General features: G+C 32.6%; 5 protein-coding genes across 6 annotated transcripts; 2 read left to right on the top strand and 3 right to left on the bottom strand.

The window, feature by feature from the left end:
• The first annotated feature begins 9,802 nt into the window (after window positions 1–9,802).
• LOC142612515 (uncharacterized) lies at window positions 9,803–10,399 on the top strand. The gene has a single exon (XM_075784600.1). It carries the CDS (start codon window positions 9,803–9,805, stop codon window positions 10,397–10,399), a length of 597 nt encoding a protein of 198 aa, XP_075640715.1.
• Window positions 10,400–19,787: 9,388 nt separating this feature from the next.
• LOC142612514 (uncharacterized) lies at window positions 19,788–39,087 on the top strand. The gene is made up of 10 exons (XM_075784599.1): window positions 19,788–19,956; window positions 20,843–21,612; window positions 27,412–27,561; window positions 28,794–28,991; window positions 32,521–32,583; window positions 33,275–33,379; window positions 34,072–34,188; window positions 36,797–37,063; window positions 37,244–37,590; window positions 38,361–39,087. The coding sequence occupies exons 2-10, from the start codon at window positions 20,871–20,873 to the stop codon at window positions 38,970–38,972; spliced, it is 2,601 nt and encodes an 866-aa protein (XP_075640714.1). The 5' UTR covers window positions 19,788–19,956; window positions 20,843–20,870; the 3' UTR covers window positions 38,973–39,087.
• Window positions 39,088–45,503: 6,416 nt separating this feature from the next.
• Window positions 45,504–47,205, bottom strand: LOC142612513 (putative protein phosphatase 2C 51). Its single transcript, XM_075784598.1, has 4 exons — window positions 46,873–47,205; window positions 46,666–46,792; window positions 46,175–46,352; window positions 45,504–45,898 (listed from the first exon to the last, which is right to left on the bottom strand). Exons 1-4 carry the CDS (start codon window positions 47,203–47,205, stop codon window positions 45,661–45,663), a joined length of 876 nt encoding a protein of 291 aa, XP_075640713.1. The 3' UTR covers window positions 45,504–45,660.
• A 1,733-nt stretch (window positions 47,206–48,938) lies between these two features.
• On the bottom strand, window positions 48,939–53,339 carry LOC142612854 (putative protein phosphatase 2C 51). Of its 2 annotated transcripts, none has more exons than XM_075785022.1 (6): window positions 53,005–53,339; window positions 51,109–51,406; window positions 50,269–50,522; window positions 50,063–50,189; window positions 49,562–49,739; window positions 48,939–49,290 (listed from the first exon to the last, which is right to left on the bottom strand). In XM_075785022.1, the coding sequence occupies exons 2-6, from the start codon at window positions 51,380–51,382 to the stop codon at window positions 49,053–49,055; spliced, it is 1,071 nt and encodes a 356-aa protein (XP_075641137.1). In that variant the 5' UTR covers window positions 51,383–51,406; window positions 53,005–53,339; the 3' UTR covers window positions 48,939–49,052. The 2 variants fall into 2 exon arrangements, with proteins under 2 accessions (XP_075641137.1, XP_075641138.1); XM_075785023.1 differs by having other exon boundaries at window positions 51,109–51,345; window positions 53,005–53,321.
• A 1,266-nt stretch (window positions 53,340–54,605) lies between these two features.
• LOC142613102 (ETO1-like protein 1) lies at window positions 54,606–60,429 on the bottom strand. The gene is made up of 5 exons (XM_075785299.1): window positions 59,291–60,429; window positions 57,460–59,172; window positions 56,884–57,175; window positions 55,569–55,878; window positions 54,606–54,868 (listed from the first exon to the last, which is right to left on the bottom strand). The coding sequence occupies exons 1-5, from the start codon at window positions 59,428–59,430 to the stop codon at window positions 54,648–54,650; spliced, it is 2,676 nt and encodes an 891-aa protein (XP_075641414.1). The 5' UTR covers window positions 59,431–60,429; the 3' UTR covers window positions 54,606–54,647.
• Window positions 60,430–60,881: the final 452 nt, after the last annotated feature.

The following is a 60,881-nucleotide window of genomic DNA, read 5'->3' as shown; positions in this document are numbered from 1 at the left end:
CCTCCAAAATAAGCAACAAATTAATTTTAATAAATTTAAACAATCACAAAAGGATAAATAGAAAAAATAAATCCAAATCTTTTCTATTCAGGACTCTTAAATCAAGACTCCTCCTAATAAAAATGGGAAAAAAATAATACTCATCTTTATACATACATAAATCAAACAAACAACCCCATCCTTCACCCATCGCCGCTTGCTGCAAAGAGCTCCATCAAGTTGAAGATTTGACTAGCCAACCAGGGGCGATCGGCACAAATCTAGCCTCCAGGCCCTCTACGGCTCCGCTGCTGTATTTATCTCTCTTTGAATCCCTCTCTCTGTTTGTATATGCAAACGTTATTCAAACAAGTTTTCTGTCTACATTGCAATTTCAATGTAAACTTACATGATAGAAATACAAAAATAATAAAAATGATACATATTTGTAAAGAAATGGTAAATATTGTATTTTTTTTGACAAATGTATACAATATTTGTCACTTATTTTGTGTATACAATATGAATTTACATTATATCATACAATTTAAAAGAAGAATTTCCCTATATTTTAATTTAATAATAGTGTTTCTATAATAATAGTATTTGCTTGAGCAATTAAATTAAGCCATTCACTCATTCTTATAGACTTGTTTATCAATTTTGTAAAATAAAGTATTTTTTGGTTATGATTTTTTTAAGTTAAAGATTTTTATTATCTTTGGCTTGGCCTCCTATAAAATATTTTTGGCTTTGCCATTGACTATATGGATGCTTATTTGAAGTTTATTTATTTATTTTACTTATACTTCGCTCCTAACTTGAAATCCTGAGTCCGTCCCTAGGCTATAGTGATAATAAGGTACTGTAATTCCAAGTTTTTTTTTCCCCCCTTAAACTCTAACCAAAACCGTGAGAACCATTTACAGTTTTCAAACCTGGGGCAGCATTGTGGTAATGCCAGATCCGGGTCAATAATGCCAGCTTTATACTATAAGCAATTGATGTAGTCACCTAAGCTAAGACGAAGTAGAAAAAAATCCCTCAAATTTAACTAAGGTTATTTCTTCTATTATCAAGGGGTGTTTGGTATATGTTTTAAACAACAATTTTCAATATTTGAACAATATTACATTATTTTCATACACTATTTTCACACACTTTTTCACTTATACATATTTACCAACAAAATTTTTAAACTTGATAACTGTTGTTCGGACCCTAATTAACTCAAATATTAGTTATTAAATAAAATAATATTTTTTTATCAAGTGAAAAATAAGATAAAAAATTATTTGATATAAACACTTTTATGACAAATTATAAATAGTAAAATGATGTTGTTTTATTAATGGCAAAAAAAAAAAAAATTGTTATTGATGGCAAACAATTTGTTGTAAAAAATACAACAAATTATTAAGAACAAAGTACTTCTAAGAAAAGCAATGTACAAAAAAATTCACATAACGTTTTACAATAGTTAAGTCAGCAGACTTTTATTAGATCTCACTTAGTTCCAACGCTTTCGTTACTCTACTTACCGGTTACCACTGTCAAATGATCAGGTGTGAAAATAACGTTGACAGAAAGAAAATGGATGATAAAGACAAGAAAGATGATTTGCTGGCCCTCGATTTGTACAGGAAGACCATGACAGGTCAATGGACAAGGTTGTTGAGATTTATGAGAAAAACCAGATCAGGGGACACGGCATTCCACGTAGCTGTCTCCATTGCGCCAGAGGAAAAGGTTGGACAACTTGTACGCGTAATTAAAAAATGGTATGATGAAGAAGTTAAAAAAATTAGAGACTGCTATGATGAAGATGTTAAAAAAATGAGAGACTCGAGTGATGAAGAAGTTAAAAAAATTAAAGATAAACTTTCCAAGTTGTATGATGAAAAAATGAAGAAAGAAATTACCGACATTTTGGAGTCCTCTGTATGGATAAAAAACAATGAAGGGAATACCCTTTTGCATGTGGCAGCATAAGTGCGAAGATTCTCGATATGCATCCTCCTAATTGGTTCATTTAACTTCTTTCAATTACTGGGTGTGCATAGCAATCACGGTGAGAGCCCTCCCTTCTTAGCCGCTTTTCATGGACACAAAAATCTCTTCCTCTGCCTCCACGTAATATTTGTCTTGGGCGGGCAATTCCAACACCGACCTCGAATCAATCAATCCCGCCTACTTGAGAAAGACTGATGGTGAGACTATCCTTCACTGTGCCATTAGGTGGGAGTATTTTGGTGAGCATTTTTTCTGAACTGTTTTTTCCTCACCTATTAAATAAATTATGAATTACTGTTCAATTTTAGGAGAAATTTATGTTAAATAGGTATAACTTTTTTTTTTTTTGAGAAGAAAATAAACAGTTATAAGCTATTGAACTTCTATTTATTCAAAGTCGAAAAGAAATTGCTACAAGTACCAGAAGTTATTAACAAATTATAATGCTTGTTTGGTTACAAAGTATTTGTTTATGATTACAAAAAAATATATATATATATTTATATGTATATGTATATCTATATTCCATAAGAGGTGCTGTTGTTTTGCTTTGGGTTATTATGTGAGTTAAGAAATAACTTTACAATCATTATCATTTTGGTTATAAATAATTATTCTTCATTTTAAAACTATAGTTATTCTTAAAGGATTGCTCTTCCTTGTAATAAAAACTCAACTAAACAACTTAATAGTTATTTCTAATGAATAACTATTATATTATAGGTAGGAGTGGTAATTCGTATTCGCAAGTCGGGTTCGTGTCGTGTCGAGCCATAAGTATTCGGCTATATGAGTTGACCCGAACCCAACCTGTTTAGTAAACATGCCAGGAATTATCAACCCAAACACGACCTGTATATTAAAAAAGTCAATCTAACTCGATACATTTAACTCGTTTAATTAGCAGGTCATGTAAAGGTCAATATAAATGGCCCGTTTGATAATCTATTTGATTAATAGGTCATACCTAACCTATATAATTTTTATCAATTCTCATATATCTAAAATTAAAATATAATTGCAACCATAAATATAGTCATAAACATATAAAAACAACCATAAATTAAGCAACAATATCAAAATAACTAATAACTTTATAAGCTAAACATATCAAACAGGTCTGACGGGTTTGCATGTTGAACACGAATACGACCCATTTATTAAACGAGTTAACCGTGTCATCCTGAATATGACCCAAACCTATTTAGCCTCAACCCACGACCTATTTATAAATAAGTTAGTTGTGTTGGGTTTGCAGATCGTATCAGATTTTATCACCCCCTAATTATAGAGTACCAAACATGCCCTTAGATACATGGGAGGTGCCAATTCAACTACAAGGCCTTTGGCCATTTATTAAATTTTTGGGTTGAAGGCTTTATTAGCTTTCAAGTACTGCTAATGTTGAAACTTATACATCTGCCATTATCCTTTCTTATTGTTATTATTGAAGTAAGGTGAAAAGTAGTTTTACTAATCGGTCTAGTTAACGTGTGCTTTTAGGATATTTGTTAATACTTATTTTTTTAAAATTATAATATCATTTTTATGGGAATATAAAAAGCTATAAAAAAAATTTAATTAATTTTTTTCTCATAAAAAGTTTTTAAAAATATTTTCTAAACCAATAATCTTATAATGAATTACTTTTGGTTTGTACAAATTCACCGGCTCAAATGAATCTCAGAAGAGATTGTGTTTAGGACTTAAAAAAAAAATTATACAAGATAAAAATTCTACTCTAACCTAAATTTAAGTGTTATATGTGTGAAACTCCCTCTTGGAGACTTGAACCTCAGTTCTTGCTCTCCACACCTTACAAGCACTCATACTTATAGAGTGACCATCGCGCTAAGGGTACACGATACTTGTTTAGAACTTAACCTTCAAACCACACAAACATATTAAATATCAAGCGGTAAGGCCTTTGACCCCAACCTCCCCCTTTTACTTATTTTTTTTATTTTAAGGTTGACACATAAAAGCTTTTGAAAACCCACAGAATTCTATATCATTATCCTATAAAGATTTCCTATAAAAATCAAAACCTCATATATATATAATCTCCCATTAAAATCTTGCTACATCGTATTTTTTTCATTAAATTTGTAGGGTAGACAGTTCTACATACAAAAATGCATTAAAAAGCGTGATTAGAACTTCAACATACAATCCCTCAGACATTGCAATCACCGCATGCGGTGGTCCATAGAATCCACACATACACACATTGCCTAACCCAAAGACGTTAGCTCAATCTCAACAAACATAAGCCCAATTAACCCCTGAACCTTCAATTGACCACTACTCGTTAACCTTAAAAACGTACACTTATTTGACATTTAATGGTCAAATAATTAATGGATATAAACGGAATGAAACAAATTTGAATGATATATTTATTGAAGAGAATATACAAGACAGTATTTACATAGTTCGGTAATTTGCCTATGTTCACGGAGCTGCAGGAATTTCACCATTCACTAAAAAAATATAAGATGCGGCAAAAAACACTAATCTCTAAAACAACAGTTTTTCTATCTTGCGCACTTGATTTACAATGGGCTACAAACGGGCCAAAAATTTATTTCGAGTTAGGTAATAATTTAATCAAACACAATTAAGCTCCACAAAGTCCAATATTGATATCCAATGTTAACGGGAGCAAATTGGAAATTGAAATTTTAGGGAGTAAAATCAAAATTAAACTTTGATGGTGTAATTCCCCCCCCCCCCCCCCCCAGCCCTCTCTAAAACAAAAATATTATGCTATTGATCATTATTATCATGATCAACTTATAAGTTTTTTTATAATTAAATTAATAGTAATTATACGTATTTTAATTAATATGTTTCTCTTGTTGTAATAAATATATATATATATATATATATTATTAGTTAAGGTTAATGTTTGTTGTACACAAACACAGCTTGTTGACATTTTTAAAATACAATTTCAGTTACTTTTGAATTTAGAAATTGTGAAGTCGTTTTTTGAACACAAGGTTTCAATTGACGTGGCACACACATTCTATACACTCATGTAATAATTAGTTCTCTATATTTAATGGTGATAATAATCAGAGGATCTAAAGAAGATAAAAGAGAAGCACGTTCATTCTGTCGAAATCATGAAACTGCTTATCGAACATGCAAATGATCCTAAGTTGGACTTCTCAAGTGGGGTGGGCCCTAAAAGAATGTTTGCTTCCAAAAAAAAGAAAAAAAAAACCTAACTCAGGTAAAAAGTAAAAACTATAGTGCTCATTCTTATTCGGAAATTTCTATAGTTTTTATTTAAAAAATTCTTTAAAACATTTCAAAATTTTTGTTATCATCATCCATTCATATAACGTATATCATCTTTCTTTTGTTTAAATCTCAAATTTTTTTATTTATTACAATTCTTATTTCAATAAATAAATTTAAATGTCTCCTTGGGTTTTAACTTCTTGTGGTTCTCTATCTCATTTTTACACATTATTCGTTGTTACCTTATCTTTTTTTTTTATTTTTTATTTAAATATACTGAGTTATTTATATATCACTTCTAAACATTATAACATTTAACCAAAAAGAATAAATAAAAAATAGCATTATTATATAGGCAAAGAGCTTGTGATGAGTCTAGTGTGTGAGTATATATATATATAAAAAGTTAATGTTTGTTGTACACAGACATGGTTGTTGACATTTGTACTACTTTGAAAAATGGTGCATTCAAAATACAATATCAGATTATCATTTACTTTTTAATTTTGAAATTGTGAAATCGTGTTTTGAATAGAAGGTTTCAGTTGATGTGGCACATACATTCTATACACCCCCCGTAATAATTAGTTCTTTATATTTACTGGTGATAATAATCAGAGGATCTAAAGAAGATAAAAGAGAAGCACGTTCATTCTGTCCAAATCATGAAACTGCTTATCAAACGCGAAACCCGGAAGGGACCACCATCGTCATCTCTTCATCCTACAACAGACAGTGACACTACCACCGGTTCCCAAACTGATTTTGAAGAGAAAAAGGATGAAAGATGTGATTCGGGTTTATGTATGGGCTTGGATTGTGAAGGTACATCAAATATGTACTAAATTAATTTAAGTTATATAAGTGATCGTGTGAAATCTCAAATTGTAATGAATCCTTCTTCTTTTTTTATCTTTTTTTTTTTGGTAGCGTGCTAACATTTGTTGATGCAATTGATCTGTTAATGGCAGGAAAGGGGGAAACATCTAAACTGGTAAACACGGAGACACCAATATTGCTAGCAGCAAGAAATGGTATCACGTGTTAGAAATATTGAATGATTGTATTGTATTTTTCACTGAAACAATATACATGAGTGCCTTTTATATAGGAGGCATATGAGTGCAGTACAAGTAAGAGTGTAGTACAAGAATGTATGCAATACAAGTAATCTAGTTGGGCCTAAAGCCCACAATACTATACACATTAACAGCCCCCCTCAACCTTAAGGTGGATGTGAGACCAACTTGAGGTTGTCAACTAAATCACGAAAGCATCCCTTAGGATGTGACTAAGTGAAGATGTCTGCAAGTTGATCTTTGGAGGAGACGGAGAAGAGCTTGAGAGCACCATGAACAAGATGATAATGGATAAAATGACAATCAATCTCGATATGTTTAGTCCGTTCATGAAAGACATTATTGTGAGCAATATGAATGACACTCTGATTATCATAATAAAGAGGGGTAGCAGAGGACGTAAACACACCTAAGTCCTTAAGAAGCTATCGTAGCCAAATGAGCTCAGATGTGATATCAGTAAGGGCACAATATTCTGCTTCAGTACTAGAGCGGGCCACAAAAGTTTGTTTTTTACTTCGCCAGGAAACCAAGGAAGAGCCAAGGAGAAAACAATAGTCAGTGGTGAACCTACGATCAGTGGGATCTCCTGCCCAATCAGCATCGAAGAATGCACGGAGTACAAGAGGAGACTGAGCTGAGTAGAAAAGGCCATGAAAGAGAGTGCCCTTCAAGTATCGAAGAATGCGCAGAACAGCAGCATAGCGAGTCGATTGTGGAGCAAACAAATACTGGCTGACCTGATGAATAGCATAGGAAATGTCTGGACAAGTAACTGTAAGATAAACTAGGCTGCCAACCAAACGTGTGTAAAGAGAAGGATTAGACAATGGTTTCCCCCCGAGGGAGTTTGATGCGCATTAAACTCAACTGGAGTGTCAACAGTCTTGTTGTCAGTGAGTCTAGCTTGAGACAAAAGGTCAGAAACATACTTGGCTTGAGTAATATAAAGATCATCTGTGAAATGAGTGATTTCAAGACCCAAGAAATAGCTAAGGTGTCCAAGATCTTTCATCTCAATCTGCTGACTGAGAAAATCCTTGAGTTCTTGTATGCCACTAAGGTCATCACTAGTTATGATCATATCATCTACATAGAGGAAAAGTATAATGGTGTCTTTGTCAGTGCGACGAAGAAATAAGGCAGCATCATAAAGACTGGCAGTGTAACCAAAGCGAAAGATGGTAGAGCTGAACTTTGCAAACCAAGCTCGTGGAGCTTATTTAAGACCATACAATGCACGTCAAAGGCGACAAACCTTGTTTGATTCAACAGAGAAACCTGGAGGAGGTTGCATATAAACTTCTTCACTCAAATCCTCATTAAGGAAGACATTTTTAACATCCATCTGAAAAAGATCCCATTTTCTAGCAACGGCAATAGCCAAGAGGGCACGAACAGAGGAGATGCGAGCAACTGGAACAAAGGTATCTTCATAATCAATCTCATACTCCTATGTAAAACATTTTGCAACAAGATGAGCCATATAGCGCTCAATGAACCCATCAGAGTGAGTCTTAATCTTGTAGATCCACTTACAACCAACCACTGACTGTCCAGAAGGGAGAGTAACCAAATCCCAAGTATGGTTTTTGGTTAATACATCAAATTCCTCATTCATTGCAATCTGCCATAAAAGGCAGTGAAGGCCTCACGATAGGTCTGAGGCTCGTGGAGTGTAGCAAGGGCAATGTAACAATGATAATCAAGTAAATGTGTAGGAATGGATCTTACCTGGGATGAGTGGCGAGATGGAATGTCTTGTGGAGAATCTTCAGGCGGAGCAGTAGCAGGGGACCCAAGCTCAAGTTGGGGTAGCTCGTCATCAACCTGTTCATCTTCAACCTGTCTAGAAGGAATATCAAAAATATCTGGAGGTTGGATAGAAGAATCCAAAGGAGGATCAAGAGTATTTGGGGAAGGAACATGAGACTCGTCTAGAAAAACTTCTAAAACAGAAAAGATAGTTAGGGAAGAATGAAAGTGAGAGAATTCAACAAATAAGCAATGTTCCCAAAAGACAACATTACGAGAAATACAAAGACGATGAGACACAGGATCATAACATCAATAGCCCTTTTGTGTTTCGCCATAACCAAGGAAACAACAAAGTCTAGACTGAGGCTCAAGTTTGTTGTGCTCATGAGGCTGAAGCTGAACAAAACAAGCAGATCCGAAGGAGCGAAGGTGATGATAGTTAGGGGTGACCCAAAGAGGCGCTTATATGGAGTTTGATTATGGATGACAGTGCTTGGAATGCGGTTAATGGCATGAACAGTATGAAGAGTAACTTCACCCCAAAATGGAGGAGGAACTTTGGCAGAAAGAAGAAGAGCACAAGCAGTGTCAAGAATGTGACGAAGTTTTCATTCAGCTTGACCATTTTGCTGAGAGGTACCTGGACAAGTTAGATGATGTACTTTGGTTGAGCAAATACTCGAAGCATTTCCACTAGCCATTAATGATCAGATTGAAGGTAAAGATATTGTGCTTTGGGTTGTGAAGAACAGGTAACCATGTGCATTACAGCTAGTGCTTAAGCGTGATTTTGTGAAGTGTAAACTAATTTATGAAGTGGATACGGAGAAAAACAACGCATTGCATTTGGCAACAAAGAGAGGAGAGAAGAAGCCTTGGCTAATTCCTGATGCCGCATTACAAATGCAGTGGGAAATTAAGTGGTACGAGGTATGAACACAAAACTTGCTGCTTTAACCTCGAATTGCAAAACTTGACCACCATTTCACAAAATCTCACAATTCAATTATAGCACATCGTAAAGTCGTAATCCTTAAGTTTGCTTTCGAAGTCATTTTAGTCTCTTAAAGTTTGATATGAACATTATTAGTATCTAAAGTTTAAAAAGTAAGTGACATTGGTCTTTTTGTTGACTTCTAGTTTTATTGTTTGTGTCTAGTGAACAATCATATTTTAAAGAGTAATGCTATAACCACCAACTATTTTACAATATTTTTACAAACTGTTGATGTAGCTAGTTTTTATTGGTTTTCATCTAGGCCCATCATTAACATTCTTTTTTCATCTACTAATAAGCACTCATCACATCAACAGTTTGTAAAAATTTTGTAAAAAAGTTTGTATCTCTAGCATTATTCTATTTTAAATTATGTGACAAAATTTGTCATATATATATATATATATCACTTCCTATATTTATACATTATTAGAATCTTGTCACATTTTCTTTTCTTTAAATGGAAGAATATATAGTTTTACACACAAACCCAATCATAATAAATGGTTATTAGTGATTAATAATAATTATCAAATTCTATTTAAGAAAAAAGAGTCTTTTTTTGAGGAAAAAAAAAAAAGAAAGTCCTTTCAAGGATATAACAAAAGTTCACAACTATTTTACAACAAATCCTAATTAGTTCATATATATATATATATATATATATATATATATATATATATATATATATTAATATTAATGCATGCAGTTTGTAAAAGACACCATGCCAAAACACTTTTGTTATCAACTCAATGAGAAGGGCAAGACCCCAGAAGAAATCTTTAACAAAACACATGAGGAATTAGTCAAACAAGGAGGCGAGTGGCTAAACAAAACCTCTAAATCCTGCTTAGTTGTGGTTGCACTCATTGCCACTATTGCCTTTGCTGCGTCGACCACTATCCCAGGTGACATCAATGAAAAAAGTGGGAAACCAAACCTTGAAAACCAATCGAAACTCACCGTCTTTGCCATCTCCTCCCTCGTTGCCTTGTGCTTCTCCATCTATGCCTTGTTCTCGTTTCTCGCCATGCTCACTTCTCGGTATGAACATAAAGATTTCCGTAGAGACTTGCCAAAGAATTTTTTACTTGCCATAAGTTCACTCTTCGTATCTATTACTTCGATGTTGGTTTCCTTTTGTGCTGGGCATTTCTTTATCCTTAAAAATAAACTAAAAGACAATGCCTTTCCAATATATGCAGTGACATGCTTGCCAATAGTCTTTTTTGCCATACAACAGTTATCGCTTTACCTTGATATTGTATGGGCTATTTTCAAGAAGGTGCCTCAATCAAGCTGTAAGGCTATTTCTCTCTAGGGGGCGGGGTTTCTTCTACATTACATAGAACTTTTTATTTGAATATTTGTACTTTTATAATAATCTAGATTGATGGTACACTTTAGGATTGAAATAAGTTGTTTGCTATTTTAAATAAATTTGGGATGCATTGTGTTTTTGGGTGTTTTGTGCATATTGTGCACCCGTTGTACTTGAGATTTTAATCTTTCGAAAATAATGGGCTTATGAGTTTAATAATTAAATAGTTGAGTTTTTATGTTGAATTCCTCCCTCCTTCCCTATACCAAATCAAGGTAGGTTTCACTATTGATGTTGGAATAGTCTTTCAATTGTCATATATTCGTATGGAATGAATATCTCAATTTCTATATTTACAAGCTTATTTCCAAACCAAACAAAGTTATTGTCTGATTTTGCTTTACATTGTTTTTATAGTGTATATGCTAAAGTATTAAGGATTCAGATCCTCTAAATTTCCTAGGGTACTCTATCAAATAGAATTCCTTAAATCTTAACCATTCTTTAATGATTTAATAGTTTAGATTCTGCCATGTCAGCATTCTACTAATAATAATCTTAATTGTTTTGTTTGCAACATTATTTTATTATTTTAAGAATATTGTTAGTGAAATGCTGACATGGTAGAATATAGACCATTAAATCATCAAAGAGTAGTTAGGATTTAAGGAATTCTATTAGTAGAGTACCCTAGAAAATCTAGAGGATCTGAATACAAGTTTTAATCATGACTTATATGTGCATGTGTATCTCGATGTAGCTGTCATCTTCGCTTATTATTTTAAGAGAAGATATTTTCTTATTCAAAATTTACATCAACGGTTTAAAAGGCGAAAAGATGAAGTCCATACTTAAAATATGAAGTGAAAAGGTGAATGTGAAACTCTTTAATTCGAAAGCCTAATGCTTTAGAAGTTGTATGTTTCTTTCTCACATAGTTAGAGGGAGGCTTTTGATTTTATTCAAGGTAAGTTTCAAATGTCAAAAAGGTTCACGTCGGATGATTAATGTTAGACGTTTATAAGGAGAAGCAACTACCTGAATATACTAAACCTAGAGTTGTAAAAGGTCCTACATTCCCCTGATGTATGTAGGTCTAAACAATCTTTAGTTTCCATGATTTCGTTTCGTGTTCTGTAATTCGGTTTTGCAATGCCTTTGTAATAGGTTATTCTTAATGTAAGGATTCATTTCACTTACCAGCTTCAACCATATTGCACAGAAATTGAATGAAGTTGATGCATGTTGTATCGATTTCCTTGGGCACATCAGCCGTTGTACCTTCCAAAACAATAACAGAGAATAATAACATGTAATGTTGTACGATTGAAGATATCCTTTGAAGAAAAGAAATGTGTATATGCATATATTTACAAATGGAAAAAGTACGTTAATGCAAATAAATTATTAAGTGTGTTAGTTGTGCCTAATAATCTTTTGAGTAGAGCCAATAGCTTTGTAATCTAATCAGTATTTTTAACGTAGATTTTTGGAATTCAAATCGCCCCTTTCATTATTGTAAGTTTGTAATTATTGTGTTAGGTTCTAAGACCTTAGGGACTAATGTATTAGAACTTCAATATGTAATGTGTTAGCAAACCATGATCAAAATATTTAGTCTAGGTTTAGACTTACTCAAAGTTTGGTTTAAATTAAGTTTGGAATTGAGTAATTGCAAGAAATAACTATTCAATTTTTGCAAGGCTCAATCGATCGAAAATTAGATTCGATCGATCAAAAGTCGCAGATTAACAAAAATTAGCAAATGTAAAAAGACCATAACTTATCTGTTTGAATCCCAAATCGCGAGCCGTTTTTTCCAGTATTTAAAGGACATTATAAGCTAACCCTAGGTAGGCTTTTCATAGTTTCTTAGAGAGATTAGAGTGCATCTTGTGCCTCTTTTGTAAATCTAGAGTTTTGTACCCAAAAACTCTCTAAGGTTGTTGTTTATGCTGTATGTGTGAATCTCTTGTGAGATCTAGAAGTATTTGTCTTCATACATACTTAGGGCTATCAAGATCAAGATTGATATCGAGAGCTTGGTGATTAATTCAGTTGTTGCATAAAGAACTTTCAAGAAATACAAGTGGTGTACTTGTGGATGTTGTGGATTTGAGAAAGAAGCAGTCCATGGACTCGGAGCTGTCACGCAGTCGTGGTAGTAAGTTTCCTACTCGAGGTAGCAATAAGATGTTAGTGGTCTAAGTCACTATTGTGTAAACTTTAATTCTTTTATAGTGGATCTTGTTTTACCTTGAGGATAGCTAGGTTAAATCTTCTCCAGGTTTTTTACCAGTTTGGTTTTCCTGGGTTATCATATCGTTGTGTTATTATTTTTCCGCACTATTTCAATGATATGATTTATATGTCTTAACTTAGATCTGCATAATTTACCTAAGTTAATCATTTGGCTAAATAACTAGATTAATCTGGTTGTGTTTAAGAGGTCTAAAAATGTACATATTGAATAGTCCAAATAAAAATAATAATAGCAATAATCCCTCTAATAATGTTATGTTTAGCTCGAATTTAGTATAACACTTCCAATAATAAATGATGTTGTTCCTCCACCCAAAATAGCAACCACTTTTGAAGGCGGAAGGCTTTTCTGCTAAGAGATGGAGAGGCCCTATTCCTTTCTCGTTCACACTATTAGCAAGTTCCTTGTGCAGTTGAAGTACCTCATATGCCAAATCTGCCAATGATAGTAATTAGCAATGTAGTGTAATGTCTAAAATTTTGTTACAAGTAAACATGATTATTCATGATGTTAAATATTACATGTAGCAACTATTGGTAAGATGATCTGACATCAAATTGATGGGGAGAGAAAATTAAACATTATAAAGTAACACAATCTATTCCTGTGCATTTGATATATAGGTGAACCTAAACTTTCACCCTTAAACTTTTCAACAAGTCTAAATTGGTCTATTGATAAATGCTCTAAGGGCACCCATTATCCAAACTCTAAAATAAATAAGAGGTTTCCTAAGCCATTAACTTTTCCCCATAACAAAAGTCCCTTTACGTACTTTTTAAAGCTTTCTGTTGCAAATCACCACCAACCTATTTACTTGGAAAATTTTCATTGTTCTCATATAAATAATTTTAAACTACACTATTAACTCCTAAGGTCTGTTCGGTTGGAGGAGTGGAAAAGTGGGAGGATGAAAAAGTGAGAGAATGAAAAAAATTTAGTTTTCTCTTTTGTGTGTTCAGTTGAAGGCGTAGAAAAGTGGGAGGGTGGAAACTCTTTTGTTCAGTTAGAGAGAAAAATGGAAGGGTGAAAAATGTAATTTATATAAATTGACTATTATACCCTTGTTACATAATATGTAAGAAATATATTTATTTGTACTCATTACATAATATAAAATTTATTACATCGTATATATAAATTTTTATTTTTATTATTATATTGTAAAAATTAGATTAGGTCACCTTGAAAAAAAATTAAAAAAAAAAACATTCAGGTCATGTTGGAGAGAAGAGAACGTTCAGGTAACTTTGAAAAAAAAAAAAGAACGTTGAAGATCAGGTCACGTTGAAAAAAACAAAAAAAAACGTTGAAGATTAGGTCACGTTGAAAAAAAAAAAAGAAGAGAACGTTCAAAAAAAATAGGTGGGAAGAGGGTATTTTTGTAAAGGTGCTACCATAACACTTTTCTCTCCAAATTTTCCTTCTGATCTGGAAGGAAAAAAAATGTGGGCCCAGAGAGAAAACTTTCTCTTCAGTTTTCTCTCCTTCCTATTTTCCTTCCTCAAACGAACAGTAGAAAACAGTATTTTCCACTCTATTTTCCTTCCTCTATTTTCCATCCTCCCTATTTTCCACCCAAACGAACGGACCACTAAAGTTTACCTACTTTCAGTTCTTGAAATTTCAACTGAGATCGAGCTATTGGTCCCTAAAGTTCCAAAACTGAATATAATTGGTTCCTTCATTGACTTCCATTAGTTTTTTGCTTATGTTTATCACGGAAGAATGAGTCTTCATATTTTTAATGAAGTGACAACATTATTTATATGAAAACCGAATGGACAGCCTAGGACCAAAGTGGACCGAATAAAAACAAATAGGACTGAATGGACCGAATAAGATCAAATTAGACCGAATAGGATCAAATTGGACTGAACATGACCGAAGTGGACCAAATAGAATCAAAGTTGACAAAATAGACTGAATAGGATTGAATGGACTAAATAGGACCAAATTAGACCGAAGAGGACAAAATGGACAAAAAGAATCAATTTAATGCCCAATTAGTCCAAAATGGACCAAAGGGGACTAAAATTGATTGAGTGGACCGAAGTGGACCAAAGTAGATCTAATTGGACCAAATAGAAATTGTTTACTTTTTAGGGAGAACAAATTATCTTCAACTGATTTTAGAGAACAAATTATATATTATATTACAATTACAAAATAATTGATTATTCTCATGTATCGTGTGGATCTGCGACTAGTGTAATATAAAAATTGAATCATAACGTGGAGCACACAAACTTAGGGTCCAGGTCTTATAAACGCCATCTTTGGAGGAAAAATTTCTGTTTCATTCTAACCTGAATGGTCATGACAATTTAATTATTTCCTTAAGAGGTTCTTTACAAAACAACAAAAGAACTTTACTGACTAAAAGAAAATAACTACTATGAGATAAGGTTAAGGGGAGAATAATAATATAGAACAGGCAACCCATACCTTTCTAAAACAGTAGGGGCGCAGGAAGTCACAACGTAAGATCAAAAGGGAGTGCCAAAAGAGGCCATTGGGGTGACAGTGTCGGGATTACATGAAATTTGGTAGGTTGAAGGGAAACGATGTTCTGATCTAGACTCATGATAATGAACGTCACCAAAATTTAGGCGTATTCCTTCATTAAGGTCTCGAAAATAGTATTTTTGCTATTTATAGTAATATTTGTTTTTGCTTAATAACTTTTAGTTTAATTTAAAAGTTAGAATAAGGTCTCGTCTATTTTGGAATGGCCCTTAAGATTAGTAGTTTATGATTTTGCATTTAACTTAATTTTTCCATTTTTGGTAAATTTCGGTATTTTGTCACCTAATCGCGTAATTAGTGTGAATTAGGGTTTTAGACGTCTTTCTCAGTAATTATATGTTTTGTAGCCGTTAGAGACAAAACAGATTATTATTAATAAACCCAGACTTTTGTCAAATTACTTCTTTGGTGGATTCAGGGAAATCCCTCATGGATTCAGGGAAACCCCTCATGAATTCAAGGTTTACTACTAGGAACTAACAGTTTAGTTTTTGTTCCATCAAAAGAGCATCGTATGTGCTTTCTTTTGGCTTCCACGACATCAGTTTCCTTTGATATTCTTTACTAATAGAGCAAGAAGAATAAAGAGCTGAAACATATATATGCTAAGTTTCCGACTTATTCCATACGAAGTGAATTTTTAGGAATAAAAAAATACAAAACTGACCAAAAGAAAATAATTTCTTTGAGTTTATAGGTTAAGGGGAGAATAAGATCTTTCACTTTGCTCACGTGGGTATGACCGACTTTCTTTTTCCTAAGTACTTCTACCTCACCTTCAGTTTGTCAAAAGAAAGGTTCAATACATTGGACAAGGATTCATTATCTTCATATAATATAATATGGAATGCATGTAATAATATCTAGTTGTTTTTTGCAAGAATTTGAGACGAAACCTTTATGAGAATTTCGAAACATAACGTGGAACACGCAGCAAGTTAAGATTCAAGTCTTATGAACACAATCTTGGCGCAGACAATATTATATTTCATTCTAACAAGTTGATTCATGACAGGCATAACTTATTACTTCCTTTGAGGTGCTTTACTTGAACTTGAAGAGTAGAAAGAATAAAGAGCTAAAACAGATGCTAAGTTATCATACTTTATAAAAGTGAAGTTATTATACTATATTGTAACGAAAGTACCAAAAAGAAAAGAAAAAAAAAAAAAAATCACTAACCAAAAGAAAATAACTATTATGTTGAGATTACGTTCCGGGTAGGGTAAGATCTTTCATTTTGCTGGCTAGGATAATTCATATGTAACATGGGATGCATGTAATTTCACATTGTATAGTGAGGAGCCTTGATCAAAATGTATTATCATACATAACGATAACATGGAAAGCACAGTTACATACCCAATTATCTACTACAAAATGTATCAGTAACTAATTAACAAGCTTTAGTATTCAAATGAAGAGGCTACTGATGTAAACATTATACATCTTCAAGACGTAAAATCAAAATTTTAAAACTCCAGGAAAAATAAAGATCACATCAATAAAATCTTTAAATTTTAAGTTTTTATTGAGTGTGAATTTTGACAAATACACATTTGCACTACATTTTTTTCTTATAACCTCTATGGTTGTAACATTTCAAGATAATATGAGGTCAATAAGTATCATGACAATAAAATCTTGATTCTTGCGACAATGACCAATTCCTTTTGAGTCCGCAATTTCTATTTGTATATGTGATGGCACGAGCTTGAGTCATTGCATTTTTTTTGGTCCTGTACCACTAGCCTTATCAGAGTAAGTATGTGAGAGGCAATGTGAATATTGACTACGAAGAATTGCCGTAAGCCAACCACTAAATTTAGCAGTAATGTGCCATATTCTAAAATCATGTTTTGAGGATGGCAATTTTTTTGATATTGCCTCTGTAATCCATGGATTTTGGTCTGTTAAAATTGTCTTAGGTGATTTCTTCATTAAATTTGCAAAAGTCTATTAATCAAATACAAAGTTTTTAGCACATGAAAAAAAATAGAAGGATATATACTATTAAACTACTAATTAATCAAATAAAATCAAAAAATAATTGCACAACCTTACAAGATAATTAAATAATTTACGTACCTTCATTAAACATTGAAATGCACTAGTTGTTTCATTTCGAAGAAGTGCACAACCAAAGAGAATTTTCTTTTCATGATTATTGATACCAACAAAAATACCAAAAGGCATGGCATATGCATTTACTTTGTAAGTAGTATAAAAAATAACCACATCTCCATATTTTTTGTACCAATCAAAACAAGGAGTAGGCGCCCAAAAAATATGCTCCAACCTACTCTCTTCATCAGTGGTATATGCATATTGAAACTTAGAATTCTTTTCCTTAGCAACTTTTCACAATTGTAAGAGATCCATGGCATCATTCATTGCATGCATCCTTCTCATTTTCACATAAAGGTTATGGATATCTCTTTTAAAAAATGGAAGATCTCCATGCTTCACATTTTTCTTAAGCTCCATAACACGTATTATTTTCCTAACCGAAAGTCCACCATTTTTCAATAAGAGAATGTGATCTTTATCTTCTTTAGTGATAACTCGATTGGCTGGAAGAAATCTCACTTCCGAAGGGGACAACAATTAATGATTGTGATCTATAACAAACTTAGTAACATGTCATTCTCGTGGAAAAATGTCAAATGACTTTTGCAATGTGATTCTTAAATGAGCTTTGCATCCACATCTTGTAGAAATCCTATTTTGTTGCTGCTTAGATGAATCCACTCTTTTTAATTGTTGTCTACCTTCTCGGTGATAAAAGAAAACACGTCTCACATTTTCTCCATTTTTTGTGACAAAACGGCATTTTTGAATTGTAAAACCATATCGATTTGCATAATTTTTATATAAAATGAAAGCCTCTTCTTCACTAAGAAAACATTGACCAACAAAAGGTTCAAACTCATTTTCTATTGAATTAATATCTTCATTTTCTTCAATAACTCCTATTTCTTCCATTGGATATTCATTCCAAACCACTATTTCCTCCCCACAAATGTCATTATTTTCTCCATCATTTGGAAGCTCATTTAGATCAACACAATTCCTTGAAACACTTTGATAAATCTCACTTGTAATTACAATATCATTCATTTGTTCTATGTTTTAACAAGGATAAAAATAAATAAAAAAATCAACATCATATTCAATTACAAATGAAATGTAAATTATAAATAAAATAGTATACCTTCTTGAGGTAATTCATTTAAGTCAAAACAACTCATTGGAACTAATTGATGAATCTCACTTGCAACAAAATTCTCATCCCTTAATTCTGCAATAATTTAACAAAAATAATAAATAAATATTAACATCATATTTCAATATATTTGAAAAATAAATTAAGAACAAAAGAAAGATATGTACCTTATTTATAATTTCTTGAACACTATATTCTTGTAGACATTATTTGATCATTCATTAAACTCATCTTTCTTTCTTGTCTTTTTGCTGAATATTGAACTCATCTTTTAGTTTTTTTCTATGATATTAGTAAAGTGGGAGAAAAGAAAAAGTAAATATTAGTAAAGTAAGAGAGGGTTTGGATAGCACGTCTGTGTCTGCGTCCAGCTCTCTGCGCTTTTTTTTTTTTTTTTTTTTTAAGACCAGCGCTTAGTGCACTGTTCATGGGACATGAACAGTGCACTAAGGCATATGAACAGTAAAAAAAAGAGTAAACAGTAATTTTTTACACATTTAAAAATTATTTTGCTACAATATTTTCAGTTTTCAATTTTCAACAATAAATTCTATCTAAACGAACCCTTAGTAAATTGCAAAAGATTATTCTCTTGTTAAGAGATGAAATAATAAAAAGGGAGGAATCGCAAAAAGTAAATTATTCTCTTGTTAAAAAATTGTGAGGACATCATAGTAATTTTAGTTTGTTAGGTCCGGCCGCATCCAAAGATTTTTGGCAAGATCAAAAAAGAATCCCCGCTAAGCCAATTTCAAGTTTCTATGCAAGGGGGCCACCGGTATCAAATGCCGTAAACAAATAATTTTGATAAAGTATCGATAGAAGAAGGAAGATGAAACAAGAAATGGAGGGAGATTGCAAAAAGTAAATTTTTGTCTTGTTAAAAAATTGTGAGGAGATAGAAATTTTAGTTGATTAGATCCGGCCAAATCAAAGGATGTTTTTGGTAAGATTAAAAAAAACCCCTGCTTAGCTAATTTCAAGTTTCTATGCAAGGGGGCCACCGGTACCAAATGTCGTAAACAAATAACAGACTAATGGTATCAAATTTAAATCTAACATAAAATATTACTAAAACATAAAATATATATATATATATATATATATATATATATATGTAAATTGACGAAGCCGAAAGCTGCTGTGGTACACAAATATCAACAGAAGGCAATGATGTAGGTGGTGAAAATTTTGACTTAAAGTACAATGATATGACATAAATATAACAAATATCAATAAAAAACTGATTTCTGTGGTACATGGTAGGGTAGTAACTTTAGTACACAGAGTGGCAGGCGTTGTTTAATAAGCTAGAAAGTTGATACTACCTTACCAAACAGATAGACAAATTTCAACAAACAAAAGAGAGATCTCAGCCAAAAAACCAAAACAGGGAGAGAAAGAGAGATCCCAGCGCCACTGCCCACTGGTTTGGAGAGATTCGATCACCGGTCTTCAACTGGAGGCTACAGAAGACAACGAGGATTAGCTGTGACTGGTGTCAGACGACTTGTGGAGGCAAACTTTTGAGTTATTGCAGTATGGACACTAGTTGTTATTGTTTGTTTGTTTGTCTGTTTTTTATTTTTTTTTTTTTTACGTTTATCACATTTATACAGTATTTTAACTTTAAATTTGAATATAATATTAAGATTATTTTTTTGCTCTAATAATAACAACAAATAATAATTTGTCACTTAAAATTTATTGTAAAAATATTATAAAAATATTGTATATATATCATTTTTCTTTTTGTTTTTCTATTTAAAGGGATCTTGCAGAGGATTTTTTTTTTTTTTTTTTGAGTCTTTTGTATTTATTGGTTCTTCTTTTGAGGTTTTCTTAACAATGGCCATAGCGATAATAAGGTACTGTACTTACCAAGTTTTTTTTTTCTTAAGCTGTGATTTGAACCGTGAGAATTGTCTACTGTTTTCAAATCTGGTGGCATTGTGGCAATGCTAAACCCAGGTCAATAATGCTAGCTTTACACTATAAGCAATTGATATAGTTACTTAAGGCCAAGTAGAAAAAAGTCCCTCAAATTTAACTTCCGTTGAAATAGTATTAATTAACTCAAATATTAGTTAATAAGTAAAATAATATTTTTTTAACAAATAAAAAACAAGAAAAAAAAAAGATCTGATTTAAACACTTTTATAACAAATTTTAAATAGTAAAATGTTGCTATTTTATTAATGACCAAAAAATAAAAAATTGTTATCAATGGCAAACAATTTGTTGTAAAAAATACAACAAATTATTAAGAACGAAGTACTTTTAAAAAAAGCAATATAAAAAAAATTCACATAATTTTTTTCAATAGTTGATTAAGCAAACTTTTATTAGATCTCACTTAGTTCCAACGTTATCATTACTTTACTTACCGGTTACCACTGTCACTGTCAATCTACCGCATGATCAGGTGTGAAATTAACGTTGACAGAAAGAAAATGGATGATATAAACAAAGAAGATGATTCACTCGCCGTCGAATTGTACAGGAATACCATGACAGGTCAATGGAAGAAGGTTGTTAAGATGTATGAGGAACACAAGATCAAAGCCATGTCCGCCAAGATCAACACGTCAGGGGACACGGCATTGCATGTAGCTGTCTCCATTGCGCCAGACAAAGAGGCTCAACAACTTGTACGTGTAATTAAAGACTGTTATGATGAAGAAGTTAAAAAAATTAATGACCGGTATGCTACAGAGTTTAAAAAAATTGAAGACTGGTATGATGAAGAAGTTGAAAAAATTAAAGATAAGGCTGAATATGAGGACTCTCTCAAATATCTCCAAAAAAAGAGGAATGATGATAATAACGTCTATGATAAAAAAGTGGAAGAAGAAATTAGCGACATTTTGGAGTCCACTGTATGGATAAAAAACAATGAAGGGAATACCCCTTTGCATGTGGCAGCAACAGCGCAGAGAATCTCGATATGCATCCTCCTAATTCGTTCATTTAATAGCTTTCAATCAGTACTGGGTATGCATAACATTCGCGGTGAGAGCCCTCTCTTCTTAGCCGCTTTTCATGGACACAAAAAGATCTTCCTCTACTTCCACTTAAACATTCTCCTGGGCAATTCCAAGTTTTCCAACACTGACCCCGAATCAATCGATCCCGCCTACTTGAGGACTGATGGTGAGACTATCCTTCACTGTGCCATTAGGTGGGAGTATTTTGGTGAGCATTTTTTCTTTAACTTTTTTCCGCCTCACCTACTAAATAAATTATGAATAACTGTTCGATATTAGGAGAAATTTATTTTAAATAGGTATAAGCTTTTTCTTTTTTCTTTTTTTGAGAAGAAAATAAAAAGTTATAAGCTATTGAACTTCTATTTATCCAAAGTTGAAAAGAATTTGCTACAAGTACTAGAAGTTATTAACAAATTATAATGCTTGTTTGGTTACAAAGTATTTGTTTATGATTACAAAAAAAAAAAAAAAAAAATATATATATATATATTTATATGTATATGTATATCTATATTCCATAAGAGGTGTTGTTGTTTTGCTTTGGATTATTATGTGAGTTAAGAAATAACTTTACAATCATTATCATTCTGGTTATAAATAATTATTCTTCATTTTAAAACTATAGTTATTCTTAAAGGATAACTCATCCTTGTAATAAAAACTCAACTAAACAACTTAATAGTTATTTATAATGAATAACTATTATATTATAGATAGGAGTGGTAATACGTATTCGCGAGTCGGGTTCGTGTCGAGTCGAGCTATAAGTATTCGGCTATATGGGTTGACCCGAACTCGACTTGTTTAGTAAATGTGTCAGGGATCCTAAACTCGAACACGACCTGTATATTAAAAAGGTCAACCCAACTCGATACGTTTAACTCGTTTAATTAGCAGGTTATGTAAAGGTCAATATAAATGACCCGTTTAATAATCTATTTGATTAATAGGTCATACCTAACCTATATAATTTTTATCAATTCTCATATATTTAAAATTAAAATATAATTACAATCATAAATATAGTAATAAACATATAACAACCATAAATTAAGCAATAATATCAAAATAACTAATAACTTTATGAGCTAAACATGTCAAACAGGTCTGACGGGTTTTCATGTTGAACATGAATACGACTCGTTTATTAAACGAGTTAGCCGTGTCAACACAAATATAACCCGAACCCGTTTAGCTTCAACTCACGACCTGTTTATAAACAGGTTAGTTGTGTTGGATTCGTGCATCATATCGGATTTTGTCACTCCTAATTATAGAGTACCAAACATGCCCTTAGATGATTGGGATATTACAAATTTTATCATATAGGTCTTATAAACTGATATGTCATCAATTATTCGCTTAATACGTATTGAAGTGATACCAATAACATATATTTTCATATTAATTTTTCTGCTTGAAAATTTGTAGTAATTGTTTTAGCATTTTTCTTATGCTTAATCATTCACACCAGTCTTAATAAACTAGCCTGAGATTAAAAATATAGCTAAAAGCCTACCCAAAAAAAAAAAAAAACACACACACACACACACACACAAGTCTCAACAAACTATCAAAAAATTTTAACATTTTGATTGAGTTCGCCACAACTTGCGAGACACTATTCTTGCTATTATTAAAATTATTTTTTTGTTCTCTGTTTTTTTCTCCGCTCTCCTTGTGACTCATTTTCTCCTCTCTTCCTGTTCTCTCCCTCGTCTTCTGACTCTCTATCTCATGAACTGATCAACATCAATCTCAAAGCCTTTGTAAATTTTTGAGAAAGGAGAATGTTTTCTATATTTTTAAGAAAGGGAGGGCTGAGAAGAGTTTCATAAAAATCAGATCTAGTGACTATTCTCTCACCAGTCACCACAACATTGCTGATTGTTGCTATTGTAGATTGCTAAAGCTTTAACTGTTGTTGCTTCTTATTCTTCTTGGTTCGCCTCCTCTCCTTCTTCCCATTCTTCTTCTCTTTGTTTCTTCTTATTTTTACCTTTGCATTTTTTGCTCCATTACTTTATTTGGCCCCATTTAAATGCTTGGTACCTTAATTCAAATTGAGATGACAAATGAAAAGACTTGTCTCTATCTTTACCTTTCCAACTTCAACAAATGGTCATGTGAATTGAAGTAAAGTATTATTTTACTATTAATATTTTTTTGTGAAAATATATTTTGGTCCTTATATTTTGCGCCTAATCTTATTTTAATTTTTAAATTGATTTTGCGCCTATCTCAGTCTCTGAAAACAAAAAATCATTTTCATCTCAAAATATTTGTTGGTTTCTTGCTTCCAACACTAGACTACTCTCAATAACAAGAGAGGATTTGTGGTCAATCTATTTCGATTAGAAAGAGAGTTACGTAAAAGACTTTGTATCCTCAAAGTCATTTCTCTTCAACTCATATATGGATTTTTGTTAAGAGAGTTTCCAGTAAATTATTGTTGGCTTTGAGGTGGTCCGGCCACTTGATTAGAAAACTGGAAAACAGTGAAGCGAAGAAAGGGAAAATAGGGGAGGAGAGAGTGAGGGGTGAAGCCAATCCTATCTTTTTTTTTTTTTTTTTGGCATAAGAATAAATAAAATTCAATTAAAGATTACATGGCAACTTTATAATTAAATAGCTGATATGGTATAGGACACTTAAGTTGCCACGTCAGTTTATAAGTGCCCACAGTAAGATTATAAATGCCATGTCACTTCTCCATTAGCCACATAAGCAATATTTTTAACAGAAGTTAGTTGAATGAGTAGTATCACTCATTTTTTAAACTTTAGAAACTAATAGTGCTCACTTGAAACTTGAGGGACTAAATGCGCTCATAGGATAAACTTAAGGGACCAATAGTGTAGTTTTGCCTAGTTTAATCTCAAATCGGGGCTTTTGTTTTGATTTCACTATTTTGATTTTCTTTTTTTTATTGATTTGTTGGGTTTCAAGAACATGAACAATCATATACTAGGGTAGAACATGTTTTTCCAAAAAAAAAATAATGAAAAGAAAAAGAAATTAAATTAATTATTTTATTTTATTTTTAAAAAAATCATAAGTTTATAATTTTTTGTTTTTGTTTTTTGACATGGTTTTTAAGAAAAATTAGAATGTTGACATGGAATACGAAATAAAATTTATTATTATTATTATTTTATTTGTCACGTCAGCATTTAGTGTGCCAACAGTGCACTCCATTTGTCACGTAGAACTTTTCTATTAGTGAGTTGACAGCAGAGACTAAAATGGAAATAATTTTTTGTTTTTAGGGACTGAGAAAGACGCAAAATCAATTTAGGGACCAAAATGATATTAGACTAAAAATGTAGGGACCAAAAATATATTTTCACCTTATTTTTTTTTATCTAGTACAATAGAATACAATGTTACAAACAACACTAAGAGTACTAGCATTAGGTGTGCCAAGTACCAAATATTTGGCATTTGGCATACCAAATACCAAAAAACCTTTCCCATCTGATGTTCTAAATGCTAAAAAATTTTTTATTTTTATTTTTATTTTATTTATTTTTATAGAAGAAATGCTAAAAGATTTGGCATAGGTGAACATTTCTTAGAGCATTCACATTCCAGAATTATATCTAATCCTATTTTACCATCCCAAAAAGCTACTTTATCAATTATAGCATACCATTTTACAATTCTTTCAACATCCCAACTTTTATTTTACAATACAACACTTTAAAATAATATTTTTACACAATAAAATAATATATCTCAAAACCCAAATAAAAACAAAAACTTGATGAGAGAGAGGAATTAATAAAGTAAGTGAATAAAATATTAGCATTATTGCAAATATTTTTGCAATAGTTGATTTTTACAAGTCCGAATGTGTGGGGAGTTTTGAGCTTTTATGCTAAATTTTTTTGTCATATGTCATATGCCATTCCTAATGTGAATGTTCTAACGGTTCCAAATTTGGAAAAATTTGGAATGGTACGGATACAAATACTAAACCAAAAAAATAATTTTTTATTTGACTTTTTCTCACTCCTCTCAATTATTTATTCAATTTTTTTCTCTCTCCTCTCACAAATCTGGCTCTCTCTCCCGTTTGCCTCTACATTTCTCTCAGCCCCTCTCTCTCTCCCTATCTCAGTCTCTCTCTCTCTTCCTCTCTCACAAGTTGCCGATCTCTGCCCACAGTCGATCTCATCGATTTCTGCTTCGCCTAAAGCCACTCATCACAATGGTGGTTCCATTCTCATCTTCTCATTATCGTTTCAAGTTCTTTTCTCTTATTTCTCTTTGCTTTTGGGTTATATAAATGGAGTTTATGGCGGCGATAGGTGGGTCAGCGTTGGTTTCTAGTTGCTGGCGGCAATAGGGGTTGCGGCGATGGGTTTTGTGGGTCGTTTGTGGGTTGTGGGTTGTTGGTGGGTCAACGTTTGTGGTGGGTCTGACACAATTTATTTATCCTAGGGGTCGTTAGATTTTCTGGTGGGTTTTGTGGGTCGTTATTTACACTGAGACACAATTCTTGGTTTTGTTTGATTTATCTCTTCATTTTTTTAAAAGAGTTTTGTGTTAATTTTGGGGAATTTTTTCCAAAAGTAGTATTGGGTGGTGGTGGTGGGTTTGTAATAGTGGCTGGTTGTGGTGAGGGTGACGGTGAGTTGTTGAAATGGGTTTTTTATTTTCTATTTTTTTAAATTATAGGTTTTTTTAATGTTATTTTAATTAATATTTGTATGTATTATTTTAATATATAGAATTGAAAAATAAAAGATGTGATGGTGCGTTAAAATAATATAGAATTTTTGATAAGTTAAAATGACATATTTTTAGAACATATGATATTGATGCTCTAACACCGTGTGGTTGTGATAGGTGGCAGTGGATTTTGGGGTTGAAAATGTGAATAAAAAAATAATTTAATTGAAATAGTGATATAATATTGAGGTTGATGCATGATTATAAAAAACATAGATAACTAAACTAGTAAAAATGAAGTTTTTTGAGTTAGTTTAGTTAAAAATTTTAGGAGACTAATGTGAATACTGTTAGTATAAGAAATATTCATTTATTAAAATTATTTTATATATATATATATATATATATATATATATATAGAGAAATAGTAGTAACCTTCAATTAATACATTTGATCGGTATCGAAATATATAATTCATCTAATTAAACCGGTATTACTTCTAGTATAAAATTGACTCCTTTTCTTGTTGATTTATTTAACATAGACATGTAAACTTTTGAAAGTCAAAAACTAAAAACTAAAAAACACACGCTTCTTACCACGAAACTACAAGTGCAATCTTGGAAATATTTCTATATATGAATATTTAGTACATAATGGTTGATTTTGATTCAATTCAGATTAATATTTTCTGAATCTAAATCCGAATTGAAAAAATGGTTTTAAAAAATCCAAACCAAAACTAAACCAAACCTAGAAACAGTTGGAAAAATTCGGTTTGGGTAGTTTTGGTAAGTCCATTTTGTTTGTCAGTAAGTAGAAACTTATAATAAATACCAATTAATGACTAAAGCAAAATATGGATTAAAGTACACCTTTCACCCTTAAAGTTTGTTTGTTTGTTTTTTTCTTTTACATTCTCAAAAAAAAAAAAAAAAAATTCAGTTTTTTCAATTATTTATTTTGACTTTTTACATTTAAAATTTTTCGTTTACATAAATGACTAAAATGAATGGTCAAAATTAAAATTTTAAAACATAAAGGACTAAAATGAAAATTTTGAAACATAAAGAGCTAATAAGAGAGCTAAATGGCTAATATGAATATTTTGAAACATAAATTACTAAAATGAAAACATCTCAAACTATAAGGACCAAAAGTATATTTTACTCCAAAATATGTAACATTGGTTGTCACGTGTTATATATGTACATTTAACATCGTTAATAAACATGTTTATTTCAGAAAAGAAAACTGTAATACACTAGTAAAATTGAGCTTTTAACGAAACAATATTGAAGCATATTTTAATTATTGTGGCCGACAGATTTGGCATTTGAGATACTCGATCTGGAACCTATGCTTGCTTATTTTGTGAATGAGCAAGGAATCACCCCTTTGCATCTACTGGCAAGTAAGCCCGCGGTCTTCAGAAGCGGTTTTCACCTTGGACGGTGGAAGAAAATCATTTATCATTGTAAGTATTACTCAATTATCTAGGTGAAAATCACAAACTTTCTTTAATTGTGGAGATTCAAGTTGTACCTACATTACACATACTTTTCCAATTTGTTAAATACTTATAGGGGAAGTTACAAATTTCACTATTTAACTTTGTTTAAAATTCAATTAAGTCTTGTAATTTCAATTTCATTCCATTAAGTCCTTTAATTTTTAACTTTATTCAATTAGTCCTCCCATCAACTTCCATTAGAGGATTGTCGTTAAGTGTCACAAATCGAAGTCATTTTTCTTTTCTTTGGATTTTGTTCTAAAAATTCAAACCTTCAAACAAATATAATAAAATATTTATAACAATTAACTTTTCCAATTTGTTAAAAACTTATAGGAGAAGTTACAAATTTTACTATTTAACTTTGTTTAAAATTCAATTAAGTCTTGTAATTTCAATTTCATTCCATCAAGTCCTCTAATTTTTAACTTTATTCAATTACTCCTCCCATGAACTCTCATTAGAGGCTTGTTGTTAAGTGTCACAAATCGAAGTCTTTTTTTTTTTTTTTGGAATTTTGTTCTAAAAATTCAAACATTCAAACGATAATAATAAAATATTTATAACAATTAAAAAATACATGTCAAAAGTCAAAACTCATGGCATGAAAGTACCGTAGACAGTTATAGAAAGTTGAAAAAAAGGAGTCAATGAGCTTTGGTGTTTCAAAATTTTAGAACCATAATATTTACCACACTTTGAAACGATTATCTATGTGGTTGTTTATGAGTGGTGGAGAAAAACTTGTGAGTTCATGTGAAAGTGACAAATAGTTAATCACATTCTACCGCATAGTATAGTTATGAGAATGAAGGGAGGGGTAAATCAATGAGGGAAGAGAGAGAAAGTGTGTGAGAGTGAAGGTTTTTTTTTTTTTTTAATGTTTCTTTTTTATATGTTCTTTGACTTTCTTTCCAAATTATTATTATTTTTATATAAAAACAATTTCTTATTAGTTTTTTGAATTTTAAAATTTAAAAATACCAAAATGACACCATTTTGGGACACATAATGAGAACTAATCGGATGTGGATGAAATGACTAAATTGAATCAAATTACAATTTGGAGGATTGAATTGAATTTTAAGTAAAGTTAGATAATGCAAATTTGTAATTTAGCCAAATTTATATATTTATAATATACATGTCCATTATCCAAACATCACCTGTTGTTATCCTTTGTTGTTGTGCGAAAGGTATATATGTTGAAGAGCTCAAGCGCCAAGAAAAAGAAGAGCTTGAGCACCCAATTACTCTTCAAAAATTGAATGGTTCTGTTATTGAAGAAATCAATGATTCTTCCAAAACTGAAGACAAAAATAATCAAAATTTGCCAAAGAGGTACCAAACATGCATCTGGTTCCATGGAAAGCTGAAGGCTAAAGCTCAAGCTGGTATGAAATGGATCGTTTTTCTTTACTTTAATTAAAATCGGTGACAGTACATGAGAGCAACTAAAGAATGTAGGGGAAAGAATATTTTTAGAATCATTTACTGCAAAAATGCATTAAACATAATGAGTAAAACTTCAAAATATATTGCATTAGACAAAAACCAACGGAAAATAGCGTTGATTTTTTTTTCCTCCTCTTCCCTTAAGTTCTGTAACCGAGTTACTTTCATTTTCCAATGATTAAAACAATAAAAGAGCATTGCAAAGGCCGGAATGAAGACGTAGAGGGCCCCAGCAAATCAAATACTACGGGCCAATCAGAAAATAAAGGTGAAAAATGCAAAATATAAAAAGTGCAATTGAGTTAAATTGTTATAAAAAGAATCCAAATCAGTTAGGTTTGGGATGTAACATGAGTATTCATAGTTGGTTCTGTTCATATACTAAAATTTTAGGCTGAATGCTTTACTAGTCTTCAAATTACTGCCAATGCTAAAACTTATGTCAACCATTACCTTTTAGCGTGTGTTTAGCAAAAATTATTTTTTGTCAACTTATTTTACTATTCAGCTTATTTTTGCTACTATTCATGAGTCTTACTATACTAATTCAGCTAACTTTTACCTTTATCTACAATACTTTTAGCAAAAAGTTTTCAGTTTCAACAAAATAAGCGGATCCCAAAGTAGTTTTATTAATTAAACCTTATTATTTGCAAGTTAAAATGAACAAATTTTGGTTTGTATAGTTTCCCAAGTCAGGGGTGGCGCCATGCCTTACTCAGGGTGGTAAGTGGTCACTTGACCACCCTGACCTGATTTTTTATTTATTTATTTTTTATATAGATACCTTAAAAAATTAAAATTAAAATTAATATGGGTTGATAACCACCTTAGAAAACAAACTTGACCATCCTAAAAAAAACTTGAACACCCAAAATAAAAATTTGACCTCTCCGAAATTTTGGTCCATTGAAGGTCGAACCAAAAAAATTGTAAAAAAATGTTATGTTCACAATATTTTCACAACTTTTTTCATATTATTGTTACAGGCAGACAAAAAAGTAATTTCAGTGGTAGGATTAAATTAGAACCAATAACAACTTGTCATTTAGACTTTGTTGTAAAAGTATTGCTAAAATATTGTGGACGTATCACTCATTAAAAATTGCTCAAACAAACAAATTAGCCTAAAAGACCAAATTAAATTTTTAGTTTTGATTTTTTAAATTGTGTTCTCTGAAGGCATATTTTAAAATCACCATTTTTTTTAAACTCACATTTTCAAATAGCTAGTCTATTAATGCTTGCTTTAATCTTTAGTTTAGTTTGTTGGATTTATGTGATAAATTTTGTACATATGCATATTCACTAAAATAATGTCTGGATACGAGTTTGGACACTATAAATGGTTGAATGCCTAAGTTGAATGAATTTATAGTTTATCCTTTATTCTTTTTCTAGCACTTTGGACAAATTTCTTATAAAGAAATCACATATATTACAAGATTCATCTTCTAAGCAAAGTCGTATTTACTTGAATAATTTTCTTTTAGTTCTTCTTAGGCTATAAGAAAATGTCTCATCTTTTTATATTAATGATTAGGAAGAAACAAAAATAGTATATTTATAAAGAGGCTTTTTTTCAACCTTTTGACCATCATTAATTTCCCTAAAAAAGAAATAGTGGAGTATTGCATCGATTTAATCTTGAATTTTATGTATTTGCACTTCTTCTTCTTCTTTTTTGTGAAGTCAATATATTGAAGTTTTATTTTATTATTTAATTTAAGACTTTTAATGACCATCCTGAAAAAATTTCCTGGAGCTACCATGCAAGGACCCAAGTTCGAACTGAAGCTCATGAGCATCCATCTTTTGGGAGAATTTGTGTTAACATTCCTTATCTTGTATACAGGACATTAAAACAGGTTGTTCATAGTCTTGGACATTATGGTATGCCACTATATTATATTTTTAGTCTATCCTTACTGTACCTAAGTTTTGTTCATACATAAAAGCCTTTAATTTTAATTTTTTTTCTTCTTCTAGGATTGATATATAAGCTTTTAAAAACTCCTATTTTTTGGTTGAGTTTAAATTCCTTTGAAGATTTCCTATAAAATCTCATATATATATATATATTGTGATTTTAAATACTAGTACTTTATATATGTATATATATTTACTGTAGAGCAGATAGATTTACAAAAATGCATCAAATAAAATAATAAAAAACATACACACTTACATAGTAGAACCCAAAAACCAACTGAAAACATATTTTTCCCCCCTTAAAGTCTGTGACCAAATTACTTTCCTTCGCTAGTGATTGAAAGAATAAATGTGCATAGCAAAGGTCGGAATGCAGATGTGGAAAGTCCTAGCAAATCGAATATTATTGGTCAATTAAAAAAAAAGGGGGTGAGAAATGCATAGTATAAAAAGTACAAGTAAATTGAAATTGTTAAAAAATCCCAAATCTGTTGGGTTTGGTATTTAATATATGTAAATTTAGTTGGTCCTCTTGTCCGTTTATTAAATTTTTGGGTTGAATGCTTTACTAACCTTCAAGTACTGCTAATGCTGAAACTTATATATCTGCCATTATCCTTACTTATTGTTATTATTGAAGTAAGATGAAAAGTAGTTTTACTAATTGGTTTTGTTAGTAGGTGCTTTTAGGGTATTTCTAAATCAATGCTTTTAGGACATTTGTTAACATTTTCCCTACTAATCAAACCTTGTAATTTGCACATTATAATGAATTAATTTTGGTTTGTACAAATTCACCAGCTCAAATGAATCTTAGAAGAGATTGTGTTTAGGACTTATTTATTTATTTATTTACTTTATACAAGATAGAAATTCTACTCTAACCTAAATTTAAGTGTATATGTGTGTGAAACTTCCTCTTAGAGACTTGAAACCCGGCTCTTACTTTCTACACCCTACAAGCACTTATATTTGTAGAATAACTAGCGTACCAAGGGTGTGGAGTGCTGTGTTTAGGAATTAAACCTTCAAACCACACAAACATATTAAATATCAAGCGGTAAAGACTTTTGACCCTGCCCTCCCCCTTTTACTTAAAAAAAAAAAAATTTTATTTTAAGGTTGACATTTAAAAGAAAACCCACAGAATTCTATATCGTTATCCTATAAAGATTTCCTATAAGAATCAAAACCTCATATATATATATATATATATATATATATATATATATATATATAATTTGATATATATATATATATATATATATATATATAATTTGATTTTGAATGTTGTTCTATATTTAAACCTCTCCCATTAAAATTTTGTAGGGTAGACAGTTCTACATAAAAAAATGCATTAAACAGAGTGATTAGAACTTCAACATATAAGATCTCAAAAAAGAAAAAAGAACTTCAACATATACGGCATAAACCAAAAACCAATGGAAAGCGGGGTTGATTTTTTTTCCTCCTTTTCCCTAAAGTTTTGTAACCGATGAGTTACTTATCTTTTCTGAACCAATGTACATTCCAAAGGTCAAAATGCAGATGAAGAGAATCCCAACGAATCCAATGTTACTGGCCAGTCAGAATTAAAAGGTGAGAAATGCATAGCATAAAAAGTGCAAGTGAGTTAATTTTTTTTTAATTCCAAATTAATTAGGTTTGGTATTCTTAATTGGTGTTGTCCGTCTATTAATTTTTTTGGTTTAATGTTTTATTGGCTTTCTAATATTGTTGATGTTGTTAAGAGCTTTGTAATTTAACTAACACATCTTAATCTTTTAGGTTTTACAACGAAGATATTTTGAGTTCAAGTTTCTCTCCTAACTATTATATTATCAAAAGAAGAGCATTGCTAAACAAATGTGCATTGCAAAAGTTGAAATGCAAGTGTAGAGAGTCCCAATGAATTAAATGTTACATGCCTATCATGTTGGGATCATATTTTTATGTATTGGCATAATACGAGTCAAAACACACTTCTTATGCATTTGAATCTTAGTTTAAATGTGTCCAATTATGAACAAGTGGTAAACTATGAAGACAAAAGAAACTTCTCAATAGATTGCTCAAGAAAAGCTATTGAAATAGGTGCCTCGATAATTATTGTCTATTGATCTATCGAGACTTAATAAAGATCGATACTTGGCTCGACACTTCTAGATTCATTGAGCTACAAAAATCTTGAACAATAAATCTTATTTCAGCCCGTGAATACTTAGGATTTTCTTTCTATCTTTAATGAAGCCTCATTACTTATAAATAATAATAATATTGTTTGGTCCAGGATCCCAAGATTCGAGTAAGGATCCCAATGTACATTCCAAAGGTCAAAATGCAGATGAAGAGAATCCTAGCAAATCTAATGTTACTGGCCAGTCAGAAATAGAAGGTGAGAAATGCATAGCATAAAAAGTGCAAGTGAGTTGATTTTTTTTTTAATTCCAAATTAATTAGGTTGAATTTTCTTAATTGGTGTTGTTCGTCTATTAATTTTTTTGGTTTAATGTTTTATTGGCTTTCTAATATTGTTGATGTTGTTAAGAACTTTGTAATTTAACTGATACATCTTAATCTTTTAGGTTTTACAACGAAGATATTTTGAGTTCAAGTGTCTCTCCTAACTATTATATTACAAAAGAAGAGCATTGCTAAACAAATGTGCATTGCAAAAGTTGAAATGCAAGTGTAGAGAGTCCCAATGAATTAAATGTTACATGCCTATCATGTTGGGATCATATTTTTATGTATTGGCATAATACGAGTCAAAACACACTTCTTTTGCATTTGAATCTTTAGTTTAAATGTGTCCAATTATGAACAAGTGGTAAACTATGAAGACAAAAGAAACTTCTCAATAGATTGCTCAAGAAAAGCTATTGAAATAGGTGTCTCGATTATTATTGTCTATTGATCTATTGAGACTTAATAAAGATCGATACTTGGCTCGACACTTCTAGATTCATTGAGTTACAAGAATCTTGAACAATAAATTTTATTTCAGCCCGTGAATACTTAGGATTTTCTTTCTATCTTTAATGAAGCCTCATCTCTTATAAATAATAATAATATTGTTTGGTACAGGATCCCAAGATTCGAGTAAGGCTCAGCCACTTCAAGTTTTCATCAGACGCTATGCCATTAACATTTTCTATCTTTTTTACAAAATATTAAGCTGGGTTATTCTTCGTCTTGGATATGGTATGCCGTGTGCCACTATATTAGACTTTCAGCTTATTTTTACCTCCCTCGAAATATATATAATCTAAATAAAAAATTATATTCTTAAAGTTTGGGTAATTTTGATTTTACCCTTAAAGTTTCAAAATTTTGCATCACTCTTTTAACTTTAAATATTTCTTGAATACAAGGGTGTAGTTTTAATGCATTAAAATTACGTGATTTTTGCCTATAGTAGAAAACATATTTAACATAATAAATGCATTTTTTAACTACTTTTTTTTTTGCTTTAAACAGTAATATATCTTTGTGAGCATCTTGTCATAAAATCTGTAGTATCTTGAGCATCATTTATTCAAATTCTCATTTATTAATATCTTGATGTGCTATCAATCACATTTATTGTCACAAAAATTTTAAGTATTTTTCAGTAAAATTTGTTATAATTTTAGCATTTTCCCAATAGAGAGAAATTAGGCATATGAGAAAGTAAGAATAAGTGATTTAAAATTGAAAATTATAATTTAAAACACGAGCATGGTTAAGGGTTGAGATTCTTTATTAAAAAAAAAAGAATTCTAATTAGTTTAAACTAGCATAGTTTAGAACCATTTGTAGCTCTAAATACAAAAAGACCCATTTAAAGTTATTTGAGCCGGCTCGGCTGCCACAGATGGTAGCCAAGCAACAAATCCAAACCTATACACATTGGACCCATAATCCTACAGACACTGCAATCACCACATGCGGTGGTCCATATAATCCACACATACACACATTGCCTAACCCAAAGATGTTAGCCCAATCTCAACAAACATAAGCCCAATTGACCACCGAACCTTCGATTGACCATTGCCCGTCAATCTTAAAAATGTATACTTATTTGGAATCCGCTTATTTTGTTGAAACTGATAACTATTTTGTTGAAATTGATAACTTTTTTATTGAAAGTACTATAGATAAAGGTAAAAGTTAGTTGAAATAATACAGTGAAACTCATGAATAGTACCAAAAAATGCAGTGGGGCCATGAATAGTAAAAAAAAAAGATAAATAGTAAAATAAACTGAGTTTTTAAGTTAGAGCCAAACAAACACTTAGAGGACGTTTGGATGCAGCGTCCACGTTTTGCGTCCAAGTTTTGTTTTGTTTTTTTTTTTTTTTTGCTGCTGCAGGAGATAAGCGCGCAGTGCGCGCACTGTGCGTGCACTGTGCGCGTACTGTGCACGCACTGTACATGTACTTTTTTAGCAATTTTTTATTAAAAGTGGGTCCCGCAGCACTATTTACACATTTAAAAATTATTTTGCTACAGTGTTTTCAGTTTTCAGTTTTCAGCAATAAGTTCTATCCAAACGGACCTTTAGTGTGCGCTTGCTGAAAAATGGTAGGTTCCGTGCACTGTTCATGGGACCCGCAGGTACTTTTTTCAGCAAAAAAAACTTTAAAACTGGTTCTCATGGCACTATTTACATATTTAAAAATTATTTTGCTGTAGTGTTTTCAGTTTTTAGTTTTCAGCAATAAGCGGTATTCAAACAGACCCTTAGTTTGCATTTAGGTTAGGATTAAAAATTAAAATTATTTCACTATGTAGTTTATTTTTGTTGCTATTCATGGACTCCACTGCACTTTCTGGCACTATTCATAGGTCCTACTGTACTATTTCAACTAACTTTTACCTTTATCTACAGTACTTTCAGCAATAATTTTTCAATTTCAACAAAATAAGCGGTATCCAAATACACTCTTAATGGTCAAATAATTAATGGATATAGATTGAATGAAATAATTTTTTTTTAATACAAGATAGAAATTTTACTCTAACTTAATTTAAGTATATATATGTGTGAAGCTCCCTCCTAAAAACTTAAACTCCGCCTTTGCCCCTACACCCTACAAGCACTTATACTTATATAGTGACCATCGCACCAAGGGTGTGCGGTGGTGAAATGAAATAAATTTGAATGATATATTGATTAAAGAGAATATACAGTTATACACAAAATTTTCAGATCTATGAGATGAAAAAATAGAGAAAAAATATGTGCCTAAGAAAAACAATCACACAAGACAAAATTTACATGGTTTGGTAATTTGCCTACGTCCACGGAATTGCAGGTATTTCACTATTCACAAGGAAAATACAAGATGCAACAATATAATTTTCTCTCTCAAAACAAAATACAAAAAACTCTAATCTCTAAAATAACAGTTTTTCTATCCTGGGCACAGGATTCACAATAGGCTACAAATGAGCCAAAAATTTATTTCGAATTGGATCATAATCTGAATCAAACACAATTAGGCTCCACAAAGCTCAACATTGACCATTATTATGCTATTGATCATTATTATCATGATCAACTCATAAGTTTTTTTATGTATCAAAAAAAGAAAAAAAAACTTATAAGTTTTTTTTATAATTAAATTAGTAGTAATTATACGTATTTCAATTAATATGTTCCTCTTGTTGTAATATATATACATCAAAATACAATTTGAGCTACTTTTTAATTTTGAAATTATGAGATCGTTTTTTGAACACAAGGTTTCAGTTGATGTGGTACACACATTCTATACACCCCTGTAATAATTAGTTCTCTATATTTAATGGTGATAATAATCAGAGGATCTAAAGAAGAAAAAAGAGAAGCACGTTCATTCTGTCGAAATTATGAAACTGCTTATCGATCATGCAAAGGAAGCTAACTTCGACTTCTCAAGAGAGGTGGGCCCTAAGCAAATAATGAACCAGCAGGAAACCCGGAAGGGACCACCACCGTCATCTCTTCATCTTACAACAGACAGTGACACTACCACCGATTCCCAAACTGGACAACACAATGGAAACAAGAGAAACGGAATTGATTTAGAAGAGAAAAAGAGTGGAAGAGGTGACTCACTATTCTCCTATACTGTATTTATATGGATTTATGTATGGACTTGGATTGTGAAGGTACATCAAATCTGTACTCAATTAATTTAAGTTATATAAGTGATCGTGTGAAATCTCTTTTTCTTTTTTTTTTGAAGCGTGCTAACATTTGTTGATGCAATCGATCTGTTAATGGCAGGAAAGGAGGAAACATCTAAACTGGTAAACACAGACACAGAGACACCAGTATTGCTAGCAGCAAGAAATGGTATCACGGAAATGGTTGAGCAAATACTCGCAGTGTTTCCACTAGCCATTAATTACCGGAGCAAAGGTAAAAATATTGTGCTTTGGGCTGTGAAGAACAGGCAACCACGTGTATTACAGCTACTGCTTAAGCGTGATTTTGTGAAGCGTAAACTAATTCATGAAGTAGATACGGAGAAAAACAACGCGTTGCATTTGGCAGCAGAGATAGGAGAGAAGAAGCCTTGGCGAATTCCCGGTGCCGCATTACAAATGCAGTGGGAAATTAAGTGGTACCAGGTATGATCATTAAACCTGCTGCTTTAACCTCGAATTTTATTGCAAAACGTGACCACCTTTTCACGGAATCTCACAATTCAATTATAGCACATCGTAAAGTCGTAATCCTTAAGTTTGCTTTCGAAGTCATTTTAATCTCTTAAAGTTTGGTATGAACATTATTAGTATCTGAAGCTTAAAAAATAAGTGTCATTGGTCTTTTTGTTAACTTCTAGTTTCATTGTCTTTGTGTCTGGTGAAACAATCACATGACATATTTTAAAGAGTAATACTATAACTACTAACTTATTACAATATTTTTACAAACTGTTGATGTGACCAGTTTTTTATTAGTTTTCATTTAGGCTCATTATTAACATCACCTTTTCATCTATTAATATCTACTCATCACATCAACAGTTTGTAAAAATATTTTTATCTCTAGCATTATTCTATTTTAAATTGTGACAAAATTTGTCATATATATATATATATATATATCACTTTCTATATTTACACATTATTAGAATCTTGTCACAATTTCTTTTCTTAAAATGGAAGAATATATAGTTTTACATACAAACCCAATCATAATAAATGGTTATTAGTGATTAATAATAATTATCAAATTCTATTTAAGAAAAAAGAGTCTTTCGTGACAAAAAAAAGTACTTTTAAGGATGTAACAAAAGTGCACAACTATTTTACAACAAATCCTAATTAGTCTATATATATATATATATATATATATATATATATATATATATATATATATATATTAATGCATGCAGTTTGTAAAAGACAACATGCCACAACACTTTTGTTATCAACTCAATGAGAAGGACAAGACCCCAGAAGAAATCTTCAACAAAACACATGAGGATTTAGTCAAACAAGGAGGCGAGTGGCTAAAGAAAACCTCTGAATCCTGCTCAGTTGTGGCTGCACTTATTGCCACTGTTGCCTTTGCTGCGTCGACCACTATCCCAGGTAACATCAATGAAAAAAGCGGGAAACCAAACCTTGAAAACCAACCGGAACTCACTGTCTTTGCCATCTCCTCCCTCATTGCCTTGTGCTTCTCCATCACTGCCTTGTTCTCGTTTCTCGCCATCCTCACTTCTCGGTATGAACATAAAGATTTCCGTAGGGACTTGCCGAAGAAACTTTTACTTGGCTTAACTTCGCTCTTCGTATCTATTACATCGATGTTGGGTTCCTTTTGTGCTGGACATTTCTTTATGCTTAAAGATAAACTAAAAGATAAGGCCTTTCCAGTATATGCAGCGACATGCCTGCCAGTAGTCTTTTTTGCCATACAACAGTTACCACTCTACCTTGATATTGTATGGGCTATTTTCAAGAAGGTGCCTCAATCAAGCTTTAAGGCTATTTCTCTCTAGGGGGTTTCTTCTACATTATATAAAACTTTTATTTTTGAATGTTTGTACTTTTATATCAATCTAGATTGATGGTACGCTTTAGGATTGAAAAAAGTTGTTTGATATTTTAAATATATTTGGGATGCATTGTGTTTTTGGGTGTTTTGTGCATATTGTGCACCCGTTGTACTTGAGCTTTTAATCTTTTGAAAATAATGGGTTTTTTAATAATTCAATAGTTGAGAGTTTATGTTAAATTCCTCCCTCCTTCCCTATACCAAATCAAGGCAGGTTTCACCATTGATGTTGGAATAGTCTTTCAATTGTCATATATTCATATGGAATGAATATCTCAATTTTTATATTTACAAGTTTATTTCCAAACCAAAAAAAGTTAGTCTGATTTTGCTTGAGTAATTATTCAGTACTAGTATGTTACCCCTAATTGTAGTGATGCTAATAATGGTAAGCTTAGGTTATTAAACAATTTTCATGATATTGTTTTAGACTATAATTTTTTTTTATAGGACTACAATTTTTTTTACAAAAATTAAAAACTAATTTGGGCTTGATTTGAATTCTATTTGTACTACCACTTTATATATATATATATATATATATGATTATATTTTTTTCCACCTTTAACAAATTAACAAAATGCTAAATTGAACATACTGAAAACTATTGAAAATAAGATTTAAAGAAATCTTAGGTTTATTTTTCTTATTATGTTGAATATTTAAGGGATGCTTCACATCAAATTAAGCTACCATTCAAACTACAAACATAGCTAGAGATGACAGCAAATTTAGAAGCCAAGGAGAAAATAAAATAAAGTTGAACAACAGAAAGTTCGAAACACAACTTGATGGGCTTGTGTAGTGTGTTGTTCCTTTCGTTGGTCCAAAAGAGGAAAACAAAAAGAACATAAGTAACAAGCAGAAAAATTGAAGAGCCATTATGACACAGCAAAATAGACTTACTGGGTCTAACATCTTGTCATCTTCATAGGTGATGTAATAGAATACATTATTTTCCAATATGGCTTTGTTACCCCTATAGCTTATACCTGAATGTCCCAATTCAACAAAGTTAACACCAAATGAAAGAAAAAGCTCCAAGTTGATTAAAAATGATATAACAGTGCACAATGATACAAAAATTGATAATTCTTCTTACAGAATTAAGATACCTGCCCAAATATTAGATCAATCCATTCAATCAAACATGAATTCGAAGAGATTTCTATAAAGTGAAAACTATACCTCATTTCAGTCTGTCTTCTCAGACTTGGATTGCTCTAAAGGATGTCTTTCCACCTTATTAGGGACATATTTTTATATAATTGGCATATCCTTTGACAAAACATACTTTACTTGTATTTGAGTATATCTAAGTAGATTCAAGATGATCATTACAAGTGGTTAAATTGAAGACATGAAGATTACTTAAAAATTGCTCAAGAAAAGTGCAAACTGCAGGTCTCGATACTTCCTTGACAGAAGCTCGATCTGTCGAGATTCATTAAAGCACGACAGATGTCTCGATCGATTGAGCTTACGGATTTCAAATTATAGCCAGTAACATTTTTACTTTAAAAGACTATTTGTTTATGGGTTTGTAAAATTCTTATTGGATTAAGAAAATCCAAGGTTTGTGTAAACCTATTTGGAATAGGAGAGCTCATTAAGCTCCTATTTAAAGGAGGTGAAAAAAGAAAAACCTAACCCTAGAGAGCTTCATAAGGTTTTCTTTTTAAAACCCCAGCCTCCTCCTATATAATAAAGAGTTCTTGTTACGTTTCTTGTACGCCTTTGGGTTCTGTAACCAAGCAAATTTCTTGCACCAACATTGAAGATTTTATTGGTGTTTCTATGTGAAGCTGCAGCAAATCAACTACAACAATCAAAGGGTTGCTGTGGAGTTAGTCACGTACTAGGATTCGTGCAAAGGAGTAAGTCGCGTACTGGGATCCGTGCATTGAAAGGAGAAATTGTCACTACAAAACAAGTCCAATTGGGTATTGGGGTAAGGGTTCAACTGTAGGTTGGTAAGGTACTTGGGATTCCTTTACTTGTAACCGCTTGTTGTGATAATAATGGAGTTTTAAGAGTGGTGACCTTAAAATCACCCGGTGGGGTTTTTACCGTATAGGTTTTCCCTATTCGTAAACAAATTACCGTGTTATTTAATTTCTACTACATACTTTAGTTTATTGGTGATTTGTTTATGCTACCACGCATTTGTATGTTAAATTGATTAATTAATTAATTAATCCATCACAATGGGTCAATACGTTTTTGGCCTATCAAGTGGTATTAGAGCAGACACACTCTAATTAGGTTTTAATATTTGCTCTGTGATCTATTGACCTCTGTTGTTATGAAAACTCTTGATTGTTTTGATTTGCATGCTCTTGTGTTGAATGATGATGATGATATTCATGATGCCTATTGCAAGCTTTATAATTTTTGTATGAAATCTCTTGAATGTTCTACAAAATTAAAAGCTAAATTTAAAAAGGTCAAGCTTGAAAAAGATGATTTAATTGCAAAATTGGATGAAGCCAATAATTTGAATGAGAATTTTAAAAATCAAATTTCATCTCATGTGGACAAAATTAAGACTTTGGAAGAGCAACTAGTTGAATTTAAAACTGAAGTTGAAAATTTAACTAGTGTCAAACTTGTTATTGAGCCTAACTCAAAAGAAATAGATTTTTATATTCCCCAATTTAAAAGGAATAATGAAGAGTTGAAGGCTAATATTGTTAGGATAGACAAAAGTAAAAATTTTGATGTTAACGCTGAAGTTTCTAAACTTATGTCTAAAACTTCTCCTAAGATGAATAAAAATTATGAATTTGTCTCCACTTGTCATCATTGTCATATTGTTGGTCATATTAGGCCAAATTGTCTTGAGTTAAGATCTCGGTCAACCTCTAAGGTTAGACCTCCCTCTAGGAAGCATAGTAGTTTGAAAACTACTCATGTTTGTCACCATTGTGGTGCTTCTGGTCACACTTGTCTTAATTGTTTCAAGTTGTTTCCTCATAAGTGAGTATCCAATAGGTCTCATCTTTTGTCTAAAGGCTTTGTACCTATTCTTGGTGAGTTATTAAAAGTTTTGAGTTTTTTAACTCAATTTCAGGGGAATTCTAATTCCTCTATGTCCTTTAGTAGTCATACTAGGACACGTGCCTTTTCATCTTCACGGCCAAAGACTCGTGCTGTGTAGGTGATAAAGGATCCTAAGACTTAATTGTCTTTTCTGTTTGTCCTCTGCTTTAATTCTTTCTATCTAAAGTAGGACTCTCTTTGCTTGATTTCTTATTAGTTTTTGGAATCATGCTTTCATGCATTTGCATCTTTCTTTCATGCTTTCATGATGTTTGTCTATTTTTGGTTGGTTGTTTAGTTTTTATTTTGTTTTGTTTTCAAAATAAAAATAAAAAGGGAAAAATCAGAAACATACAAAAACAGTGTGTGTTTGTGTATATCGGTTCTTGGGAGCCATAAAATGGCCATTGAAACAGAGTTTTCTAAACTTTGTATCTCTTGTACCTTAGATGAGCATCTCTATGCACAACTAAGCAAGTGAGTTTTGTGGCTCTTTGTTTGTGATGAGTAAGGTTAAGTGATCTCTTGTACTTAACACTCGTATCACTCTTTTTGACGGGTAGGATTAGAAAATCCTAAGAGAAAGGCATAAATAACCATCTCACACTGTTACCCGCCAATCATAATATGACATTTGTATGCTTCGGCATAGCAAAAGTGCAATGTCAATGACATCTGTATGCTTTGGCATAGCAAAAGTGTAATGTCAAAAGTTTAACATAATTGGGTATTTTTTCTCTCTCTTTTATATACCCATGCATGATTTGCTTAATAAAAAGAAAATATGCAAAGAAAATAAAAGAAAAAAGATAAAAAAAAAATGCTTTAAATATGATTGCAAGCTTGTTTTTTAGGAGATGTGGGAGTTATAAAATGTACCTCAAAGGTGATAGTCCCCATCAAACAGTTATGATTGTGTGCGAGTTAAAGTGATTTTATCATATCTCAAATCGTCATAACATAAAGACACTTATGCAATCTTGCGATGTTTTCACACACAACACACAAAATTCTCTGCTACTTTTGATACATGTGCAGGTACAATGTGATTTGGCCAACACAAGGTTTACATGTGTTGATGTATACTCACTAAACTGTCTTAACTTGTTTTTTTGAAATATAAAATTGGTTAGACTTGTTTAGTGTGTGTGTGTGAGTTTTTGGGAGCTAAATGTTTAACTTTTTGTTTTTGAGAGGTTAAAATGTTGGTTGGACCGTTGGCTGAGTTGCATATTTGATTGCATTCATATATGCGTTTTTCCCTACTTGAAACACTGCTTTTAAGCCATCTTGACACCTCTCGATACCTGGCTTATCTGTCGAGTTCTTCAGTTGCATCTAATCGCAATCTCGACACCTCTTGATAGTTAGGTGGATCAATCGAGATATCTTCTGTCTGCTCGATAGATCCTTGACACCTTCTCGATCCATCGAGGTTGGCTTGATAGCTTCTCGACACTTCTCGATCGATCGAAGATACCCTTGCATGCATTTCATTTTTCTTTGTTTTGCATTTTTTTTCTTTTGTGTCCATAGCATCTTGTTTTTCTTTTTCTTGCAGGTCTATGGTTCCTTGTTCTCCTCGTTCCCTCTATATCTGTTTTCTGTCTATCTCCGGTCAAGTCTTTTGGCTTTTTATGCCATTCGACAATTGTGTCAAAAAAGGGGAGAAATTTAAGAATTGAATGTCATTCCTCAAGGGGAGTAATAGACTTAGAGGGAGAACTTCATGTTGAAGGGAGGAAAGTTTTTGATGTAACTAACTTAGGGGGAGAGTTAGTTTGATATACATTGATTTTGATATATTTTTTGTGTTGTGTATCTTTTGGTTTTGTAACCATTTTTACATACATGATGCTTATCAAGTGGTATATGTGATGATGTATGTGTTTCACTCTTTATCTCACATGTGTTATTTTTTTCTCTCTTTTTATACACATGTTTCTTATTTATTTAACTGTCATTGTTTTCCACATAGTACCTTGATGTGTTTTGTTTAGTGCCTTTCAGGAAAGACAAGTTGAAGCCAAGTCAAGATTCCGAATCTTCTTCTTGCAGCAACTTCCAAGGTTAAGATCTTTTAGATTAGGCTTATTTATTGTGTAATCTTGAGTAGAATGTATTCTAGGACATTCAATGTACTCTTGTGGTTTTGTCACGGATTGCCAAAGGGGGAGATTGTTATGGACATATTTTTATGTCATTGACATATCCTTTGACAAAACGCACTTTACTTGTATTTGAGTATATCTAAGTAGGTTCAAGATGATCATTACAAGTGGTTAAATTGAAGACATGAAGATTACTCAAGAACTGCTCAAGAAAAGTGCAAACTGCAGGTCTCGATACCTCCTCGACAGAAGCTCGATCTGTCGAGATTCATTAAAACTCGACAGATGTCCCGATTGATCGAGCTTACGGGTTTTAGATTATAGCCAGCAACGTTTTTACTTTAAAAGACTATTTGTTTATGAGTTTGTATAATTCTTATTAGATTAGGAAAACTCAAGGTTTGTGTAAACCTATTTGGAATAGGAGAGCCCATTAAGCTCTTATTTAAAGGAGGTGGAAAAAGAAAAACCTAACCCTAAATAGCTTCAATTCATACTCTATTTCATAGTTACAAAGCGTATTTTTTTGTAGCTAACAATATTAAAATTATTTTGTTGATGCCTTTTTTCTCATAAAGAATTTTTACTTTTCTCTCTAAGAAATAACTGGTGAACAAATTGAAGATTCATTTAAAGAATTTACAAGGGAGGACATTGCAATAGTTTTGATTAGCCATTATGTAAGTTGATTCTTGTCATTTAGTTTCTCATTATCTTGTGGAACTATATATATGACAGAGCTGTTTGATTATTTACTTGTTGGATAGGGTAAAAGTATATCAAAGTGTTCTGTAAACACTTTTAGTGTACACCATTTTCTGTTTATCTCTTATCGATATTCAAATTTATTAAAAAAAAACATTGAAAAAAAAGGTTTTTTAGATCCAAAACATAAACTTTTTTTCGCTGTTTTCAAAATAGAAATTTTGTACTCAAAAACATTATTTAGAAATTCCCAACTTTGAATTGACCCCTAGCAATGCTAATTTCCACATGCACCACCACATGCACCACCAAAGACAAGCAAAAAAAACCCAGTGGCCAACTGCATGTTTTCATGCTATGCGTATCATATATTCTAAACTTTAGGTCAATCTGATTTTATTTATTAATGAATCCAATATTTTCTAACCAAAAAAAAAACGAAAATAAAAATCCAATCTCATTTATATATGATATGAATATCCTCAATATTTGGTCTACGTTATTTACTCAAATTGGTCAAGCTAGATAGCATATATTCAAGAAAACAGTAGTCCATAGAGTGCCATAATAATTTTTCATAAAAGAAAGGGGAAAACATCAATGAATGTACCCAATTATTATGGTTAAAAAGGTTATGATCTTTCATCAAACTGTTTTTGAGTAAATGATTGTATGTGTAACCAATGCTCCAAAAAAAGCAATTACAAACCAATTTAGCTAAAGCTAAGTCTCTAATTCTAACATCTTTCTTCCTACAAGTAGACAGAAAAACCATCAAAATGGAACTACAATAACTGACAAATTATCCACGCTGCCTTTCTCAAATGCTGAATTTACTATGCATTCAGCTAACGAGGACAAGGGCGAGCATGAACTTGAATCATGTATAAGATCACATACATCTTGCGGCGTCATGCTTTCAAAAATACCATCAGAAGAAACCACCAAAAATCTATCATTGGCATCTGGAGTTTGCCAACCTATCACTTCAGGCTCAACTATAACACCAAATCTGACCAAAAAAGAATGAAAATACAAGCTCCATTATAATTGCAAGTGTGTGTGTGTGTCTAAAAAGGGGGAAGTGGGGGGGGGGGGGTGTTTATGTCACTCATACTATTTCAGTATTTCTGAATGGAATGCAATCATAACAAATCAGTTAGTCCTAAAACTTTGAGATTGGTCTCTATTTCTGAATGGAATAAAAAATAGAAAATCAGGTAATAAAAATATGACAAACTGAGAAAATAAGGGAAAATTTAGCTGTCATTCAAGTTAAGAAACCCACCTCTTTTGGTACACATCACCAATGGCTCGGGACATAGGAAGTTCAGCGTTCACCCAAGGCTTACCCCAAAGCATAACAACGATACCACCAGCTGCTTCAATTCGAGCTCTTTCATCATCTCTACCTGGACTATGATCTTCTGTTAGTTCAGTAGCTGAAAGACTGGCTGTCAAGTTACCTGTCATTAACATGTAAGCATACAGATATTCAATTATTAGGTTAAAATAAGGTAAAGTTTTTATACTCCTTTACTTAATATACAAATAATGCTTGGGAAAGTCCTATTTCAGGTAAAAGCATTTAGACAAAGAAATTCTTTATCATTTTAGCACATATCTAATCGACACAAGTAATTTCAACTCAACTCAACTAAACCTTAATTCCCATTCAATAGGATCAATTATCTTCTGGGTGCAACTGGTTTAAGAGTCAGTAATTAATATCACTACATTAAAAAAAAAATGGAGATATCAGAGAGCCAGAACCTTGACCAGACTGAATTTTCTTTGTGCATGAAAGGGCCTTCGAGTCACCAACATTGGCAATTAAAATCTCCCCATCAACAAGAAGAGCCACAGTGGCAGTGGATCCTGAGAAAATCCTCTTTTCAAAAGCCTCCTGAAAGCATATAGCAGAACATAGATAAATCTGTGAAGAAAACCAGTTAAAAGTACTAGAAGTGAACAGACTCTGCTTGCCTGAGAAAATTTGAAATCAATGTCACGAATTGTCCTCAACAATGCTTCTTTTAATATTTCCAAATGTGTTATTTCATCCTCAGTTACAGATACTCCCTCGTACTGTTCCATAAGCTCGGAGGTATTGAATAAAGCATGCATGTAAAAGTAATCCAGCAGAAGTTTTGAAGCCATCTCACTAGCTTCCTCACCGATATGACCATCAAATACTGCCATAACACCAACTGTACCCTCCCCAAGCCCATTTTTGCCTCCATTCAAGTCAAGCTTCAAACAATAACTTGTCCACATCAATATAAACATCAAAAGTTTTCTGTCAGTTTGAGAAGTCATGCTCCTAAAGTAATGTTTCTTCAAGATATGAAACTTTACTTTGAGTGTCCTGTTATTGGATTCATTATAAATTTATATTAATACACATTCTCTCTCTTTTTTTCATGTGTTACATCTGAAATTTATGAATGTGAACATACAATAAAACCAGTCCTAAAATAATAAGGGTAAATTTTCAAGAGGGAGGAAAGAGAGAGTACCTAGATGTCACTACAAGAAAGTCAACTAATATATTAACCATTTTGAGCATACAAAAGAAGACCCAATACCGTTCCAAAAAAAAAAAAAAAGCATTATGCCCTGCTTTGTTGCTAGGAAAGAAACCTCAAATTGTTTAGATTCGGATTTTTCATTATTTAAGAAGTAGAAAAACAACAATAAAAAAGGATTTCACCTTACGTTTTGTTCATTTTGGTTAAACCAAATGGAATGTGAATGTATAAAGGGGCCAAGAGCTAGAAAAAGAAAGAATAGAAAAACAAAGGAATACACGGGCTATAACAAGACTGATGGTTGTACCTGATCAATAGGGTTTGATTTGAATCTGAGAGGAACGGTTCGATTGGGACTATAGTAGTTGTAGTTGTAGTTGTAGTTTTAGAATGAGTCAGTGTGAATGGCTCTGACTCGGACTCTCTCTCTCTCTGTGAGAGTAATCTTCCTCTATATATGGTGCTCGGTTCCGTAGTTGGAGGTGATACTGTTACGTTGGTGAGCAATAGGATTGCCATGTCAGATTAGTCAAAGCAGCTAGCACTTGCCACAATTATCTGTTAATATAGTCGTTTGATTTAATTAAACAAAACTAAGTTTTTTTTTTTTTTTTTTTGAGAAGGAAATAAAACTAAGTTGGATTAGTGAAAGAAGCTAGCATTTGCCACGTCACCTATTAATAATATTTTCATTTAACTAACCATATTACATAAGTTTCAATCAAGAAATTAAAAGTGGAGAACCTGCCTATAGCTCAATTAGTTGGTATTTAAATATTGTCTATACTGAAAATTGATTAATGTTTTGACTTAATGATAAAAAATAATTATTTTGACAAGAACATCATAAGTTGAAAATGTATTGTATCTATCAAAAATCTAGTTTGCCCCTCCTAAACGTTCAACGTATATCATTTTTAATGAATGTAAGCAATCTTGTAATAGGTTCATTTCCATTAAATGGATCCATTATATGGTTCAGATTAAATTTTAGAAATTTAAATATGAATATAGTGGCACATCTTTTAAAATTTTAAATGATGTGGCATTTTCTACATTGTTAGCCAAGAATAAATGATCCTATTTCGTAGGCAACGTGTAGCATTTTGGTCAATTTTGATTATTTCCTTTGATTCAGTCCATTCTATCCAACTCAGTCCAATTTGGTCATTTAATCCACATTTTAGTCCACTTTGGTTAATTTTAGTCTACTTTAGTCCATTCGGTCCACTTCAGTCTATTCAGTCCATTTAAGAATTAAATTTGAGTAGTTTCAACTTGCTAGATTGAGAAAAACAGTTTTTTTTTTTTTTTAAATTAAATTAAATTATTAAGATATATAATTATAAGCTTATTATTATTATTTTTTCCTCTCTTCTGGTCCACTAAAGGCCTTTTTTTTTTTTAATTCAATAGTTGGGGAGAGGGAGAGTTTTTGATCTTTCATCATGCTCTTTTTGAGTAAATAAACCGATGTGTAGCCAATGCTAACTTAAAAGAATAAAGTAAAAAGAAGAGAGAGACAGAGAAGAAGATGAAGAAATTACAAACCACTTTGGCTAAAGCCTATCTAATTCTGGTATCTTTCTACCAAGAAGTTCACAACAACAACAAAAAATACAAATAAATAAAACATCATAATGGAACTACAATAACTGACAAATTATCCATGCTACCTTTCTCAAATGCTGTATTTACAATGCAATCGCCCAATGAGGATGAGGGCGAGCATGAACTTGAATCATATATAAGATCACACACATCTTGCGGCGTCAAGCTTTCGAAAATACCATCAGATGAAACCACCAGAAATCTATCATTGGCATCTAGAGGTTGCCAACCCGTCACTTGAGGCACAGCTATAACACCAAATCTGACCACACAAGAAGAATACAAGCTCCATTAAAATTGGAAGTATATATAAATCATAACATAACTGAAAGCAAACCCTAGACATTATAAAAATCAGAACTTCTTTTTTACCTCAAGTAAAAACTATGATTGCGTGTGTGAGAAAGGGTGGGTGGGTGGGGCTTAATATATCATTCTACTTCTGAACGGAATATAGTGTGCAAACAATAACAAAGCCTTTACTCCCAAAACTTTAAGGTTGGTTACTATTTCTGAATGGAATAAGAAATCACCTCTTTAGATACACATCACCAATGGCTCTGGATAAAGTGAGTATTCGATTGACTCGAGGCACACCCCAAACACTAACAACAGAACCACCAGCTGCTTCAATTCGAGCTCTTTCATCATCTCTATCTGGATGATGATCTTCTGTTAGTTTAGTGACTGAAAGACTAGTTGTCAAGTTGCCTGTCATTTTCATGTAAACATACAGATAGTCAGCTATTAGGTTAAAAAAAAGGTAAAAGTTTATATACTCTCTGCTTAATATACAACCAACTTCTTAGGAAAGTCATTTTTCATGTAGAAGCATTAAGAGAGGTATTCTTTACCATTTTAGCATGCTTCTAACAGGGACAACTAAATTTAACTCAACCCAACTAAACCTTTAATCCCATTCATTAGTATCAACTATCTTCTGGATGCAACTGGTTAAAGAGTCAATATAACTAATGAGAGAGAGAGAGAGAGAGAGAGAGAGAGAGAAGATATCAGAGAATCAATTAACTGACCAGACTGAATCTTCTTTGTGCATAAAAGGGCCTTTGAGTCACCAACATTGGCAATTAAAATTTTCTCATCAACAAGAAGAGCCACAGTGGCAGTGGATCCTGTGAAAATCTTCCTTTTAAAAGCCTCCTGAAAGTATACAGCGGAACATAGATCTATAGTTGAAGAAAACCAGCTAAAGAACTAAAAGTACATAGGTACTGCTTGCCTGAGAAAATTTGAAATCAATTTCTTGAATTGTATTCAACAATGCTTCTTTTAGTATTTTCAAATGTGTGATTTCATTATCAGTTACAGGTAACACTCCCTTGTACTGTGTCAGTAGCTTGTATGACTTGAATAAAGCATGCATGTAAAAGTAATCCAACAGAAGTTTTGAAGCCATCTCACTAGCTTCCTTACCACCATGACCATCAAATACTGCCATAACACCAACTTTACCCTCCTCAAGACCACTTTTTCCTGCATCCAAGGCATGCTTCAAACAATAAGTTGTCCACATCAATGTAAATATCAAAAGTTTTTGTCAAAGTGAAAAAGTGATGCTCCTAAAGCAGTGTTTCTTCAACATATGAAACCTTAGTTTGTCTAACAAATGAGAAAGGAAAATAATTTGGGTGCCCTGTTATTGGATTCATTATACATATATAGTTTTACCCTCTCTTTCTTTTTTCTTTTTTCCTTTTCCATTTTTTAAGGGTAATACTAAAATTTTAAAAAGTAACAAATTAAATATTAGCATCATGTTTGACATATAATATGGCTGAATCTTTAATTTACTACTTTTTGAAACATCAGGGTTTTAATTTGTTACTTTGAAACTATAAGTTTCAATTTTTATTTTTTTTTTATTCGAAAACTATATGGTTTAAATTGTTCTACTCCTAAAATCAAGGCTTTAAAATGTAATTTCCCCATTTTCCCCCCAACACTAGCAGATCCTAAATACAGTTTCACATGTTAAATCTGAAATTTATAAATCCAAAAATACAAATAAAATCAGTCAAAAAGTAAGGGTAACTTTCAAGAGGGAGGAAAGAGAGAGTACCAAGACGTGGTATTTTCATGTCAAGATGGCATAAGATACGATCTTCTTGGTAGTCCCTATGTCCCTGAAGTGTAGCAGACTGACAGTTTAAAGTCTTATTTTGAAGAGATTCAGTGGAAAGAACCCACTCAGAACATTCAGGAGATTCCAACACAGTAGAAATGCCACCTTCGTCGTATGCCATCATACATGATACAGATACTCCATATGAAGATGGAATCGCAAGAACAAAAATTCCTAACCAGAGTATTGAAATTTTAAAACCTTTCATCATGAAGTGGACAAAAGAAATTTACTCCTGAGAAAAAAGAAATACCAAAAGTCATACAGAGAAACACTTTAAACTCTGGAAAAATCAAACTAACACAGTCTTAAGAAATGCAGAGATATGGCAGTTTGTTTGGCCAACTATAGGTAGAAAATTGAATAGGAATAAAAAAAATTTAAAAGCTTCAATAGTAAACCAAGAGTCAATTTTTTCGCTTTCTAGTAAAAGTCTCATTAAACGATAGTCATAAAAATTCATTTTTTGGCACCCTGTAATCATGAGAACATGGCATCCTATCTTCTCAGTCTATCAGTTACAGAGACATTCAAAAGGTGATTCAAAATTTAGATTTCTCAAGACTCATATGATACGTTAGTTGGCATTTTAATACACGAGTGAAGTTTTGGCAAGTAGAGGTTGTAAACATATTACACAGAAATGATATAGTGATTAGTTAAAGAAATACCAACCAAAATTATTGACATTTGAGAGATAATATAGTGATTAGTTAAAGTTTTGGCTAGCACATAAGCCACTTGTATTGCTTATAAAATAAAATAAAACTATTACTTTAAGATGAACAATTAGGAGAAAACTATTTGGTGCTACTCTTCTGGTTACTGCTTCTTCAAAGTATTTCTAACAATACAAAATATGAATGTAATCAGTCTTTCCCCCACCCCTTGCAACCCACACAAAAACAAAACACAAGCCACCTACAATTGTTGTCAACATATACTAGAAACTGATCAATTAGACATTTATGATTTATGTACAATGGTGGTAGTTACTTTAGCTGTATATACTAGTTTTAAGATGGTAGCAAATGCTTACATTAGTAAAAGAATATCGTAAGAAACCCTTTTAATTACACAATATACTACCCCAAAACCATATGTTATATTAAGCATTGCACAATATACTACCCCAAAACCATATGTTATATCATCATGAATTCTACTACTCCTTTTCCCCTTTCTGCCCTGCACCAGGAGCAGAGTGCACTTTATATTTATATTTTCAGAAGAAAAAACGTGCTAGTCTAGAGAACATGTTCACGATCGCTTCTAAACCGCGCATAAAAAGGTCTCTAATAAGTAAATTCACACACACAAACACACACACATAGTTTCTAGAAGAAAGCAGCAAAACTGAATACACTAGAAATCTGTCTAGTCTTAGGGAAACCCATTCTCTATTTTTGCCAATAAGTAAAAGAAATCTATCCCCGAATCAACCAAAGAGACCAAATTGAAATCTGGGGTGTTCAACTTCAAATGGCAAGTTGAAGCCAAGAGCTTTGTACCTCAGTTGCACTATTTTATAAATTTTAGGTTTTGCATAAAATTAACATTTTTAAGCTAACAATAGATATTCACAAACAATCAAACAAACAAACCCACTAAAATTTCGAGTTTTTACAATAGATATTCATGCCTTGTTTGGTACCTAGGAAAGAAAGAAACCTGAAATTCATGTAATTAGCTTTGGATTTTCATTAATTTAAGAAGCTGGGAAACGAAAGGCAATAATAATCAACTATAACCAAGCAATAAGTTATTTTCGTTAACCAAACCGAACCATAGCTTAGCTAGAAAAAGAAAGGCAAAAAAATTGATATGTTGTACCTGGTGAATGGGCTATGAATTGAGTCTTGAGAGGAACGATTTGATTTGCGACTGTGATAGAGTGAGTGAGTGAGTCAGTGTGAATGACTCGGACTCTCTTTCTCTCTCTCTCTCTCTCAGTATCCGATTGAATTTGTAAGCGTATACAACTATATATAGTGCTCGGCTCCAAAGCTAGGCGGTCAATCCTTCGTTGATACTGAGTTGTTATGCATAATCAAACAAATGAACTGAAAAAGAATAGAAATTTGGGTGGTTGAATAGATTTGCAGTTGAATTTCCGTCTACACCAAAAGCGCATTAATGTCTTGGTCTGATGTTAGAAAATGAATGATGGAAACAGATGTTCTAAGATGAAATTCTATAAATAAATAAATCAATCCCATAAAAAAAAAAAAAAAAAAATATATATATATATATATATATATATATATATATATCAAATTGCACAAATTTTTTTAAATAAAATAACAACTTATCTGTGTTTTTTTTTTTTTTTTTTGTTCCGTCTCTAGGATGAAAATGTTTTAGCGTTCTTTGTCAAAGCAGTGCTCCTTAAATTTGTTGTTCCTCAGTAGCTTAGTGGTAGAGCGGTCGGCTGTCAACTGATTGGTCGTAGGTTCAAATCCTATTTTATTATTTTATCTTTCGAACGAAGATTAAGTGTTCTTATAGATCTATCAAGTAGTGCCTTTTAGAAACTCCCATATATATTCTTTGTAATCGCCACATAAATCATATGCTTTATCAATTTTGATTTCTGAATGTTCTTATTCGACAACAAGAAATTTTATCGATTGAGCTAATTGAATCCACTGTTGCTGAATTCTTTAGCCTATGAAAATCATTTATAACCCTTTACATAATTGTTGAGATGTCGTATTGAACTTGTTACCCAATAGTTTTTGAACATGTAGAACACAGCAAGAGAATTTGTTCTTTGGTGTTTAAGCTTCAGGTTGGCCCAAGATTTTCAATGTCCCAATTCACAGCCTTAACCCTGCCCCTATTCTCTATAGTGGTCTACTACAAACAGCAGAATTCAGGGATTCGTATTCTGGACCCTTAAAAAGGAGTGAGGAAAGTAAAGTACTACTTGAGCCCAAAGACTCATGCTTAACAGAACAAACGGTTAATCATGGTTTTGGATTTCTTTTTGTATAGAGAACCAATAATAATAGTAGGGATCACAATTTTTTGCAACCATAAAAGTCTGGCCAGTGGCCAAAAAAAACACACACACACACACACACAAGAAGTGAAAAAGACAGACTAGCTGCTAAAGCATGAATAGAACCCCAGCTTTTCATCTTTTGCTTCATCTCCCTACTCCCATGGGCAAAATGCATAAGTAATAGAAACTGAGTATCCCATGTAAAATAACTTGCATGTGTTCTTTCTTATATCAGTTTAATAACAGGAAACTAATTTAAGGGAAAGACAATTTTTTACTGTGACAAATTAAATTATATTACCAAATATATTAAAACATAAAATTACAAAATTTGGGTTAAAAAGGAAAAAGAAAAAGAAAAAAAGATATGACATGGTGTACAGGCACAAGCTCACTAGTATAAATGATGGTAATATAATTTAACTTGTTTTTCTTTTTTTTTCCAATCTTACAATTTTCTTTTTCTAATTCATGGTTCATGGCTGTATACACGGCTGTGAAGCTCCAACATTTCTTGATCGTTTGGATCAACAGAAAGAGCTGCTCGACAGTCCCGTAGTGCACCTAAGACCTCGCCAACGTGCTCATGGAACGCAGCCCGCAGATGTAGAAGGTGAACATCTGCTTTGAATGAAATTGCTCTTGATAGTTCAGCAATGGCTTCTTTTTCTTTGTGGCTGTCCATTAACACTGCTCCAACCAAACACAATATGAACTTAATAACAGTGGTAGCTACAGAATCCCAACAGCCAAAAATCAAAAAGACTACAATAGCAGCACCGAATCACTTTACTCTGCACGCATTTTTTTCACAACCTGCTGAGATGGCAAGTCATGAGTGGTTGAAAATTTTCATATGGACCCACTACTGACGCCAATTTTATTTTCCACCATTCACATTTTGCCACTTTAGCAAAGTTGTGAAAAAAATTATGTCACAAGATTTTATTCAAAGCCTCATTAGTTCGAATGGACAGTAAAGTTGAACACAAAATATCCGTGTACAATTCCACAGTTCTAGATGGATAGAAAAAAAAGAGTTGACCACCTCAAATTTCATTATGCCACTAAAGGTGGTGCATTATGAAGACTAAATCCCTAGAAGACTTAAAAACTTAAAAGTACACTACAAGATATAACATCCACATAATTCAGGTTATACAATAAACTTGCAAAAGAAATTCTGTTTTAACCGTGTTCATTTTTGGTATCAAGTGAGGAAATTTCTTCACATAAATTATACACCAGCAACAATAATCGTCATTTAATTGTTGAGGACTTGGCGGTCATCATTTATTTCAATTGTTTGAGATCTTTACATTACAGATTTTTCAGGCACCACTAAAGTCATGCAGTTATAAGAAAAGGGATGGGGGGTGGGGGATCTAACCTGCAGCTCGATATCTGTAAGGGTACACCCTGAGGGGATCTAATTGGGTGACCATCTCCAGATCCGCCTTTGTAAAATCACGATCACAGTACTCAGACCTCTTCTCATAGGCAGATGCATTGTTCCGAGCCTTCTCAATCAGTTTGGTCATTTCATCATATGCAGCAGACTTATCATTTCTGAGAAAATGAACCCGAGCTAGGCCCTGGTGGGCTCGTGTGTGCCGGATGTTAAGGGCATTAATGTAACAATTAGCTGCTAAGTCTAACTTCTGACAATCTACATAAACGCTTCCGAGATTGTTCAGTGCCTGGCAAATGGAAATATTAGGACTCAACTAACGATCACAGAATTCATGAAAATCTATAAATCCAAATCATTATTACAGTTTGGCAACATGATGGACTGATTAGCTTTCTACATTTTCACTTCTGTTTACAACAAATATGCTACCTTCTGGTCAATCATCAAGTCTCTCTGAAGCCTGAAGGCTAAAACCTTCTTGCAATATTCCTTAATATGGTTGGACCCCATCACTATTCACTACTCAACACTTGCTAAAGCTTGAATTTTCATATAGTCAGGTGGTCCAATTTGAAAATGCTCATATCCACTACTAATATAAAGGCTTCAAAAGGAAAGAAAAAGGAGAGAATTCATCATTGGACATCCCTTACTAGAAAGGGAAAATAGTCGAGATATCGTCTATCAACCAAGATAAAATCACTCAGTAATGAGGTGCGCTGATTAATTGTATCAATAAGAGAACCTCTTTAAAAAATAAATGCACATCTGCCCAATAAACATAGTGCAGAGAAGATGACCTGACAAGTGCAACGTTATTTAATCACCCCTTGATTGCAACAAGGGCTCATCTTTTATTCTATCCCACAGATGTTTCTCCAACAAGAACAACATCATCAAAACTAAAATCATGTTATCATTCTAGAAATAACCTTAATCCAAGAAACCATAAGGTCGCAAGCATAGGATAATGAAGGCATATAACCATGACTTGGATAAGCATGAATTTTATTACAAATCACAGTATTTTTTATTAATTCAAGAAAGACAAACAGCCAAGTGCACAGGAAAGTTATAGAAACGTAAACTGACAAAATTTAAGAGTATAGTTTTTGTAGTATTAAGCATTGACTACTTCATTGAGAGCCTATATACTACCTCTACACTTTTTTCAAAATGAAATAATCATACATTAATTTTTTAAAAGAACCATGATACCAAACATGCCTTTGTTTGCAAGTGCATAATAAGAAAGTCTTCCATGAAAATGCCCAGAGATAGACAACCATACCTGACCTTTACGAAGCCTGTCTGATGGACACTTCAATGCATCTTCAAGAAGTGAAACAACAGTTGAAGAACAAGATGGATCTTGGCTGGAGTCAGCCAATGCATAGGCTTTCAGGAAGAAGGCCTCAAAGGACCTCTTGATTTTGATAGACTCTTCTGCTTTCTGGAGCCCTTCCTCACAATGACCAGTATCATATAAGATCCATCCCTCATAGACCAGCCGTTCATGTTCACTGGATGCATGTTGGCGAGCTAATTGTAAACTCCGCATGGCTGCCTCAGGACAGTTCAACCTGATCAAGTGACGGTTTAAGGGTTCTAGTCACCCCAATGTAAAAAGAAATATTTTACAACCTAAAATATCACATACGTAGAAGAGAAGAAATGAAGCCAAATTCAGGATTTACAGGACCTGATGTAATTCCCACAGCATGAACAGATTCACACATATACCAAATTGCAAAGAAAAAAAAAAAGGTTTAAAAATACTTGATGAGATAGAAGAGTTTCTAGTCCTTTTAAACTCCAGGGGTTATTTTATTACAGTGCCCAAAACAGATCAGAAAGCTGGACATACCTCAAAAGAAGCAAAGACTGTCTGAAGTATAAAATCCCCTTTGCTGCATCAGATTCAAGCATCTGGTAGATAACAGACAGAGACCCAATATCATCAACTGAAGACCACCGCTCATACAATTGCATCCAACAATCTGCTGTAGTCCAATTATCTACATGCTCATGCACAAGAGTACGGAACTGGGATGCTGCCACCCGTCCCTCAAACATCCTATAATCAGGGGAAAGTGTGAGAATAGCCTGAACGTCACAAAGGGCTGACTGATAATTCTCAAGTGCCAGAAAGAAACAAAACCGAAGCTCCAAGCATTCTAATGCAAGTTTAAACCCAAGAACCCGATTAATTTCTTTAAGCGCATCTGTAGCATTCTGTTTCCTCATTGATGAAGCAGCCCGATACATGTAGGGATAAGTAAGAGTTGGGTCCAACTCAGTTGCTTTCTCAAGTTCCTCCTTCCTCTTATCACCTTCGCAGTATAATGATCTCTCCTGATGCATCCAACCAAGTGGGGTAACAGTGGAAATTACAGAGCTGAGCTTCTCATAAGCCCAAAGTTTATGACCCTTGATGTAACCAACTCTAGCCAAACCTGCAACAGAATAAATATGGCCAGCGTTCAAAGCTGCCTCAAAAAGATGTTCGGCTTCATCATACTCTTTCCTCATCAGCCTCACACATCCCAATTGATGAAGCCCCAAAAGTCTCTGCTGGTCTGTATCAGCAAACTCAATCAGCTTTTCTAGGAAACAAGCTGTTTTACCAGACCTAGGATCAAGGTTTATGGCAACTTCACTTAATAAACAGTATAGGGAAAATGAGGCTGGCCCAACCATGATTGATCTTCGTCGTCTATTAGCATTAATAAACATTTCCACCACCCGATCATCATTCAAACAATCAGGTAGATCACGTAAAAAAATTTGCAAACATGAGGCTGCTAAAATTGGAGTATTCTCTTCAAGAGCATATTCCATAAGTTCCACTGCGTCTTCTCTAGTGCAAACCAGAGATGTGAGTTTCCTATCACAAGCATCTTTGAGCCTTTCACAACAAAACTTGTTTGCAAAAAATAATATTTCCAGCAAGAGATTTGGAGGGACTTCACTTAACCTGCCTGTCATACTAAATTCCTTAACTGCCCTCATACCTGATGGCGAGATATTGTTTTCAGATAAATCAATGTCCTCACAAAGTGATTCTGTGAAACACCCATTTAGCATAGCATTAAATGGGGTTGAAAGGCTGGAGATTTTCTGCCTATCACAAACTATTTTCTCATCTCCAATTCTAAAACTAACATTCCTCAAAACTTGGTTCCCATTCATCGAAACACACTCATGGGAATTAACATTTAAATTGAGGGGAAGCTGAGATGCTACATCAATAGGCCCAAACTCTTGTGCACATTTCACACAAGTGCCAAGCAAGTCAGCAATAAGATCTTCCCCTTGCTTCTCATACTTCAACCATGCCCCAAATATAAGCTTCTCATGAACAGTGCTAGCCTTCTGCCAAGCTGCGCGGAGACTTCTCCGCATCAATTTGACCTCTCCAAGGCCTCTAAACACCTGAAACTGTAATAAACAGAGGTTTGACCTCTCTTGCGGAGGACATGATTCGAGTTCTTCATGAATTTGAGCTAAAACTTCTACATAATCAACAGGTTTAAAGAATGGGAGTATCTGTGGCTCAGGGACCTTGATAAAAGATTCTCTACACCAATTTAAACCCCCCAAGAAACAACAAGACAACACCAAAACTACTTTAATTCACTTAATAGGAAAATAAATTAAGCTGCTGTAACTGACTAATTTGAGTAGAAAAAACTTACATAGATGAAGATGAAGAAGAAGAAGAAGGATGCAATGAAAGTTTGGAAAGTTTCCCTCTTTCAACTTGGAGCCAAGACTGTGGATTGAGAGCATTGAGCTGTGTTTCTTTACAAGACTCAGAGGGAAAGAAAGTCCTCATGGGGCATAAGAGATGAAACAAGTCCCAGATCTCCACAATAGCAAGATGGGTTTCTCTCTCCAAAACAACTCAAACACAATAAAAGTATGGGGGAAAAAACAGCTCCTTTTAATCACAAATCACTACCCTTAGCTGAGACAAATTCTAACCCCACCCCAGCAGACATCAAAGAAGAACCTAAAAGTTAAATTTGAAAATACAAAACTACAAATAAACAAAACAGTCACAATAATATAATATGTGGGCTTCTTTCAAAGAGTAGATACACTCCAATTCAAAAAAGAAAAAAGATACCAGTGGGTTCCTTTTCGCTCACCAAAAGAACAAAAATCAATCTTTGTTTTTTACTTTACCAATCACAATCATACAACAAAAATTATGCTGATTCTGTGATAAACAAAGGATAGACCAGAACCCATTATTATTTTGCATCTAATTTACAATAGAATAAAATATCATTAGTCTCTTCAACATATAAAAATCATAAAAAACCAGAAAAGACCAAACACCCACTAATGTTTACGTAAGATCTCTACCAGAAAAATGACCAAACCAACATTTAAGCCCACCCAAACCCCCCATAAAGAGCCAAACAAAGCAAAGCACAGAGCAAGAGAGAGAGACCCACTTCACTTTGTGGCTTGAATTTGCAGACCCAGATCAGAAAATAGGAGCTGGGAGCTTCAGAGAGTAGTAGGAGACCAGACAAGAGAATAGGAATCCAAACGAAAAATTCTAACTTTAAATTCCCTTCTGTCTTTTTTGTTTGGTAAAAGGGAAAGTTTTTTTCTTTTACTTTTTTGCCAACTTTCTTTCCGTTGGAGAGGTCAGAAAAGAAAAGAAAAGATAATATATAGTAGCAGACACTCTTTGTTGGAAGTAGAACTGTAGAGCTGTAGAAGTGGGACAAACTAAACAAAAGTACAAAAACTAGTCTAAAACCGAAATCCAAACGACGTCGCTTTAAAGATGGTAAGCGTTTTTGTTTTAGTTACTGTGACTTTTATGGGAAGCCAGTAAGTGTTTTGTTGTTTTGTTTACAACAATAATTGTTGAACCAATATGGGGTCCTTCGAATTTAATGAAACCATTAAAATATGGGAAGTTGTAATTAATAATGGCGGGAGAGAGACTTGAATGTTTTGCTCAGACCAGTGGCTTGGTTCTGCTTCTGCAGCAGTTTTGGATATTACTATGAGACGACAAAGATTTAAAGATTAAAGAAAGAAAGGGCCCCACAAGTTGATATGTCCCACCCATTTTAAGAATTGTGAGAGATGAAAGGAGAGAAAGGGTAAAAAGGAAAAAGTAATAGGAAAATATACCAGTAAAATTTTGTAAATTCTAATGATATTTTCCCTTTTCTCCTTTTTCATCTTCACCCTTTCACTCTGTCCAAACATAGGATAAGAATTCTTAAGTTTTTATTTTGAGAAAGATTACAATTTACT

Source organism: Castanea sativa, chromosome 10 (assembly GCF_040712315.1).
Source record: "Castanea sativa cultivar Marrone di Chiusa Pesio chromosome 10, ASM4071231v1".
Taxonomy (NCBI): Eukaryota; Viridiplantae; Streptophyta; class Magnoliopsida; order Fagales; family Fagaceae; genus Castanea; species Castanea sativa.
This window is presented reverse-complemented; position numbering and strand designations above follow the sequence as displayed.

Excerpts from the sequence above, each read along its gene's own strand:
- LOC142613102 (XM_075785299.1), bottom strand. The coding sequence starts at position 59,430 with ATGAGGACTTTCTTTCCCTCTGAGTCTTGTAAAGAAACACAGCTCAAT. Across the intron at positions 59,173-59,290 it reads TCTTCTTCATCTTCATCTAT|AGAATCTTTTATCAAGGTCC; the intron begins GTAAGTTTTTTC and ends AAATTGGTGTAG. Across the intron at positions 54,869-55,568 it reads TTACAGATATCGAGCTGCAG|TGTTAATGGACAGCCACAAA; the intron begins GTTAGATCCCCC and ends TGGTTGGAGCAG.
- LOC142612514 (XM_075784599.1), top strand. The coding sequence starts at position 20,871 with ATGGATGATATAAACAAAGAAGATGATTCACTCGCCGTCGAATTGTAC. Across the intron at positions 33,380-34,071 it reads TGGCCAGTCAGAAATAGAAG|GATCCCAAGATTCGAGTAAG; the intron begins GTGAGAAATGCA and ends TGTTTGGTACAG. Across the intron at positions 37,064-37,243 it reads AGAGAAAAAGAGTGGAAGAG|GAAAGGAGGAAACATCTAAA; the intron begins GTGACTCACTAT and ends TGTTAATGGCAG.
- LOC142612515 (XM_075784600.1), top strand. The coding sequence starts at position 9,803 with ATGCCAAAACACTTTTGTTATCAACTCAATGAGAAGGGCAAGACCCCA.
- LOC142612854 (XM_075785022.1), bottom strand. The coding sequence starts at position 51,382 with ATGATGAAAGGTTTTAAAATTTCAATACTCTGGTTAGGAATTTTTGTT. Across the intron at positions 50,190-50,268 it reads TTGATTTCAAATTTTCTCAG|GAGGCTTTTAAAAGGAAGAT; the intron begins GCAAGCAGTACC and ends GTATACTTTCAG. Across the intron at positions 49,740-50,062 it reads CACAAAGAAGATTCAGTCTG|GCAACTTGACAACTAGTCTT; the intron begins GTCAGTTAATTG and ends TGAAAATGACAG.
- LOC142612513 (XM_075784598.1), bottom strand. The coding sequence starts at position 47,205 with ATGACTTCTCAAACTGACAGAAAACTTTTGATGTTTATATTGATGTGG. Across the intron at positions 46,353-46,665 it reads CACAAAGAAAATTCAGTCTG|GTAACTTGACAGCCAGTCTT; the intron begins GTCAAGGTTCTG and ends TGTTAATGACAG. Across the intron at positions 45,899-46,174 it reads GGTGATGTGTACCAAAAGAG|ATTTGGTGTTATAGTTGAGC; the intron begins GTGGGTTTCTTA and ends TTTTTTGGTCAG.